Consider the following 72,089-nt stretch of genomic DNA (forward strand, 5'->3'; position numbering starts at 1 on the left):
GTGTAACCTGTCATCTTTCGACAGTACATGATAATGTGTGTTAAAGGGCATTTCGTTTCATCATACTTTTTGAAACTTGAGGCTTTGAATTTTGATGGAATAATAAGATCAGGTACTAGACTAAGTTCACTGGTGCCAATATTCTCGTACACATCATGGCTTTCAATTACTTTTAATCTCTCTTTCAACAGATCATACTTATCTTTTATCATTATATCTTCTAATGGATCTGGCACCCTCTTTAATTTCTTCAATTTTTTACGATCATCCACATTAGGCACAGTAGTGAAGTCGTGATGAGTATACCCATGATTGACATTTGTCTGAACTGATGATAACTTGACAAAATAGCCAATATAAGGTTGATCAGTTATTGAAGATGCTTGTGACACATGAGGATCTTGAACATATGTGAACCCAGATGGATACAATGGTGTCTCGACAGATGTTTCTTCCCTTATCATGTGTATCTCAACAATTCTTTTTTTTTTGTCAATTCCACTATCATCTGTTTTAATTTTGTCAGTTGTCTGTTCATGTTTTGTTGCATTCCCGTAACTATTTCACTGATCTCTCTTTGGACCTTTTCTACTCTGTCCATTCGACTGGCATCTTCATTTTTCATGATTCTGGTGCTGACTCGAGTGCTATAAATGTGCAGACTCAACTGATCTCATTTTCTAGGATAGCTATCCTTGAATCTTTTATTAATTACCAGAAGTAAAAAATGCATGACATGAATTTTATTATAAAAAAAATGCTTCGAAGGTTTGACGAAAGTATATTTACAATTATCATTCCTTGTCCTTAGCTGGCATGAAAAGTAATAAATTCAAGCAAATGATGCATGATATGCAAGTTAAATTTTTTTATTTTGGTGAAGGGAAACTTGAATTCCATCCTATATTCAAAATAGGTCATCTAGATATATCCCTTCTGTCTCAAAAGTTTGGTGAAGACATACTTGCAACCATCATTCTTTCTTACACTCTTTTAGGCACACCAACAGATCCATCAATTCATAAAAAATTTAGGTCAAAAAAAGTTTCCATTTATTCCAAAAGTATCAAGTTTACACATTATGAACCGGTCTAGGGCTGGGGAAAAAAAAATCAGACTTACTCCCACTTTCCTTTGTCTCACTTAAAAAATAGTTGACTATGATTACTAGGGAAGATAACTCTTTACTTAAAAAGCCTTTCATTCATCATCTTGACTAACCCTACTATTGCTTGCAGCACTGCCTACCATCTTGGCATGGATTAAAGAAGGGTTATCGTGAATAACTGGCTTCATCTTGGCATCAAAACTCAGATATCTCATTTTCAATCTTTGCACCCTATGTTTCAAAGCTATGCAATTTTTCAAAGAATGGCCAATGATGCCAAAATGGTATTCACATCGAGCATTGGGGTCATACCATTCAAAAAAAGGTGGTTTACGAGGTTCAGCAGGGATAGGGGTAATGATATAATTTTTTAGAAGTAATGGGTACAACTCTGTGTAGGACATGGGTATCAGATCAACAAGGATTTTTTCTTTGGTGTTACTAGAGTTTTTCTGTCCTATGGTTGGTTTTTTTTGTTGAAAAGATGATAGCTTAGTTGGTCTTGAGGTGAATTGAGAAACTTTGGATCGAAGATTAGGTTCAAAAGGTAGTGATGGTATAGCATGCTGAACAGGCGATTGTGAAATATGAGATGGTGGATACGGGTTCAGGTGTGAAATTCTTAGTGGTTGCATGAAAATTGAGGCCTACTCTTGGGTACTTGGAAAAGAGGTTGAAAATGGTCACAAAAAGGATTTGGGTGCGAGTTTGAACTCAGGATAGTTTGTGGAGGTTGTTTGAAGCCAGCTAGCTTATTTTTGGAAATCAAACTTTTGAGCTCAGTCATTTGCATGGCTAGTTCACCCATTCCTCTCTTGAGTTCGCCCAAACCTTGATCACTGTTCAAATCACCCAGTGCTTTAGCATGCTCTGGTAGAGTGCTGGAACTAACGAGAGCCAATTGACCTTGACTTGACGAAAGTGACAACGGTCTTTGAGGAGCAACTAACTCAACCATACCACTACTTTTAACCATTTCTATCAATTGAGCCATTTGTCGTTTCATCTCTCGGAGCTCAAGCCATAATTTCTCTTGATTCAACTCCAAAGCACTAATCCTTGCTTCCAATTGATCTCCCATTTTCGTGACTCTAATTCCCACCAAGACGGACATTTTATTCCAGGACTTAGATAAAAAATTTTATATTGCTACCTTTATTGAATGAATATCACAAAAACAATGACACACGAAGTATGAATACATGAATACGATGGCTAAAGAATGTCATGAAATGCGTATATGCCTATGACAATAAATTTTTATATGTACAAATGACTCGAATGAAAATTTTTATCAACCATGAATGTGTATGTAAGGAATATTATGTTGCAAGGATAGTGGGATATGAAATGCAACATTTGTTCCATACGACCTTACCATTCATGAATTTATATGCATGAAATGCAATGACATGTTTACATGAATGATGAGATGTATTCCTATGACTAATACAGCATACTTGTATGGAATGCATGAACCTATCAAGTGCATGTTATATTTTTACATGGAATGCAATGCTTGTATTATGCCAACCTAGTGAAACTAACACTACCTTTTATGATGCATATGGAATGGGATACATATATTATTTTTTATGATGTATGAAATGCAAAAGATGAAACAAAATATAAAAAAAAAAATTTTAGAGAGAAAAACAAAATAACTAAGACATGAAAATTGATTTTTTTTATTGGGCCAATAAACAAAGAATTTAAGAAAAATCTTTAATTTTTCTGAAAACTTTTTTTTTTTTTTGGCTTGTTGGATAATGCTTTAAAAAAAATCACTTTATTCTAAAATATTTTATGAAATTATAAAATTTGAACAATTACCAAATGAATGAACTACATGTAAAGAGAAAATTTATTTATTTTAAGAAAATGCTTTTCTTTTATCATCCATTTTTGGTTATTTCTATAAAAAGATCGGCAAGGTTCATATGGCTTACGATATGCTGGGTTAAGGTCTATGTCTCTAACGGTTCCCAGACTATTCCTCACATTATCATCCATTATAGACTGGTAAGGTTTTTCGATCCTCACCCATTATAGGTTACTAACGGAAAGGGTTCAATCTCAGTGGAAGTATTTCACTAGCAAATGCGAAGGTTATCACCTCACGAGAGCGTAGCTACTTCATTTCCTCCTAAAAGGGAAGAGTCCGGGTATAGAGCTCATGCATGTAAGCGAATATGCAAAGTGTGTGTAAAGCAATGCATTAATCCAAATAAATCAAAAGAACAAAATCAAAATAACAACTAAAATGCAATTTATTCTGTTTATTAACTTGTATATATATATTTTTTTTTTGAAAAATTAAAACAAAGGGAATTAAACTAAATATTAAATAAAACCAATTAAATCCAACCATTGCTAATAGCGCATAATTAAAATTTTGGCCTGACTTTCAAATGTCCCCAGTGGAGTCACCAAGCTGTCGTAACGATTTTGGGACCGTCAAACGTAAATGAATTTTAAAATTGAAAAAAATAAAAGGAGAGTCGCCACCAATCTTTGTTAGGGTGTGACTGACTACCCAAAGGTTTATCCTTTTAATAAAACTATAAAAACGGGTTTAAAGTTTATCAAAAAGATAAATTTCGATCTACAAAAAATCAGGTTGGGTTCGGGAGTTGGTTACGTGTGGGGAAGGATTAGCACCCTTACAACGCCCATAAATTGGTACCATTTAATTATGCATTATTTTCGGTGTTGGATAAAAATGGTTTTAATTTGAAATTTAACACTAATTCCCTTCATTTGGAAAAATAAAATTTTGCTAAAATTTTTATTTAGAAATATTGAGAAAATCTTTGAGTTAAAGAATTATCTTAAAATTCTCCAACATGTAGGCAGAATTTAAAATAATTTTTTTCGCTTAAGATTTAACACAATAATCCTTAAAATGAAATAACAATCTTTATAAAAAATAATTGTTAGTGACTCTCCAACATCAAGGTAGAGTACCAAGAATTATTTCTTTTGTAATATTATTTTTTATTTTATTTTATAATATCACAAAAAAAATTTTAAATATTATTTTTTTATTATAAAATATTTTATCACCAAATAGTAAATAAAAATTAACGACAGAATAATGCAAATAATTACCAATGATAACACGCAAACGTATGTATGCCAATGAGTATTATATAGGGTGAGATGCAATTTTAAAGTTAGATTCTTAAGTATAATGAGACCACTACGACTCTTGAATATCTAGGCAGAGCTTAGGTGAGACTGTTTATATTTAAGATCTCAATTTACTGTTGTATTTTTATTAATTAATCTTATTATTAATGCGAATTAAAAAATTATGTGAAAAGACTTAACGAAGTAAAATTTCTTAAATATCACATCATCTAGGTGGCATTCGAGAACAAATTATTTCAAATGAAATTTTCACATGTGTCCTTAGGATTTTTAGGAGGTTTTGAGTAAAGGCCTGAGTAGAGGTTTTGAAGGTTTGGTTTTAAGGTTTAGACAGTTTTAAAGCTTGAATTTTAGGAATTTTGAATTTTGGGGTTTGAATTTAAAAGTTTAAAGGTTTGAAATTTCAGATTTTTTGGGAGCTTTGGATTTTAGGGGTTTCGAATTTTAAAGGTTTTAGAAACCTAAAATTTTGAAAATTAAGAATTAGCGTTTAAGGTTTCGTTTTTAAGAAAATAGGAACATATTTAAAAAATCCCCAACATCTAGACGGATTTTTGAAGCAGGTTCGATTTTAATAATTTTTTAAAATTAATTTAAAATTTTCTTATTATTTTTTATTTATTTTATTTTTATGAAAATTTATTAATAATAATTTCCTAACATCTAGGTGAAATTATTTCTTTAGAAAAATATTTTTTATTTTCTCCAACATCTAGGTAGGCAAAATAATAATTATTATTCTATTATTATATTTTTTTAAAGCATTTTTAATATATATTTAATTATCACTTGTTTTCAATTTTATTATTATTAAAACAATTAAAAATCTATCCTAACAAATTTAAGAACTTGTCATGCATAAATATATAAAAATACCTAAAATAACAAAAATAATAATATATATAAAAAAATTAGAAAATTCAAAAAAAATTTTTTACCTGAACCGGACTGATCAACGGTTCGGTCAACACTGGTCTGACCGGTCTGACTGGTTTGGCGGTTCAATCAGCGGTTCGAGCGATCCAGCGGTTTGGACTGGTTCACTGGCGGTTCGTCCGAACCAACTGAAAGGTGGCTAAGATGAGTTGGTGGGTCAATTTACGCGGATCTCAAGTCAAGTTCGATTCACACGCGGATCCTCTTATGCTTGAAACAAAGTCGTTTTAGCCCTATGCTCAAAACAACGTCGTTTTGCTTTTATGCTTTCTTTATAAAAGCAGCCCATTTTTTTTTTGATTCAGTTCATTTTTCTATTTCTGAGAAAAAAAAAGGGAAAGAAGGGCTCTGGGCAAAGGTCTGGCGCCCTCACCTTTCGGCTGTCGGAGCACCGTGCTGGTTGCCTCTTGGTCCGCCGTCGCAGGTGGCCAAAAACTTCAAAAGTGATTAGAAGGTTCCTTTCGACGTGATCTTTCTAGATCCGATCTCTTCTTCGTCGAAAATAACTCTGATCGACGTAGATCGGGGTTCAAAGTTTCTTGTTCTTTTTCTCTTTTTTTTTATAAAAAAAATTCAAACTAATAACCTTTCTTTTTTTGTTGCAGCTACCTCATTGGCATTGGGTTTCTCGTCGATTCGACAAGGACTGTGGTTTTTATTTTTTATTTTTTTATGTTTTGACAGTTTATTTTTACAGCTTTACTCCTCCCTCTGTCTCTGTTTTCTCTCATTTTGGTTTGGCTATGAGCTCTATTTATAGAGCTCCAGCCATGCGTGCTTAGGAGGAAGGGCATGAGGCTCGGCATCGGGTGTAAGCACGAGCCTCATGCCTTTTTATTTTTTATGTATTTTCTAGTAGTAGGGTAGGATGAACAGGTTATGGGTAAAAGATGGGTGGTGGGCCTGGTGGCAGTGGTGTCGGGGATGGCAGCATTGCCATCTTCGATTTTTTTTTGTTTTCTGTTGTTTTTCTTTTTTTATATATATTTTGTATTATTTTTTTGGTATTTATTTTTGGTATTTAGTATTTTTTGATTTAATAATATTATTATTTTTATTTTTTTTTGGGACAAAATTGGTGTCAACATATATGAGTTATTTTGTCATTACTTTCTTTTGACTTTTTTTTTTTACAAAATATATCTAATTAAAAAATTAAAATTAAAAGGTCAAAAAATAAAATATAGTAAAAAATAAAAAATAAAAAGACAATAAAAAAAGGAAAGATGGGTACTAAAAAATCAAAGAAAAAAATCAATTTAAAAAAACTTAATTAAAAAAAGGGAAAATTTGCTATGTGGACACTCTTTCCATACTCAAAACTCTAAAAAATTAAGTGTTAATTTATAAATAATTAATATTACAAAGTTAAATCTGTACAAACTTACCCCTTAATTTATACATTTGTCTAGATATATTAGTTATTAATAAGTGAACATATATATCAGGGGCATTTATTATTTGATTTTAATCAAATTAATTATCGTATTAAAATAATTTAGTTAATAGATTACAAATCGGAATTATTTTAGTACATTATCCATAGAGGTTTAGAGATTTTTTTTTTTTTTGGTATTGGAAAATAACTTAATCACTCAAACATTAATCAAATTTTGAAACATTTTATTTTTAATCTTTATTAAATGTTTTAAATTATTAAGTCTTTTACTCATGCTTGGACATGAAGTTCAAGGGAAATAATTTCGTTTGAAATGAAAATGAACTTGCATTTAAGTTTGAATAAATAATTTTTAAAATAAATTTTAATTTGAGAAATTTGCAAAAATTTAAAGTAAATTTAATTTTTAAAGTAAGTTTTTGCCATTTAAAAATAATTATCAAACCCAACTTGAAACAATTTCTAATCTATTCACACAAGTACTATTGGAGACTGTATTGATTCATTAAGAGGATAATTTGTTCTAAAATGCCATAGTTACATTGATCTTTATACATTCCCTTCCAATTGATTGCATCGCATCAGCATCCCAAATTCTTTCCTCCTAAAACGCCATTTCTTGCATTGGTGGCATGGTCAATTCAACTAGCTAATTTAATGGCTTTTCGCATCAACAAACGCCCTTGTCATCTGCACACAAAGATGTGGGTTACTCGAAGCAAAATCTTCATACTTCAGTGAGGAAACTACACCCTTCATGTTTCGGACAATGAAGTTCAGAGTACCTTCCTTCAGTGTCTCGCTTGAATGAGCATCTGAGATCTCTAAAACATCAACAGCATTCCATGTATTCAAGGAATTCAACATATAATGCTCACAGGACTCTTGTAAGTATGGAATCTCATACTTATCAGCTGCAGCATATAGCTTGAAAACGTGCTTCTCCAACTTATCCAAGGGCAAGTTCCCAGTATAAAGAAACTCTAGGAGAGACTCAAGCTCTTCTGTGTTTAACTCAGAGAGAGTGATCATATCGGTATCACTTGATGGAGCCGTGCAGCCAACTGAGTCCAGCATATTCTTGAAGATTTCAGATCTTGCTGCCTGCACCATTGGTAAATCTGTGATCAATGTTTACAGAGAAACAAAAGAACATGTAATGCAAGCATAGCTAGCGAGTATTACCAGTAAAGCTTTGTGTGCTAGTATGCAGGGCCCATAGCTAGGCTTAAGCTGTATATCAGTGTGGGTTTGTTCCTTGAATGCCTTGACAAGTCCGCTTAAGAAACGTATTCTCTTTTGCAAATCATCCTCCGTATTCTTCAAGCCATTAATCGGTTTCATGAGATTTGCATGTTGCCAACGGTCGCACATGAAAAAACACAGACGTTAATATTTATTTCTAAAATGTTAAAATAATCATTTAGCATTAATATGTAGCAATTTAGAGAGCATCTTTCTTAATGTACTTCCCCCACACACATTCAGAAACAAAGCAAACTGTCTCAGACTCATTGTGTCACAAAAAATTTGAAAAAGAAAATAAATTACCTCATTCACTGGAGTGGTGACAGATGAATTTTTCCTACGATAAACAGAGAAGGAAAATGGTATGTGAGACAGTTGAATTACCCTTTTTCTGTTCGGATGACTTAAAAATTTTTATTAGCCAACAGCAAGGCAGAAAAGCCATCTAAGTCTGCTACAATTATAGCAGAAGAAAGAAAACAAACAGCAGATATAAGGAAAGACTTAGATAAAGTTTCTTGGTGAAGTTCCTTAAGTTTATTAGTAAAAATGATTAAATGAAAACTAAAGTAAAAAATCAATATCAATAGAATAGATTGAAAGGTTTTGTTAAATAGATTAAGAATGCAAAATTTGAAAACATTTAAATAGATTTTTATATATTTTTTAGATAAATATTTTTAGTAAAAATATTGATAAAATTTTTATTTTTGAATAAATACCAATCAAATTTGAATTATAAATAATATTTTTATATATTATTAATTTATACGTTAAACTCTATCAATATATCGATTTAAATTTTTTATTATAATCCTTATTAAATCATTTTATGAAAAAACCTCTCAAACTTCTCTTAAAAAACATAAGAGCAGCAATACACTAAACAGGCAATAACGGCTGGTGCTTATTAATCCCCCAAGAGATATATAGGTCTTTATTTCTTGCTAATGGGGTCTCATATTCCCTTTTCTTCAAATTGTATAGATATGAGCATTCCAAACCAGCTTAATAGAATTATAAAAAAGTAAATATTGGATAAAGTAAAAGAAGAGGGGGCATAAGATGGTTTTTTTTTTTTTTCTTGATTTAGAAGTAAGCAACCCATGACACCTATGGATTTACCAACATAAAATCGAAGCTCCAAAAGCATCAATAACATTAAAAAAAAGATTGGAAAAGGGTCAAAGGTTTATAACATGTACTATAAAGTTAGCAACAAGAAGCTATAAGTACCTCCCACTTGGTGATGTTTGGGCAGTGGTGCCACTGGAAGTTGATATTGTCGAAGCAGGGTTTCCTACGGATAGAGACAATATTAGGTAGAAAAAAATTTTCCACTTGATCAACTCAGGCACCTACTTAGGCTACATTATCAAACACTTACTCATTTTTAACCAAATACTAAAAAAAAAATAAAATTGTAAAAAGCAGCTAACGCGAAGTGTTTCTTTTTCAGAAAAATAAGAATAAAAACTAGGAACCTAGTGAAGGGACCTGTTGAACTGAATCCGCCAGAAGATGAAGCAAAAGGAGCGAAACCAGTAGAGTTTCCTACAGATAGAGACAATATTAGGTAGAAAAAAATTTTCCACTTGATCAACTCAGGCACCTACTTAGGCTACATTATCAAACACTTACTCATTTTTAACCAAATACTAAAAAAAAAAAAATTGTAAAAAGCAGCTAACGCGTAGTGTTTCTTTTTCAGAAAAATAAGAATAAAAACTAGGAACCTAAATTTGCAGTGAAGGGACTTGTTGAACTGAATCCGCCAGAAGATGAAGCAAAACGAGCGAAACCAGAAGAGTTGGCGGGAGATGAGGAGAATGCAAAACCGAAACTAGAAGAGCCGGGACCTGATCCGAAAAAGGTCGACATTTTTATTCTCTTTTTCTGATCGTTTTTAGAATTAGAAACAACGCTCGTTGCAGTGGCCAGTTGGGGGGGTGGGGGGGTGGGGGGAGAAGTGGGGGTTATAAGCGTAGCTAAAGGTGCTGTAATAGGGACGGGTGGGTCATTTTGTGTTAAAGAAAATTCAAGTTTATTTTGAAATTTTTATTATTTTTTGTTAGCATAATTTGAGTTTGATATGGTATCTAGTTTAAATTATTGATTTTTTAAAATTAAATTAATGCAAATTTCAATCCTTTTAAATTATATTTTTAATCATTTTGAATTTAAATTAATTTCAATTTGAATTATATTTTTTATTTTTTAATTAAATTGAATGTAATTTGAATTCAAACAAGTAAAATGAATTTTTTAAGTTCCAGTCAACTTAATTGATTATAAACAGGAGATTTTGTTATTTTTTATTTAAACCAAATCAATTTCATTAGAATATTCACGAACTAAGATCAAATTTGAATGATATTTTTTATATTTTATTATTTAAGCTAAGGTTTTTTTTTTTTTTTCTATCTTTTATTCAATCCGCTCATTTAAGTTAAAATAAAATTCTTATCATTAAAAAATCATAAAATAATATTTTAAATAAAAAAATTTTTTTTAATAAAATAATAATCGAGTTAAACCTTACCTGAGTCGAGCTCAGCCGGCGAGTTTGGTGGGCAACCCGGCTCACGCTCATGGTCCTGGATAAGTCTAATCCCGGTTCAGTTACTCCTATGTCCTCACGTGCTTCCCACATGTTCGATAACTTTTCCTTCTCGGCTAAGAAAAGTTGGTGAATGGGTCTTTTAATTTTCTTACTTTTTCTTTGGAGAAAAATGTAAAATAACTGAATCCTCTAAAAACTAAAAAGTAATCTTTTAAAAAGTTGTTTTTAAAGTTAAAGTTGAAACTTTGCTTAGAAGCATTCGTTTTTATTTTTTAAAGAATAAAAACTTTTTATTTATTGTCCTCTAATCTTTTTCCCCCAATTTTTACATTAAATAATAATTGTAGATTTTTAAGTTTGATGTGACATAAATAAAATAAAATTGCAATTGAAATAAAAATATCATTGGAAATAATCATTTTTACCTATTTGGATGCTTGACCAAATTATTGTTTGGATGTTGCTGCAAATTTATCTTCAACTAATTCTCAAGAAATTATAATTACATAAATATTTTATTTTATTTTATTTTATTTGCTTACAAACTCAAACAAAGAAAAGAAATAGAAAAGTGAACTTTTAAAAATGTCTATAGAATTGCTTTATTAAAAAAAAAAAAATAAATTAAAGCCAGGTACTACTTCTTGTTTTGCTTTGCTTTGCTTGCTTATTGCGAAGCAAAGGTGACAATCCACTAGCTATCCTAGACAAAGCCTACAAAAGAAAACAATAGAAGAAAAGAATAAAGAAAAGTAGACTATCGAATTCAAATACAAAAGATAGTGGATGTCAGTGGCTGTAATGGCTCGGATAAAATTTGATTTGATTTATTTTAATAATATATAGTATTATATTGAGTTTTTTATTGAATTTGAAATAATTTTTTATTTAAATTACTTTAATTTAAATTGAATTTTTTTGATTTAATTTTTAAAATTTTATATTATTTTAATATAATTTTTAATATATTAAAATAGATTTATATAAAATAATTATTTTTATTTTATAAAAAATAAAAAAATTAATAAAAATATATAATTCAATTTGATAATTTTTTATTTTTAAGATTCCAATATGAATTTTGATATAAATCTAATAAAAACATTCAATATTCAAATTTAAATCGAGCCAAAATTGAACTAAAAACTATAATTTTGAATCAATGTATTTTCTTGTTTTTTTCACCTCCAGTGGACGGAAGCCACTTTATCCAATACCTCCAGTGGACGGAAGCCACTTTATCCAATAAGTATATCTTTATTTTACAAAACGTATTGTAAATTGGAATAATGAAAAGGAAATATAAATGTTATATTAGATATTATTTTTTAAAAATAATTACATTTATATTAAAACTCGGATTCATCCAATAAGCATATCAGCTATCAAAATGAAATGATTCTTGTTTTAAAAAGTTAATAACACTTATGATTCTCAAATTTTAAGTTAAATTTTATTTTGATTTTTTGATTTTTAAAATGTTCTAATTTAATCTCTAATTGCTCAAAATTAATCTAATTTCGGTCATTTGGATTATCGTACCATCTAAATTAATAATAAATACCAATTGATGCCACATGAATAGCTTTAACTAGCATTTTATATTATAAACAGAAGGATTAAAATTGAATTTTGCTTAAAGTTTAAGAATTAAGGATGTTATTATCTTGAATTTTTTATATTTAAAATATATTTTATAACATATGAAAATTTAAAATAATATTTTTATATTTTTATTGTAATATAATTTATTGGTTAAATATTTTTTTTGTTTTTATTTGAAAATAGATTTCAAAAAATTTAAATTAAGTTATAATTTTGAAATCTTTTTTTAAAAAATTTCCATATCATTTTAAAAACAAAATATCTATTTTCTGTTAAAAATATTATTTTAGTGATAAATCATAGTAGAAAATATTATTTTCTATAAAAAATCTTTTTTCTAAAAAAAATTTAAGATCTCTCCTTTTTCTTTATTCAAATATTTTATAAAATTTATTTTATAAAGAAGAAAAAAGAAATATAAAAATAATAAAATGAAAAATTGATTTTTATATTTAAAATAATTTTAAATAGTTTTTTATTTTTATTATGATATGATTTATCAGTTAAATAATATTTTTAACTGAAAATAAATTTTAAAAAAAATTAAAATTAAGTTAAAAATTCAAAATCCTTTAAAAAAATTCCATATCATTTTAAAAAATTAAATAAAAATTTCTATATTGTTTTAAAAAATTAAATAAAAAACTGCTTATCATTTTAAAATATTAAATAAAATATTTCCATATCGTTTTAAAAAATATATATTTATTAATCTATTCAAAAATTTATTTATCTTCAAAAAATATACTTTAAATATATTTTAACTGAAATTATATATTTATATAAAATAAAATTATTATTTTTAATAACCCAATTTATTCCTTTTTTGAGATCGGCAATGTTAAGAGGCGTTCTAATTGTTTATTTTTTATTTTTAATATAAAAATTTTAAAAATTGATTTAAAATAAATTTTTTTCAATAAAAAAATTATTAATAGATTAATAAATTGATTTTTTTAAATGATATGACAGTTTTTACTTAATATTTTGAAATGATAAAATTTTATTTTATTTTTTAAAATCAATATATAATTTTTTTTACTTATTTTTTTAATGTTTTATAGGATTTTAAAATTTTTAACTTCATTGTAATTTTTTATAATCTACTTTCTATTAAAAACCAAAAATTTTTATATTTTAAAAAATTAATAGATTTAAATTATATTTTAAAATTTCAAATTTAAAATGACACATAATTAAATTATTAATAAATCCATTTTATAATATCACTTAATTTGAAATTTTTAGGTTTAAAAAGATATATAGTTATTTATTAGAAAACCTATTTTAAAAGATAATATAACATTATATTTGAAAATTTTAAATTGAAAAAATATATATTTAGATTATTTGGAAATGCATTTTTAAAAAATTAATAGATTTAAATTATATTTTAAAATTTCAAATTTAAAATGACACATAATTAAATTATTAATAAATCCATTTTATAATATCACTTAATTTGAAATTTTTAGGTTTAAAAAGATATATAGTTATTTATTAGAAAACCTATTTTAAAAGATAATATAACATTATATTTGAAAATTTTAAATTGAAAAAATATATATTTAGATTATTTGGAAATGCATTTTTAAAAAATTAATAGATTTAAATTATATTTTAAAATTTCAAATTTAAAATGACACATAATTAAATTATTAATAAATCCATTTTATAATATCACTTAATTTGAAATTTTTAGGTTTAAAAAGATATATAGTTATTTATTAGAAAACCTATTTTAAAAGATAATATAACATTATATTTGAAAATTTTAAATTGAAAAAATATATATTTAGATTATTTGAAAATGCATTTTTAAAAAATTAATAGATTTAACTTATATTTTATTGCTAGCAACTTAAAAATAATTGAATTGATCTTCCATTTAAATTTGAAAGTTTTGTATAATTAAATAATTTTTAAATATATATGTTTTATAAATATCTTAAAATTAAAAAATATCTTACATGTCATTATAAAAAGAAAAATTTTAGAGATTTTCTTACATATCAAATAGAGAAATTATCCATCTAAATGTTTATGTAAGTAAACCTTATCAAATTTTTATATATGTTATAATATAATATTATATAGATCAAAATGTACCGTAAGCCTCTTTACTTTTTGAAATTTGAGAATTTAATCCTTCTAATCTAATTTAAAGAAATTTGATCCTTATACTATTATGATTTAAGAATTTTAATCTAATTTTTAACAGTGTTAAATTTTATCTGTTTAAATGATTGACATGGCATTTTCATTAATTTTTATCATTTTCAGTGCTAACGTGGATTAAAATCTAGTCACATGGCCTACATAAAATTCACATTAGCATTAACAATTTATTTAAAATATTATTTATACTTAATATTTCCCTAATATCATTAATAAAAAAAAATTAAAATTGACAAAAAATCAAAATAAAAAATAGAAAGAAAGATCCTTGAACCTAAATTTTTTGTTCACAAATCATTCGTTTCTCATTTGTTTTCAAATCCCAAATCAAAATCGTGAAACCATTCCCCACAACCAAAAAGACACTACCTAAGCCCATCACCCACCAATGACAACCCACCATCGAAATTGTTGAACCAACCCGTAGTACTAGCGCTGCATCAATCAGCAAAATGCCCATCGCCAACAAACAACAAAAAACACACACACACACACATCCTATGAGAGGGGAAAAGCAATGCCAACGCATAAAAAAATATAAAATAATAGCTTTGGTTGTGGAAAAAAGATAGCTTAATGGGTTTAGAGGTGTTATTAAGTGGGTTTGGTTTGGATTTATTAAAAGGTAAAGAAAAAAAGAACAAAGAAAGACAAGAGAAGGCAATTATTGTTGATAAAAGTATAATCGATCGAGTTCAAATCAATAAAGTATAAAGCTCAAACTCAAGTTCAATTTAAAATTGGAGGCTTAAAATTCGATTCGATTCGAACTCGATCGAGTTTTATTTTTTTAGTTTGAGTTTAATTCAAGATAAAAATTAAACTACTTAAGTTCACTTGATTAGGTTCGATTAATGTGTAAAAATAAGCTCGATTTTTATATTCGACAAAAGTTTCATTATTTGTGCTCGAACTCGAGTTCGAGATATTTTATTAATTAAAATAATAAAAATATATTTAAATATAAAAATTTGATTAAGCTCATGAGTTACTCAAGTCTGATATAAGAATACTCGAACTCGACTTGATCGATGGATCGAAATACTCAAGCTCGAGCTCAACTCGATAATAATTGAGTTGAATTCAAATTTTATTTAAATTTAGAGTAATTTACAAGTATTAATATATAATTTAAAACCCTAACTGATGGTAGAAGTGATGGTAGTCTAGGTGAGGTCCACGGCAGCTAAATTTTTGGATGTTCAAGAATGGTAAAAACAAAGAGTGAGAAGAGAATGGTAACATATCAAAATCTTAGGAGAATCGGATGGTGAAATGAAGAGATTTTAAGGTTTAAAGTTTGAGTTTTGGATTTCACATAGATTTAAATCATTTTGAAAAAATTTGAGTTTGGAACAGAAAAGAGGGGGGTCGAAAGGAGATTTTATGATTTAAAGTTTGAGTTTTGGATTTCAAATAGATTTAGCCCATCTTGAAAAAATATAAGTTTGGAATGGAGAAAAGGGGGTCGAAAGGAAGCTCTGATGAAAATTTGGGCTTAATTAAATGTCGGCCGATGGTGATGGCTGGCAGGGATCGACGGAGTGGCGACAACGGTAGAAAAGCTTCCAATTTTTGAGGTTTGGAATTTATTTTTTAAAGAGAGCTGGGGTATTTTTCTTTTAAGAAGAAGGGAATGAAAATGAAATAAAAAAAATGATATTTGGATGGTAAGGATTAGGAATTTTGCAAGCAAGAAATCGGTTTTTGTTTTTCAATTTTAGACTTTTATTTTTTTAATGATTTTTAGAGAAATATTAGGGAGATGTAATTAGAAAATAAAATAAAATAAATTATTAATGTTGATGTAGATTTATGTATGTCACATTGTTTATATTTTAATCCATGTCAACATAAAAAATAATAAAAATTAATAAAAATATCATGTTAACAATCATATTAATAATTTAAATAGATAAAATTTAATATTAGTAACGATTTGATTGAAATTTTTAAATCATAATAGTACAAGACTTGAATTTTTTTGAATTAGATTAAAGGGATTAAATTTCTAAATTTTGAAGAATAAAAGGATTTATGACAAATTTTAATCATATCATATATGATGTGATCACACTCGTCCAAACATAATATACTACACGTGATCCACAGGGATTAATCCAATAGGTAAAAAGAAAATCTAAGAATAAAATCTTAAATAAATAGGTCAAGAAAGTATGCTAGCAGAGATTAGAACAAAACAAAAGTTAAGGTACCCCTAATAATCTTATTAAATAAATAAATAATATACTACTCTCTGTCTCATGTTTTTGTTTATTTTTTGGATGTTGCAAAACTATATTGTTTTTGCAATACTTAAATCTCTTATTCTTTTCATGTTCCAAAATTAATTTTCATGATTTTTTTTTACTTTTTAAAATAAAAAATTATGAAACATTAAATTTATAAAAAATAAAAAATTAATATTATATACACCAAAGTTAATTTTTTTTTAAATTCCATAAAAATAATGGAGAATTAACAATGTTGGGACGAGTGAGTACATGTTTCCCTCTCCTTAATTTTCATCTTTCATATTCATCAATGATGATTTCACAAAATGGATTAATTTCTTGTCAAAGCTGGGTTTTCCTTTTGGTGCATTGTTATTGTCAGAATTGAAATTCAAGCAAACAAACTACGTATCATTATTAACACAAAAAAAAAAAAAAAACCCTTTAATTTGATGCTTCACTAAAAAGGATATATAGTTTATATGGAAAATTAAATAATTATATGTACTTTTTGAAATATAGATTTAAGAGAGTTGATTCGGATTTAATTTTTTAGATAAATTATGAGCACACACATTATACATAAATTAATTAAAATTAAATATATTTATATATTTAAAAAAGTATAAGTAGATGAATTTCAAATTTACCAATCTTTACATGTATTTCAAATCAATCAATAAATAAGCATTAACAAATTTATGAATTTAAAAATAATCATAAGGGTCATATTTACCATAGTTTTATCAAACAATTTATACTAAATATGAAATCTAAATCCTTTCTATTAAATCCAAATTAGTAAAACGCCATATGATTTCTACACATTCATTTTTCCTTTTCACTCACTGGCTTTTTCCTGAAAATCATTGCAGGATTTCTCCTGAAACCCCATTTTCTTCTGAAACCTCATTAATCTAACTCGGCTAACTTTTTCATTTCTGACATTCATGAAGAATTCCCTTGTAATCTGCGTGCAAAGCTTCGGGTTCTTGGCTGCCAAGACTTCATACTTATCTGATAAAACTACATCCTCAGTGTTCTTGAAAATGAAATTCAGGCAAATTTCTTTCAATGTCTTGTTTGAACAAATTTCTGAGGTTTCTAATACATCAAGAACGCTTGATGCATTCAAACAATTCAGCATATAACATTGGCAGAACTCCTGCAAGTATGGAATCTCGTACCTTTCAGCTGCAATAAACAATGAGTAAACATGTTTCTCCAACTTTTCCAAGGGCAAGCTACCATTGTAAAGAAATTCCAGCAGGGACTCAAGCTCTTCAAAGTTTAGCTCAGGGAGAGTGATAGTATCACTTGCTGCTGGAGCCCTCAAGCCATCCGAGTCCAGCATGTTCTTAAATATTTCAGATTTTGTTGCCTACAACAAATATATAATGTTTACAACACATATACCAGGTCAGGATTACAGGATAAGTGTTGCATTATGTTACAGGATATATTTAAAAAAAATGAATAAATTAAAATAAGAAACAGAAGACACAAAAAATGATTAAATTAATATAATAAAGAAAAGACAGATAATATCTCAATCGTGGTTATAGAATTTAACTCCACTATAATTATCCGATAACAAAAAAAAAAAAAAAAAGAGATGGAGGGTAAATGGAGTTACTAGTATGACCCTGTGTGCTGGTATGCAAGGCCCACCATCACCAGGCTTGAGCTGTGTATCAGTATGAAATTCTTCTTTCAGTGCCCCAAATAGTCCACTTAAGAAACTTATTCTTTTATCTTTCAAGTCATTCATCCATTTCGCTTGATTTGAATGTGGCTGAGGCTATCAAAAAAATAACATAAAATAAAGTCATGATCATTTACCTTCTACCATCTAATAGTTGGATCTGATTCTTGCTATGTAGTAGATAAGCTTACATTTCATGAATCCAATTTGTTCGTTAGTTAGTATATGAAAAATGATCTAATACACTATATTCATTGAATTTTTTAAAAATTTTATAATGGAATAAAAGAGTTGTTACATAGGATATATTTAAAAAATTAATATAATAATAAAAAACACATCATTACCTTTAAACTCTACTTGTAGAGTTTAAATAGGTGGTGTATGATTAATAATCCATTGATATAAAGCATAATTAGCATAAGTGCCCATAGATGTATGATAAACGAAATTTTTTTTTTGAGAAGACATACATTAAAAGGATATTAAACCAACAAAAAAAAAACAAAAAAAGAAATAAGAAGAAATTACCCCATTCACAGCAGTACTCACCCTTGAGCTTACCCTGGGAAAGCAAGAACAACAGGAGGAGAATATATCAGAAAAGAATGTGGAGCTGACAGCAGATGAACTAAATAATGCTCGTAAGGATGGGGTTTCTTCCTGCGGCATTATTAGAGATCGTTTTGCACTTTCTGTGTTTTTTAATAAATGATGATGTATTTGGTTTTTATTTTCTTTTCTAACATTTATTGGCCATTGTGGATGAGGATAAGAATTTTGTAAGTGGTATTTTATTCAAATTCAAACAATTCAATTACAATATCACAGTGTAAGTCTGTATTTATGTACTATACTTATTAAAAGATAAGAAAGATATATAATATTAGTGTTATCATTAAAGCTTAAGATAAAAACAAAATGAAATATAATCTTGAAAATAAAAATATATGTCAGAATTGTTAAATAGATATCAATTAAACAACAATCACTTATTCTAAAAGTCATGATAATCTATAAATGCATGACAGATTCAAATGTTATTCAATGCTCAACAGATATGAAAAATCATAAATCAGTTATTGAATCAAAATATTTTGGTAAGTTTCTATTGCCCATTAACAATCACTTTGTTGACAAATATGGCAAAAATTAGATGATTAAGAATGAAATGATTTTTTGGATTGTGCAATGGCCTAGTAAAAGCACTAAGAAAAATTAGTTAATACTACCATAATGTTAGTGAGTGTATCTTTGACTCTTTCTCTAGCCCATTTTGTTTGCTTACGATTATATTTCAATAGTAACGGTTTTGCCTCATCAAATAAAATTATTTTGGCCATCTAGGTAATGAAAAAAATAGCTATATGAAATGAGAGGAATTGACATTTTGCCCTTAATATATGATAAGCTCAACAAGTTACCTTCATGAAGATTTTTTTTTTTTGACATTTGGGTTCTTCAAGTATTGAACTCTGGCCACGGCTGTTGGCAAATTGGAAAGGGAAAATGAAATTATAATTTGTTATAACAAATCAGAATTTTATTGCTTTGCATCTTTGCATGTAAAAATGTATTCTCTACATTCTTGGTGGTTATTTGCACCAGATATTTTCTTCAATTGATTTCTTCCGTCAAATGGCATAATGATCAAACTCCATTAGTTCTTTTGTTTTTGGCATCCATTAAAAAGGCCCTTGTAATCTGCACACCAAGATGAGGGTTCTTGGTCGCAAAAACTTCATACTTAGCTGAAAAAACTATATCCTCCATGTTTCTAACAATGAAGTTCAAGGCAGTCTCTTTTAATGTCTTGCTTGAACTAACATCTGAGATCTGTAAAATTTCGAGAACATTTGAGGCAGTCAAGGAACTTAACATGTATCGCTCGCAGAAATCTTGCAAGTATGGAATCTCATACTTATCAGCTGCAACAAACAACGAGTAAACATGTTTCTCTAGCTTGTCTAAAGCCAAATTCCCACTGTAAAGAAACTCAAGGAGAGACTCAAGTTCTTCAGTATTCAACTCTGGCAGAGTAATTGTATCGCTTGATGGAGCCTTGCAACAATCAGAGTCTAACATGTTCCTGAATATCTCTGATCTTGCTGCCTATAAATTCAGCAAATGAAATTGGTTTTGATTTACAGAAAAAGTAAAGAATATGGAAATTAAAGATCATAAAGGAAGGAGTGGGAGACAATTACTAGTAAAGCTCTGTGTGCTGGTATGGAAGGACCATTGTTGCCAGGCTTGAGCTGAATATCAGTGTGAATTTGATCTCTGAAAGCCACAACAAGTCCACTCAAGAAGCTTATTTTCTCATTCAAATCATCTTCCATATCCTTCATACTTGTTATCCATTTTGTAAGATTTGCAAGTGGCTGTGGCTAACACAAGGAAAATCCCATAGTTCAGCCTATATTCTGGATTATCAAAATTGTGCATGTAACAAATTCAGCTTTGGTCTTTAATAGTTTAGTTCTATTTTATGTAGAACAATATTACTTCTTACTACCAAGAAAGTTCCTTCAAGATAAATGGGCAAAAGCAATGCACTTAATAAAAATTCTGTTGCTTTGCACATACTTTGAATGATCAAATGAAAGTATTAAACTAATCTAATGCTAGTAACAATTCTATTAATGTCAGACTTCTAACAACAATTATCGAATCATGCATAACTGCATCGAGGCAAACAGATAATGGAACAGTAAAAACGTGAAGTTTAAGATTCTAATTGATTTATTGCAAGAACTAGGACACCCAGAAAAAGTAACAAGAAAACATGAAAACGGAGCTTGCCTTACAGGAATTTGGTGAAGATGAACCAGGAATGTTACCGGCTTTATCGGTTCCTTTACTATGATAATTTTCAAGCTTGTTCATCAAGGTGATTACATTTCTTGCTCCTTCATAGCATGCTCCACATATTGTATTCCTTGGAGGCCTAAGAATAAATGGCATTGAACTGCAGATAGAGCAATCCATTTTGCCTTTTTATCTGTCACAACTTTCTGCAGACCAAAAGATTAGGAGAAGAAGGGAGGAGGGGAAGCAATTTCTTCTTTCGAACTCAAATTGAATAAATTGTCATTTCCCTTGATTGATAATGATGGAAGTTTGTTAAACCTTATTTTATTGATGTCATTCATCTGACAAAGCAACAACCAAATGATGGCCTCCATATTTTAATTCAAATGAAATAACTGCTCCACCCTTCAGAACCTAGTGGAAGAGGATGGCTGATTTAATTTGTTTGATTTGAGTCTGTTTAATTTGCTGCCTGATCTAAGATTAACATAATTATCCTTATTATCAAAGTGCAACTTTATCGGATAAGGCCATTTCTTTTTTTTTTTTTTTTTTTGAGCAATATAAGTATAATTGATCATTTGAAATATTATGAGGGTAACAAAATGGAAATTAGAGAGGTAGGGCGACAATCAAACAATGGGTAATTTGTAATTTTTCCTTGGAGATGATCACGAGAACATTTATATACTAAGGAACCAACAGTCTAATGCTATGTTTGGCTGGATGGTACAGTGTGGTAACAAAGACTCTTTTTAGTGTAAAAATTGATTGATTGGGGCACATACAGCACCACCTATCCAAACATAACCTCAATTAAATAAATAATCTGATGATTCCATAATAATATAATTAAGTATTTGATGGAAGTTGGCCAAAAGAAAGTATTTGGTGGAGTAAAAAGGATAATTATAAAGAATTAAAGACAGGGGTAGAAGAGTCAATGGATAACTGTATATTTAAAAAAAAATGAAAAAGGTAGTCATGTGTTGTTGTCAATCAAGGGAAGATGGGAAGTTGGTTGGAAATGTGTTTTGAGTGAGTTTCAAAGAAGCCGTTGAAAGGCTTTAAAAAATAGGGTTTGAAAGAAAAGAAATCAGAAAGTTAGGAAGAAGAAAAAGACTTTCCAACTTCACAACAGCAAGGATGTGAAAGGCTAGGCTAGCAGAACCACTTTCATAACATTTAGAACTTCCAAAATATTAGTTTTGTAGGCCTCCCTGGCCAACTGCTACAGCACTCCTGTCTCCTGGTTCCATGATGGAAGCCAATGGCATGATTAACAATATTTCATGTCTTCCAATAACAAGCTGCTGAATTTATAACAGATTAATCAAAGGTGAAATGCATATAGAAAATTATTAACTAAATCCATACATGTGCTTTAGTTTAGGTTTCAAGTTCTGTTTTATAGGGCAAAGAAAACCTTGTCAAGGTCAAAATCTAAGAAAAAAACAGCATTGGTAATCGGCAATTCTAGCACCAAACCACAAACATATGCTTTCCATTCTGCCCACAATTCTGGATCTGTGAATACCTTTTTTGACAATCTTTAAAAGCTAGATCAAGGCGCCTTGAAATATAGGAACTAGTGAGAGAGAGCAAAGCAGTGATCCACTCCCTCAGCACAGGGGAAAGTCTGTTGTTAACCTGTGTCAACTGTGAAATACCAAAACTCAGAATACTAATAGCAACCAAACCATGAAAACCTGAAATGAATGATAACATTTTGTGCATTCCATCCTGCTTACATATTAATATATAATTAAAGGAACTAAAAATGTTGTTCATCAGAACCAAATATTTCATATTAAATGATCTATAATACTTCATCTTTTTCTTCACACAGCACAAAAGCATAATAAACCTGAAAATATGGAAAATTTGAAGCAATTTTTGCGTATATCAAACATTAAAACTAAAGAGATCAGTGAAGGGTCAACATTCATTTACTAAGAACATTATTAAATTGTCATATTCTTGCTAGTTTTCACGGTTTTGAATTGATTTATTGTGTCAGTTTTTGTCTGTATTTGGAAGATTTAGTGTGACAAAAATAAAGTAGAATAGAAAATTTTAATATTTAGTTTTGTAAATTTAAGCATTTAAAATTTATGAATATTTATTATTAAACACTTCAAAGCTTTTTAATTTATTTATTTATAAAATGTCATAATTCACTGGCATTATATAAATTCATTCCACTAACAATATATCAAATATAAACCATCCTCAAAATATATAAATTGAGACTCCACAAAGCATAGTCTTCAGTCAAAAAACGTCATTTTGGTTAGGGAAGTCCAATTTTACTTTAGGGCCCAATTTGAGGCAAAATTTTAAAACTTATTTTAGAACCCATGAAAATGAATCCAAAAACAAGAACCCAAAAAAATGAATCGATGAAAGCTGTTTGCAACCCAATTTACTGAATCCTCGGCTGCCCCAGATATTTGATGGTTCCCGACTCAACAATTCTGTCCATTCCTAGATCATTTTCATGGCCCAATAACAAAAAAAAAAATGGAAGATAAATTTCCCGCCAACCCAAAACCATCTTCAACACTGCACTTTGGAAGAGATAACCGAAGCTGAGAATTCTTGGAAAAGCAACAAAAAAATGGAAGAAACAAAATCACCAACAACAACACCAAGAAGAAGAACCAGAAAAAGGAAACCCTTCACTGATCTCAGCAATACAGTCCCATCATCTCTGCCTTCTTCACAATCCTCTTCTTCTTCTTTACTCAAACCACCCACCAAATCTTCTCTCTCTTTGCCTCTTAAATCCCTTCTCAACAACAATCTCAATACTGATCTTAATTCTAACTCCAAGTTTACTGCCACTCAATTCACCGCCAATAAGAATAATCACAATGACAAGAAGAGGGAGAAGAAAAAAGGTCCAATTAACAGGGCAAACCCTAGCTCAATGTTGTCTCCGCCACCAAAAACGCCTTCTGTTTTGGGTGATTTTCATGATTTCTCGGACTTTGTTCTGGGTTTTGATTGGATTTCTTAATAGGGGTTTGCTTTTGGAGTTCTGTGTTGTCTAGGGTTTTTGGTTTCTGACGAATGTTAATTTGTTGTTTTAATACTAATGAATTGATTATTTTACAAAAATGGATTTTGTGGGTTTTTTATTAAAATTGTTCTGGTGAATTTTTTTTTTTATGAATTAAATAACATTTTTCTGCAATAGAACTTAGTGGGTTTTGACTTTATGGTCAGTTTAAACTGTATCAAATTGCTTCTACAATAATTCTATGAATTTAAATTAATGTTGATTTTATTAATTTAGTTTCTAGTAGTTTTGCTGAATGATCCCCTTACTTCATTTTCAGTGCAAGCTACATATCATTGATTTAATCTAGTTATCTAGATTCTAGACAGTAATTGTGCGAATTCGATTAATGTTTTTCAGCTTGGAACTACTCAGTTTCTTAGAAACTATAGTTGAAATACACTCTATGGTGTGGAAATTAGGTGAAGTAGGTGATCTATGTTTTCTCAACCATTTTTTTGTCCCTAGTTTTCTGTATTGTGCATGTATTGTTGGTCTAATGGATTTTACATTATGGTTATGATTTTAGGTATTGGTGATTGTGTGGATTTTGAGCCTTGTACAGTTTACAACAGGAGACATACTGCTGAAAAAAGGAAGAGTAAAGGGAAGGAAATTGCCGAGCCTTTCAGTTGCTTTTTTGAAATGAGAATGCCAGACTTAAGGTGGTTTTCCTTTTATCAGTTTGTGCATTTCTTGTTGGTTTGGTACTTTGTCCTTGGATAACTAGTCTTTGATGACTCTAGAAAGCAAAGGATACTTAGAATTTGTAAGCGTAATTAAAAGAACAAGTGGATTGATTATTGATGTCATGGTATGGTAGTCACTGATGCATTCAAATGGTATTTTTACTGTTGTAAGTAGCCATATGCCATTAAATAAAGGGTGGAAGTGATCTTCAGCATTCACTCTCAACTCTATAGATGGTTAGGTTTTAGGCAACAATTTTAAGATGAGGACTACCAAATGTTTGGCCTTTTGATACCTTGACCATATGTTTGGATATTAGAAAAATAATTGTTAAATTGGTTTAACTAATGGTCTTTTTGTGTCCAATTTCATTCATATATCTTCCATATCCTTTCATAATTGAGTCTTTCAGGAGATGGTAGCTAATGAGAATGAAAGACTATTGTTTCCTCTTAAAACAGTTTTTGCTTTAGATGCCTGTGTTTTCTTCATTTTTTTAACATCTGTTTCCAATTAAAGTCATGACATTTTTTGAGCCAAGTTTGCTTTGAACACTCAGAAAATGAATTTGGAACACAACGCTTGGGAAATCAAAGTTTAAGGTCTTTGAATTATTCTATGTTGTGATAGCATGTTCTATTTAGGTATTGAAGATTATGGTCTTGTATATCAGATACTTATTCTTCTCTACTCTTTTTTATTCATAATTTCTGTTATATTCATCACTATTCTTGTTCTCTGTTTCATTAATTCAGAATATCTCTGTTGCATAATGTTTGGTCAGATTATGATGATCTTCCATCGAATATTTCCATGGTTTACCTCCTTTATTAATGCTGTTTCTCCTTGTCTTTAATACAGGGAAAAAAAAGATGGAGATGGTGATATTGGTCTCTCCAAATCATGCCCAATAGCACATAAAAAGGTTTGTATAAAAATTCTCCTAGTTTCTTAATTTAGTTTGTATTGAATGAATAATCATGCTATTGATCTTTGGTTTGGGAATTTTTTGGCCTTCATTAAGACAATTTCCTTTTTGAAAGCTCTCTAGCTTTAGAATGTTTCACATTTTTATATAAAACCTTATAATTTCATTAAAAAGTGTTGATCAATGATGCATATGTGCACACTGCTTTACCTTGTCTTGATTGCTTCAATTTGTGCCAAGCTGGTAATTTTTGGGACACGGTTGGTGAACAATTATTAACTCAAAATTACTGGCTGGTGGCAGTGACTTCCTTCTTGTAACTTGTAAACTTTTTATTCCAGTAGGGACGGAAAAACAAGAAAGAAGAAGGGGGAGAAGGGGGGTGTTGGTGTTACCTGTGGTTGTGGTACCAATAAATGCTGCAACAATGAAGTATTCCCCTTTCACTTCATGGAATCAATTTCACTCCAAAATTACTGCATTCTGTCTTTTGTTGGAGCATTAACATGTCAGGAATGTTTGTTATTGTCCATGCTATGTGAACTTGTCATCTATTTTCTGCTGGAATTGGACCACTACTCCACAGCATTTTAGACCAGTCTTGCTTTTTGCATACAGCTTCGGAGTGGAATTTAAAATAAAAACTGGATGAAGCATATGCTTTCCGGAAGCAAAACAAAGATATCATGCCACTTATTTTTCTGCAAATTGCTTTCTTTTTTGCTTTAGTTATATTGTTAGTTATAATATATTGCTGCTTGCTTTTGCATTAAGTCATATAATGCTCGTCTCTTTCAAGCTTTTTTTTTTTTTTTTTTTGTCATAAGCATATGCATCCGTAAAGATAATGTGATTAATATGTATTGAGTTGAGATTAATGGATTTTGATGTCACCACAGAAGCAACACCGAGAGAAGTCTGAGGTAAATGCTGCCAAGCATGACTTGCCCCAAGATTTCATTGACAGGCAGAGAGCCTATTTTGCAGAAGTTGATGCATTTGAGCTGGAAGAGGAGGTGGCATCAGCTGATGAGTTGGAATAGATGAAAAGTATATAATTGAATCATTTAGGATAATGCAATTTAGGTGCTCTAACCCTGTAATATTCTCCGTATATAGTTTACCGACAAATTTGGTGTAATAACTACCTTACTTAGCCATATCCGATGCTTGATAGTCTTCCCCATCATAGTCTAGTGTACCTAGTTGTTGTCTTCCCCATGATTGCATAGGTTACTGCAGTGTTAATTGTATTTGAGAGTTTACTTTTCTACGTTTACCAAAATTGTATTTCATACAAGGCGTACTCTGCCGACACTGGCCTCAACAAATGGACTTGATTCCTTTGCGATTGTGAATTATTGATATCATCTTGCTATGAACTGCTGATCAAATCTGCGTGTGCTGACAAAAATCATGGATACCATCCAAGTTTTGGCTGTTGTACTACCAATAATCAGGCTACAGTAGCAGCAATCTTGATGTGCCAATCAGATGCTTGAACTTATTTGCCTCGTGCAGTGAGAAGATTCGATCTGTCTGGTTTTGGTTGGGGTGACGGAGCCTACTGAAAAGAAACTTTTTACCCCATATTGGGGGCTAAGTGAGCCTAGTTCATTAATTCAGGGCATGCTACTGTAGCTCATTTAAAGCAAACATTAACTATTCTCTAATTATTTGCATAAATTTCTGCTTTCTTTGTCCACTTCTATGAAAAGAAAAAAGTAGTGTTACTTTGCTTTTCTGATCTTCTTATTCAACTGGATTCTGTAAACATTACCCATTCATTTCTGAATAGATGAATTCTAGCACTCAAGTTGGCTCAAATTTTCCAAGATGGGCTATTATGGGAAATATTAAGGGATAATCTTAACTCTGTTTTGAGAGAGGAGAAAGAGGAAAATTACGCATCTTTAGTCTTTAAATTCAAGCATAGGATATATATTTTATTTACTTTAGTTATGTCTTGATTTATTATTATTTTTTAAAATTATGTTTATTAGTATAAGTAGTTAAGATTATTTGAATTTATTATTAATTAGTTTATCATTTAGAAATTATGGACACTTATTTGAGTTAGGAAACTAATCTATAAATTGATTTTAAAATTAAGTTTTTAAGTGCGAAAAATTCTTAATAAAAAATCTAGAGTTTGAGTTCATCCTAAAGAGATTTTTTTTTTTGGGTTCTTATCAAGACAAATTTGAAGTATACAAACGATGAAACAACTGACCGTGCAAACAATGAAACAACTAATTCACTTCAAACATTTTAAAGAACCTGAATTGATGTCAAGATCAACAGACATACTCCCTTAAACATCCTATAATTTCCTGTAAGTATGAAAACAAATTTCAATTTGCTTTTCTATAATTGGTCCTGATCTCCCCGGCACTTGCTATGAGAGGCTTGATGTTTCCCATTTTAATCATAGACTTGGCAAATTCCTGGAAAAATAATGAAGAGTTGGCAGCATAACTTTTAACCAAAGCAGTAGCAGAACTTCCATTGAAGAGCTCTTTATCAGAATGAAGTAGACCCTTCTTAGTTAACAAATGCTTGTAATATAAATGATCGAAATAGGTTGGCGTCTGAACATAAAGGGCGCGAGCACACTATCATTCCCACTTCTTTTGCAATTACGCTGCCATGTGCTCGCGAAGGAGGTGTCTATATTGGAGTCATTATGGATGTGTGCTTGAAATGATGTGCACTGGACCAGGCCAATGGTGTGTGAACCTGCAATCCAAAATGAACTATTACACCCATTAATAGCATGATAAATTCCAAGAAAAATTGATGCTATAAATGTAGTTGTTCATAAGAAAAATGAATGATGACTTTGGTCTAAAAAGAGGGTAGGAAAACAACATTATTTTTCCAGAGCTAGTAAATGTGATGTAGTTTCTGTTCTTCAGTGATATCGGCTTTTTATGACATTGGCTAACTAATGGATTGCCAGCCAGTGTTACTAGGTCTTTCACTGAGAGACCCTGAGCAGAGAAGCTTGAAATAAGAGCACTTAGATTACAGGTTGGTGCGGGATGGAAGCATTTGCCGCACCTTCTGGTAGCAGTGGTAGAATCCCTTCTTCCCAACCTTACCTTCCATGAGGGACCCCCTAGCCGCAAACACCAGAGAAATATCTTCACACAAAAATATAATGTAAGTTTTGAAATATCTTCCAATTGACAATAGAACAAGTGTAGTAATCAGTGTTTCATAGCTTGGGACCTCTGACTAAATTTTAAGAGGAAAAAATCAGGCTTCATTTTTTCTCTTCAAATTATTTGTTGTTAAATTTATAGGCTTGTAGCTGAATGATGTGAAGCTAATCTGAACAACCGAATCACGAGCTGCTATAGTAAAAATATCAGCACAGGATACCACTCCAGGACTTGCTTTCTCCACTTGAGCTTTGATGTTATCGACCAAGTTTAATCCTCTATAGAAGTTATTGGTAGGAACTGCAGTTTTCTCACCTATAAATGCGGCATTATCATCTAATAGTACTGATCCATCACAGCCCTATTCATCATGAAAATTCACTTAAGTTAATTCAGCAGCAGCATAGGAACAGCATGCATTATCAATCGAATTGAACCTATACTCACATGGACAAAGCAGTGATGAAAGTGTAATCTGAGCAAAGATGCCCCTACACGTGTTTCATTCTTTGTAGCAGCTGCAACTGCTGCCTTAACAATAGAAAATGCTTGTGGGCAAGTGGATGAGTAGTAATCAGGGGAGAGTTGGCCATTTGTCTGAAATGAAGCAACAGCAGCAATCAAGATAAGAAACGGTGAATGATAACAAGCCATGAAAACACTTGTATATAATGCAAGAAAAACAATTCAATAGTGATTTCTAGCCCATTATTAAGCACAATTACGACTGATTGGAAATCTAATCATGTCCTTTTATAGTGTGTAACTCGAGCAGGTTTTGATTTTCACAAAAATGGAGAGAGGGAAGGATTGCAGAAGGTAACGGTGGTTGGCAAGTTCCTTTTGTTTATTGCCTTTAGTTTTCCTTAAAGGTTTTTTGCTTAAAGCCTGAGGTTCCTTCAGAGTACATGGTGCCTTGAGTAAGATTTATCTTACCAATAAAAAAGAAAAAAAAAACTAAGGCTGCACAGTCAAGATTAATGCAGCCTGATCATTGTAGTGGGTGAAACACTGTTTACTTTCTCATATAGTTTAGTGTTAATAATAATAATCATAATCACATAATTCAAGGGTTTAAGCAATCAGGAAATTAAAAGTAAATTTTCACTGCATAAAATCAATATCTCATGAAGTAGCTTTTCTATTAGTTATTAATATCCTATAGCAGTGATGTGAAAGACCCTATTAAATCATCGCCTCTTTTTTCTTTTTTTTTTTTTTTTGAGATCTGAATATGAGACAGACAATTGTGATGGAAAGGGTTGCTTCGGTTCTTCTGGACACATAATTTGAAACAGTTCCTTATTACATTTTCTTCAGGAAATTTTCAATTGACTTTTCTGCAGTTGCTCCTGATCTCTCCAGAACTTCCTGTGAGAGGCTTGATGTTGCCCATTTTGATCATAGATTTGGCAAAGTGCTTGAAAAATTCAGAAGTATCTGCAGCATACTTTTTTACTAGAAAATCAGCAGAACTACCATTAAAGAGCTCTTGGTCGGAACGGAGAAGACCCTTCATCTTCAACAAGTTGTGAAAGTACAAATTATCAAAAGAAGTTGGCGTCAGGAAATCAAGAGGTTGATGCACATTATCCTTTCCACTTTTTGGGCACTTGCGCTGCAAGGATTTGGCGAATGAGGCATCGATGTTAGAGTCATTGTAGATGTGTGTTCGAAATGTTGTGCACCTTGCCAGGCCAATAGTGTGTGAACCTGCCATTCAAAATGAGCCAATAATTTGTTTAAGTAATATACCTTTAGATTACAAGATTAATCAAAGAAAAGGAATGCTCATCTGGCTCCCTTTTTATGTTTCTGTCAGCATTCCTTTTGCTACAAAATTTAGAGAAAGTATATATGTTGTTTGTATTGTTGACATATTTCTTGATCATTCTTGAAATGGTGCAGCATATGCGAACTTAGAGTATCATTACCTGAAAGTGCCACCAAATCTTTCAATGAGAGTCCTTGAGCAGCAAAGCTTGAAAGGAGAGCACTTATATTGAAAGTGGGTGCAGGAATGGAGTTGTTTGCAGCAGCTCTGCTTGCAGTGATAGAATCCCTTCTCCCTAACTTTACTTTCCATGATGGACCACCTAACTGCAAATGATAAAAGGCATTAATATCACCCCAATAAAAAAAAAAGGTTATATAAATGATGAAACAACTGCAATCCAACCGAACCAACTGACTTGATTGGAACTAGAAATTAATAACTTGCTGATAATTGTGCTTTTCAGATACACTTAATTGGGGACTTACCATGACAGTCGAGTCATGAGCTGCAATGGCCAGAATATCAGCACAGGATACCACTCCAGGGCATGCTTTCTCTAGTTTAGCTTTAATATCATCAACCACATGGAATCCCCTAACAGAGTTATTGTTAGGTACTGCAGTCTTCTCACCTATAAGGGTGGCATTATCATCCAACAGTATCGATCCATCGCAGCCCTGGTCATTTTCGTTATCCAATTCACTTTAATTGATTAAAAAGCATTGAGACTAGAAAATAAACAAGTCTTATGAAAGTGAAACCATACTCACATTAACAAAGCAGTCATGGAAATGCAACCGGAGCAATGATGCCCCCATGCGTGGTTCCTTTTTTATAGCAGCTGCTACTCCTGCTTTGACAATAGACAGTACTTTGGGGCAAGTGGATTTGTAGTAGTTTGAGGAGAGATTGTCATGGCTGCCTTCAACAGATGCATCAGCAACAATAAAGATCAGCAGGATTAACAAGTAAGAAGTCATGGAGTTCTGAAAAGATCTTAAAGACAATAGTGTTTTTGCCTTCCTAAACTAGACCAATAGTAATACCACCTTAAAGCCTCATATAGCCTGATACTTTCATAAAGGACAAATACTTCTTTATACACAGAAATTTAGTGATTGGTAGTGTAAATACCTAGCTTCATACGCAAAGGTGATAACTAGTTTTTATAGAGTTTACAGTCTTTACTCTATTAGTTTCAATAAGACTTTGAGTAACCCTTGAAGCAAGGGCAACTTGTTTCTTCTAGTGTATGTTTAGCAAAATTTCTTTTTACATTGTACCAAAGATCATTCCTTTCCTATAAATTTCACCCGTAATAAGGCGAAGTTTCCTTGGAAAGTTCATTAGTATACAAAAAAGTTGGTATTTTAGCGGTTTTTTCTTCCTGTCTTGATTGATTATGATCTAGTCATGGAACACTTAAACCTGTTTTTTTCCTCCTAAATAATGGGTTATTAGTCTTCTTAGCTTTCTTTGACAAATAGGCCATGAAGGAATAAAAATCTGTTTTGCTTAAGGGTGCTCAAATTATCCACTTTAGAGAACCCGAAAAAAAAAAAAAAACACTCATTGGTAACACTTCACATTCCTTGATGGTCGAGTACAAGGCAAAGAACTTTCACATCAATGTCTCAATAATTGCCTTATTTTTTACCTTTTGACGCTTCTATGAAACCAGCGAAACAGGAAAGCATCTGTGTACTTTACTGTGGCTCTCATGATAGCCATTGGGGCCATTTTTAAACAGAATTTCTGATATTAACTCTAACAGCAATGTACTTGGTGTTGATATGAATTAATCAAAGGAAGCTTGGAAGAGCAGAGTTCATATCTGTTTTTGGATAATTGAAAATTTCTTTCACCCCAAAAGAGTTTGCAGGAATATCCTGCTAGCCTTCTATTAATTCCATAGCTGTTAAAACAATTACGCAAAAGAAAATAAACAAATTGAAACTGACAAAGACTCAAAACAGTGAGAACCCCTCAACCTTGAAAGAATCAAAGTTACAGCCAGAGTTGAAATGTTAAGAATCAATCACATTCATTTATTCTACTTTCAATTCCTTTTTGCATTGAAATGCACCATGATCATGCATCACAACTCAAAAACAAAGTGACATCTACAAAAGACAGCAATAGGTAGCTGCCCATGCAGAAGCTACGTGAAAGACAGAGAGAGTCAGATCAATGCATCAAATCCCTCAACAATTATTACGAATTTTCAGGTTTTTGATCATATCCTTCCTTCCTTCCTGGCTACAGAACCAATGCTGTTGGCATTTCAATTTCATTGTTCAATCCTTTTCATTTCCTCACCATTTATGGCTTTATTCAGGAAGCAATAGCATTTATACACGTAGAAAAAAGCTTCAAACCCATAGCTTTATTCTCCTCTGGTAGATGACAGTGGGTAAAAATCAAAGGGAAAATGTGGCCCCCAGACAACTGGAACCCAAAACTATTTTATTCACCAAAATAGGGAATCTCCGGACCCTTTTACCATCACCATCAACTTTTTTGACAGCTTTGCAAAAAGAAAAACCTTTTTTGACAATTTACCTCCTCATCGGGCCATAAGCAAAACAGTGTGGTGATGCCCTGGCTTTATTATTATTATTTAATTCTTTGATTTTATTAACCAAATGACATCGTTGTTTAGTTTGCTTCCCAAGGAATGTCGTTACTCCTTTTTTTTTTTATTTTGTATACTTGTTTAATTTTTCGTTAAATTTTAACATTCTAGTTACATTTTAAAAATAAACATTGGTGAAAGAAAATGATCATATATATATATATATAGATGATATAAAGTATTTTCTTTAAAAAGTTTGAAATGTGTGACATTCGGTCGGTAAGATAATCTTGATATGCTAGTTAATTACTTTATTAAAATCATGTCACAATCAAATTTTAATACGGAACAGGTAGGGGCCAGCCATTAATGAGTGGTGTTGAAAACGTACATCTTGAAATTTGAGTACTCAGTCACGGAGTTTATCAAATTTCTTTTCAAATTGCAATTCCTTGCCCTATTGTTGTTTGCTTACAATTAATTAATTAATTAACTTAGCTTCGTCAATGGATTTTATATTTAAAAAAAAAAGGAAAATTCAACTTCACGTACTATTAAGCTAAATTCTCGAAATTATTATTATTTTGTACTATTATTGTTTTGAATAAAGAAGAAAAGTTGCTAACTCGAATATCCTTTACATTCTAATAGACAGCTCCCACTTTCACTCTTTATAAAACAGTTTAAAACAATTAAAAAAAAATCCAGTTGCCTAAGCAAAATATTTCAATCACATCCAAACAACTTTTAAAATCTCTCTCTCTCTCTCTCTCTATATATATATATATATATATATAATATAATATAATATAATCATTATATCCAAAATAAAAACTAGTAAACCAACCAACAAATTAAGTTACCATATATATAATTTACAAAAATTCAATATAACGTTGGGATCAGATTTGAATTTTGGGTCTAAAAGTTTAATTACAAGATTTTATGTGTAATTATCAGAATTGGACCAACCTGTTCAAAGCTCTGGGTTTAATGTCAAATGATTCAATTGTTGGATCATTTGAGTTCATGTTAAATTAATAAAAATTATAAATTATATAAATATTTTGTATATTTGTATAAACTAAACATTATGATATAAGAACTAGAAATATTTATTATCATTTAAAAATTTTCTAGAAATATTTATTATCATTTAAAAATTTTCAAAAGAATCTTTCAAAAAAAAAAATTCAAAAGAAAGCCAAACTTACAAAGATTTTTCTCTTATTTTTTAGTTTCTTATAATATATTATAAATGTTATTTTTTAATTCATAATAATAATAATAATAATAATAATAATAATAATATTTTAGTGAAAATGATGACAGAGTTAATAATTAGTATGAAAAATTAAGTTATATATAATTTTAAATTATTATTTTAATTAACCCCGCTAGTAAAAAACTCATGCACCTGATGAGTGTTTTTATAAATCCAATAAGTTAATGTTTGACTTAATTACATAAATGATCCAATTAAAAAATCGATCCGGTTTAAATGTTAGGTCATTGGATAGATTGATCCGACCACTGGACGGGTTTAGGTATGATAATGTCTAAGACTAAATATGGCTTAAGAGTAAGTTGAAAGCAGAGAATAGAAAAACCACAGGAAGAAGAAAGAATAGACAGCAGAAACTTGTAATTTTTCATTCATATTGCATTTCAGTACATTGTTGTCCTATATATATAGGGCAAAAAATGACAATTCATCACGTGCTAATTACAAGAAATCGTTTTCTAGAATCTGCCACCTTCAGCTCCTCTGTGCAGTACCCCTGATCAACCAGACTTTGAGCTCCATTGCTTTGCTATGCCAGCTTCCATCATTATAACAGCATCTTCATTCCTCTCTGTTCCAGCTTTCATCATTGTAACAGCAGCCCATTTCATCACAAATAACAGTGGCTCTATGTGAATTTTGGGCAATAGTGGAATTTTATGAGACGTAAAAAATTATCCCTCCTTCGGCCTACTCAACTAGGCAAGAGCTTTTGAGAGAAATCCTGCATCAGGTGGCCGATGTTTGTTGCAGCAAATATTACACAGCCCCCACTATCTGACTCCCAAGAAGTTGTTGCCATATGCCAATATATATCCAACTTGGCCCAAAGTTACGGTTTTTGTCCCATTTAGGCATCCATTGTCCCTTTTTTTTTTTTAATTTTCTAATTTACCCTTAAAACCGTCTAATCTTATTTACTTACTTTATTTAAAGGTGTTACGGCTCTAATAGTTTAAAATATAGTGCATTTCATATAAAATAAAAAAATTTAATTATTGATAAATAGATTTATTTTTTATATAAATTTTACTCATATTTTGAATAATTATATTTGATTAAATATAATTATCATATGATAAATAATCATAATTATTTGAATATTAATAGATAATTATTTACATAAGTCATAATTATACATATGGTTGTAATCATTTAAACAAAAATTTATATTTATTCATTTATTATAAATAAAATTTTTAATATAATCATTTTTAATTAAAGAATTTTAGATTTTATTATATTCTAAAAATATAATTATTTTTTAAAAAATATTATTTACACTTCAAAACTAAAATTTTTTTCGTATTATTTATATTATTTTATTTATTTTTTCTAACAGTGGCCACCTCCAAAGCAAGAAATGTGTGGATATTGGATAAGTTTTGGGCAAGTTATCTATAATTATTTTTTTGTCAATCACAGTTTATTTATGAACAAACTTGTAAAAGTTTCTGAGTAGTGTTTTTGTTTGTATAATATGAAAGCCAAGGGCTAATTTTATAAACTACTTAAATTAAATCTTGAATTCAAAATATTTCTCTTTTCGAATTCAAACCCATTTATAAAACGGTGGAGTCAAACCCACTTCTAAATCGGTGGAAGCCTTGTGGATCCCATATGAAGTCTGAATGACCCAGGGTACCAAATTTAAATGAAGGGGCAGGAGAATCAGCTTCGGAAGGAGCTACTTCAAGGAAAAAAAAATGGTGCGGCAAAAGATGTCAAGCGCCTAAGCCTAACATTACTGCCAAAAAAAATACTGCCTAAAATAGAAGCATATATTGCCTATGATGTTTAAGTATTTTAGTGGAAGTAATATCCAAGTCAAAGCATATATTAATGTTTTCTGCCACGTGTTGTTATATATTTATCTTTTTCCTGTGTTTCTTAAAATTCTAGATGCTAATTCTATTCTTTTAAAGTAAATTTTTTTTTTTTTTTTAGAATTTAAAGTTTAGGGATCTTAAAAAGGTCAGATTAATGGATGTTTATAAAAATTAATTAATAATTAAAATATTATTTAAAGAAAAACTTTCAATTCTTTTGAGACAACCTGTTGTGTTTTCGTTTCTCATCTGTAGCCTTCAGATCATTGTCAAGAATATACAGGGCAGAAAATGGAAGACTGTATAATTATAAAGTCATTGAAATTTGAACCTTCATAAGAAGAAGAAAGATAAAAAAAATATTACCTGAAATAGTCTGCCAGCTTCCTAAGCTCGAAAACTTTTCTTTGTCAAACAACTATTTCACTTGGGTTAGCCCTGCTTTCAGGAATTTGATATTGAAACAGAAACTTGATGTCACGAACAACTGCATTTGGGTCTGCCGTCCCAAAGGTCAAAAGATAAGTGTGATGCATTTCTCTTTAAAATGCAGAATTATCGCGAGAGGAAGGAATCATTTATGTGGGTTACTTGTAAAAAAGGTGGTTATTACTCCAATTCAGTAGAGAAGTCTAATCAAGAATCATCTGCTCCTACTCCATCCCCGAGAACTTATACAGCACTCTTATTCCTCATGGGTTGTGATTTTTTTGCTCCAGATGACCTAATCAAGAAAATCATTGTGTCCTTGGCACATTATATATATATTTTTTGTGTTGATATAATCTCTTATTTTACGTCTGAATTGTAATATATTGAATTTTATATCCTAAACACTAAATAAATTATAAATAATTGAAAGATAAAAAATACTATTTGATTGAATGAAGAGTTCACGTAAAGATAAAAAGTTTGTAGATAACATGAAGAATATATGTATTTTTATAATTTTGTACATTATAATATATAAAAAAAAGTTAAATTTAAACTTAAAAAGCTTACTCAAACCAAATAGAAAAGAAAAGAAATAAATTCAAACCCTAAATAGAAGAGGAATCAAAAGAGTAATGAAAGATGAATCAAAAGAATAAGGTTAATTTTATTAAGTTTGTGAGAAGATGGAATATTAGTTTTGAAATAAGTTGAATGGGAAGCCGATAAAGAATCAAGTTATATAATTTTATTTAATCTAGAAATTTATTTAAATAATAATTTTATCTATTTAATTATTTTAAATTTAAATTAATTTTTTATTTAAAATTTGATAAATTTTAATCTATAAATATATTTAAATAATAATTTTATCTATGAATAATATCTTTAAAAGCTGCTACCCATGTGAGTACTAATTGTTTATATTTTTATAAACATAATCTACAAAAAATTTTGATGCATGGATTGTTTATCAAAATTTTGAAAAATTTATATTATTTAAATATCTTTAAAAGCAGTTACTTGTGCGAGCACAAATTGTTTATTAAAATCATCTTTATCTATAAATAACATATTTAGAGTTGGAGATGATGCATAGATTGTTTAGTAAAAATATTAAAAATATTAAATAATATCTTTAAAAGTTGTATAAACTTAAATAATTATATTAACTATAGATAAACTGAAAAAAATAAATTACTTTAAAATTGATTTTAAATTGAGATGAGATTATGTAGGAAGAAGGGAATTTCGATGGAATTTCAATTGGTTTTTCATTTAAATTTTAAAAATTTTAGATAATTTAATAATTTTTGAAAAATATTTTTCGATAGATAATTTAAAATTAACAAATATCTTATGTGTAAAGAGAATTTTTAAGAATTTTCTTACATGTTGAATAATAAAGTTGTGCACGTAAGCAAGTTTTATCCGATAATCATATATGTTGTAATATATATATATATATATATAATAACATTTCTCATGCAAAATAAATATTTTATCTTAGAATTTCAAATATCTCAATTTAATAATTTATATATAAGCTATTTATAATCTATTTTGCTCCATATTCTACATCATTAGGGTGCCAAAATTGTTATTCCCTCACAGGCTAGATAGCAAGAGAAGTCATTTGTATGAGCTTAAATTAATTTAGGATCACTTACATAAAATCGAACGACTTTATCAATTTAGCTAATTAACCATTGGTTATAAAATTTATTAGATTAGATGTTAATATGATATGTTTAGACTTTTTTTAATATATTATTGAATTATTATACTCTCTTGGTAATTAAATAACTTTCAATGGGTTGAAATTGATATAATGTTAAAAGTATCAGAATCTGAAGTTTAATTCAGTAAATTCATACAACAATTCTTAAAATATGATATTTAATAAATTTAAAATTCAAATCTCAACACTTACATTCTCTTCTCCTATTGCCTTATAAAAAGAATGTAACTAGCCTAATTTAGATAAAAATCTTCTACCATGCCAATCCATAAACCAAAATACTTTAAACATTCTTATCATGTAAATGAAGTGTAGATGAAAAAAACATGGTGATCTAGTGATGGATATTGATTTTTCTCTTATGGTCTTATATCTTTGAAGCTCTAACTTAGGGTGGTTCTTATTTGCTAGTATTCTCTAGCCAACAAAATAAAATTATAGGTGAAGCAAAAATAGGATATGTAAGACAAAACCATATATGTTTAAGAACTTGAGATTCATTTGGCCATTACCTTCAAGCTTACAACTTGTGGGAAACCATCATGATGGTTAAAAAAATCCATGCTGCCCTTCACTGTGTTTACAATTGACGTAATTTATTTTCGTTCCATTTTCATGTTACCAAGAAGATAAATAAAATGCTTATCTTTTTGTGTAGCTACAACCCACATTATCTTTTCGTTAGCTTAAGTTGCACATATATTTCCATGTCTAATTCTTATTTTTTTTTTCATATTGAGCTAGTTGATGAACTTAATTTTTTTTCGTTTTCATTTAGTTAAATTCTTGGTCCACTTAAATATCGCTTACTCTTTCCATGTTAAAAAGGGTTTGATTTTACCATGTATTACATATTCACACCCTCTCATATTCATGTAAGATCTAAGATGTGCATAATCTTCACAAACTTGTTATTGATGATCATCTTCCACTTGGGACTTTGATTGTAACTTCTTTTACAAGTCTTGGTTGATCCTAAGCTAAAATCTTTAAAAAATAAGAAAATGACTTTAAGATGTGTTGCAAATGTCACTTTCCTTAATGTTTGTTTTGTCTCTATTAGTTATGGTATGCAAAAAGGATATAATTGAAATGCCTTTAATATATAATGAAACCTTCTTTGATTTGATCTTGCACTTGTGATATCAAACCACTAGACATCCCTCACCACTAAACATCTTTTGATGAAAATGAAAATATCAAAATTTGAACATTAATTTTTGTAAAAATAATGTCGAAGTAATTAATCTTTATTTGTGAAAGAATGAGAAAAGAAAGAGAGTTTTTGAATTCTTCCATTTCTGGAACCACTTGAATCACTACACAAATGAATTTTTGTAATCTCTATTTGTAAAGATTAAATCTTAAGGTTGTGACTATTGTTTTAATAAAAAATTACCTCATTTAATTAGAAAGATATATTTTCAAATAATTAAAGTTAAGAAAAAAAATTATTCGAAAAAAAATCACTAAAAATATAAAATTTAATCATTACAATTTATAGTGATAAATTTTCAAATCTTCATCTATTGCCACAAATACTTTTATCTTGTAGGAACAACAGAGATCGTATGATTTTTGACAAGGTAAAGAGCTCAGCATAAGGCATTAAAAGTGAATGATAGACCTTGACTCTCTTTCTTTTATGGTTGCATGAATGACTTAAGTTGATCCTTGGTTCTGTAAATATTTGTGGCGAAGGAACTGGAGTATACAAATGAAGTGGTTGAGAAAAATTATCGGTCCAAAATATCTGTTGGGGATAATATGGTGACCATTATGAATGAATAGTTATCCATTAAATATTCTTGTATCATGGTGAGGTTTCTCTTTCATCTTTTAACAATTGTTTCTTAGGCTTGTTCAGCAAAAATATCTCCTCTTCTTTCATCACTAGCATCTGTAATTCTTTTTTTTTTTGTTTCATCTTTAATTCTACCCATAGCAAACAATAAATCTGTAAACTCTGATGAAATATTACTTATCAACTTATCATAATAGGAAGAAGGAAGGGTATCCATAAATAGAGAATTCAGCTCCTTATTGGTAAGAGGTGTTCATACATACGATGCCATTTTCTTCCATCTAACAACATATTTTTTATAGCTTTCATTAAGGCTCTTTCTCGTATTTTGAAAGATTAATCGGTTTGAAGCCAACTCTAACATATATTGATATTGCATTAAGAATGCCTGTGATAAATCTTCACAAGTACAAATTTGACTACTTTGCAGACTATAATACCAATTGGTAGTTATCCTAATCAAACTTTCTTAAAAAATATGAATAAACAGCTTTTCGTCACCGGTATATCTAACTATTTTATGACAGTATTGAGCTAAATGTGTATTAGAACATCCAATTCCATTTATTTTTCAAATGTCAGAACCTTGAAATTAAGTGGAATAATCACATCTAGAACTAACAGGGATTTCTTTGCATTACAAGATTCATCCATACCCTTAATAGCTTAAACATTTTCTTCCAAGAGATTATATCTTCTCTATTCATTTAGATTTTTTGACTCTTTCCTTTTGAGTCCTAAACTAGGTCTTTCAAGTTAATCATTTTCTTGAGCATAAAGTCCATTGATAATTTTCTCCATATCTTTAATTTAATCAATATTCTCTAGATCCTTAGAAGAAATCGTAAAGATTATTCTTGAAAAAATTTCTTCTTTTAGAGCACATAAGAATTGCATTACATTGAATGATTATATAAATGGATGAAAAAAATGAATGAATGCACAAATGACAAAGCTCTTTAGTGAAAAGTATGAAAATTGGCAAAGGAGTGAAAATGAAAAATGAACTATAATTCACATATCTAAGTTCAACAGATAATGTCATGTCAACATAAAAAAATATTTTCAAACAGAAGAAATTCATAAGGCATTTTATTTTTCAAACAACCTATTACTTGAAGACCCTCTTTAAACAAAAGTTCCATCCATGTTTATCATCTTACCATCCTTTTTTCATTATTCCTAGATCTTTTAATTCCCTATTGTAGTTGGATTGAACCATTTCACATCTATAAATGATTGTACTTTATGCTTGAAACCCTCACAATTCTCAATGAAATACCCAGTATTCCCACCATAGTATTTGCATCTTGCATTTGGGTTAAAATATTTTAGGTACAGAGGCTTTAAAGGCTTTGAAGGCACAGAGACAATAAGGTGTCTCTCAAACAGATAGAAAAAAAGTTTTTCCTATGAAATGGGGAAATGGTCTAACTATTTTTTTCTTGGATAATTTTCGAGTAACAAGTTGTCTAGGAATCCTAAGACTCAATAGTGGTGCAAAAGTTCGGACTTGAGCAATCAGCTGAGCAGGTGGTTGGGGCATGAAAGGTTAAAGATTTTGGCTCAAATACGAACTTCTTGGAGATTGTATGAAGTTTTAGGGTTTGATCATAAATGTTAGGAAAGAAGGCCAAAAACAGTCATGAGAAGGATTTAAATGCAAGTTTGAGCATGAAACAATTAGTAAGGCTATATGAAACTTGGTAAGCCTGTCCTGTAAATCAAATTCTGGAGCTTAGACACTAAAATGGTCAGATCACTCATTTTTTTTCATGATTTTGTCCATACCTTCATTATTGCTTAAATTATTGAATGATTCAACATGCTCTACAAATGGCCTAGCAAGAATCGGTTGATCATGACTCCATGAATTCATAAGACTCACTTGGGCTGAAATCAATAAGGTCTCTTGAGCATGCATCAAAATAAATTTCTTGAGTCTATTCAAGGTCTTTGTCAACTTAGCGAGCTATTTTGTCACCTCTCGAATGTCATGATCAAACTCTTCTTGATATCATTCTAATACACTAATTCGGGCCTTCATTTGATCTTTCATATTTTTGGATTCTTATACTCACTAACAAAAACATTATCTTAAGTGTTTAATGCCAACAATGCTTATGCTATTATTCTTGCTAAATGAATGACACAATTCCTAATTTGCATGTGACATGTCTATGAATGCTTGAATATGACAATGATGCAGATATTTATATATATATATATATAAATGGAATAACCCAAAAATATACAAACCAACCTAATGATGAATGGAACGACTAAATTCCAAAAAAAAAAAAAATAAACTTTTTACCTATTTTAAATCATTTTTTTATCCTAATTTTATTTGCACTATTATTACCCTTAAATACAAACTGTATCAAAGTGCCCTACATATCCTAATTTGGATAATTTTTATGAAAGAAAAATGGCTTAGCTTTGGACTTCTAAATAATTTTTACAAAAGGTCGACACTACTAATGACTCCATGAGAACTTTTTTTTTCTTTTTTCTCTTTTTTTTGTCTTATCGATAATTGACCTAAAACAAATACCCCCTCTTAAAAAATAATGCCTATGTAACATAAGCAATACAATTAAAGAATATATAAAAAAATAAAATGACTCAATAATTCAAAACAAACAAGTAATATAAACAATATAGCAACCATACAATAAAATAATATAATGTATACAGTGTCTTAACTTTTGCTAATTTTTTAAAAAGGTGGTATGGCTCTACCCTAGGTAGGCTTTCTATGGCTCTTAATATGCCAGGTTGAGATTTATTTATCTAAGATTTTCAGACTATTCCTCGTATCATCATCCATTATACACTAGTAAGGCTCATTGATCCTCACCTATTATTGGTTACTAACAAAAAGGGTTCGATCTGAGTGAAAGTGTTTCATTAGCAAATGTAAAGGTTATCAGCTCACGAGAGCGTAGCTACTTCACTTCCTTTAAAAAAAGATAAAGCCTGGATCTAGAGCTCATGCATGTAAGTGCATATGCAAAAATGTGTAAAGTAACATATTAATCAAAACATCATAAATAAATCATAAAGACAAATCAAAACAAAATAATAACTAACATAAAATTTACTTTATTTATTAGCTTGTACATATATATATTTGAAAAATTAAAATAAAGGGAATTAAATTAAATATAAAATAAAAATAATTAAATCTAACCATTGTTAATAGTGAATAATTAAAAAAAAATGGCTTGACTCTAAAAAATTTCCTAGTGGAGTCATCAAGCTGTTGTAACGGTTTTAGGATTGTTAGACGTTTAAAAATTTTAAAATCGAGAAAAATGAAAGGAGTCACCACTAATCTTTTTAAAGGTATGATTGACTATTTAAAAGTTTATCTTTTTAATAAAATTACAAAAACGGGTCTAAAGTTTATCAAAAAAATAAATTTTAATCTACGAAAATCAGGTTAGGTTCGAGAGTCAGTTACGTGTAAAAAGGATTAGCACCCCCACAACGCCTATAAATCGGTATCAATTAATCACGTATTATTTTTGGTGTTGGATAAAATGGTTTTGATTTGAAATTTAATAATAATTCCCTTTTATTATTTAAAAAAAGAAATTAATTTTATCAAAATTTTTTATTTAGAAGTATTGAAGAAATCTTCAAGTTAAAGAATTATCTTAAAATTCTCTGACATCTAGGTAAAACTTCAAAAATAATGCTTTTAACTGATATTTACCACAACATCCTTTGAAAATGAAAACTACATTATTTGGGAAAGATAATTATTGATAACTCTCTAATAACTAGGTAAAATACTAAAAATTATTCCCCTTGTGATATTATTTTTGTTTTATTCCACATTTTTAAATTACATTTTTTTAACGTTTTGTGTGAGAAAGTAAATGATGAAACTATCAAGTAGCAAATAAAAATTAAAAGCACAAATATGCGAAGTGAGTGCAAATAATAATAAATAAATGTATGTAAGCTAATAGATACTGTGTATGGTGATGAAATGCAAATTTGAAATTGGATTCTTAAATATAATGAGACCACTTTGATTTCTCAACATCTAGGCAGAGTTTAAGCATGTTTATTTATATTTAACATCTCATTTTATACATTTTTATTTATTAGTTTTAATCCTATTGTTAAAGCTAATTAAGGACTCGTATAAAAAACTTAATGAAAATAAAGTTTCTTAATTACCACATCGTTTAGGTGGTATTTAAGAACAAATCATTTTATATGAGATTTTTACACGTATCTTTGAGTTTTAGAATGGTTTTAGGCATGAGTTTGAGTCAAAGCTTTAAGTTTTGGTGATAATTTAGGGTTGTATGTTGATTTTAGGGTTTAAGTTAGGTTTAGGATTTTGATGAAATTTTGATTTAGGATTTCAAGGTTTTGAGTTTTAGATTTTAGAGTTTTGAGTTTTAAGGATTTAAGGTTTTTGATGGCTTGAAGGTTTGGAGGTTTTATGGTATGAAAGATTTAGGGTTTTGATTTTGAAATTTAAAATTTTAGAGTTTGATTTTAGGGTTTTTGGAAGGGTTTAAAAAAAGATATGAACATTAATAAAAATTCTCAATATTTAGGTGGACTTTTGATGTAAGTTTGATTTTTATAATTTTTGAAAATTATTTTTCATATGTTTCCTTTTTTTTGGTAAAAATTATTATTATTATTATTATTTATTATTTGGTTTTTTAATTTTATTATTATTATTTAATAATTTTCTAACATGTAAGCAGAATTATTTTTAAAAGATAAATTTTATTCTCTCTATTTTCTAGATAGGAAAAAAATTTTATCACTTTATTATTCTTTTTTTTATTATTGTTTTTTAAAGATTTTTTTTAGCATTTTTTTTGTTATTATTCTCTTTTATTTATTTTTTAAATTTATTTTATTATTATTTCAAAAATTGAAATCATTTTTCATTTTTATTATTGTTATTTTTAGTTATTTTATTTGGTTTATTTTAAAATTTTTTAATGAAATTTAAAAATATCAAAATTTAGATTTTATTTATTATTAGTGTTGTTATTTACTATTATTATTAATATTAAAATATAAACATTTATTCTAACAAAAAATTAAGCATGCTTAACTAATAATAACAATTAAACATAATATAAAAAAATCTAAAAAAACAAAAAATAAAAAAATCTGCCGATCAAGGTCAATCCAACTGGATCAACCTAGCTAGCTAAGGTGGGAGACTGGATCGGGTCGCCTGGATCCCAGATTGAGTTTGGGTCCACGCACGAAATTTTTTTTGAAATAAAACGATGCCATTTTGGGCGTTAGTCTTTAATATAAAACCATTTTTTTGGCCTAATTTCATCTTTCAGCCAAAAAAATTTTCTTTTCTTTCTCTCAACAAAAAAGACCAGAAATCGAAAGCCGATCATAGCCAGTTGCACCGGCCACGGTGCTGTGGATGCCGCCAGTGGTCACTGTTGGTTGAAAAATCCTAGAAGCTCCTAAAAGACTCTCTTCGACCCTTATTTTCCAAATCTGGCCTCCTTTTTACTAAAATCCACTCCCATCCCACTAGATTGGACTTCAAAGTCTTGATTAAAATTTTTTTTTAATTTTTTAATAAACTAAAATTGATGATTCCCTTTTTTCTTTTTTCAAGGGCTTTGGCACTAGGTTCCTCGCTGTACCGACGGGGACTGAGATGTTTATTTTTTTATTTTGTATTTGGGTTTTTTTGATTTTCTGATGGATGGAGAATTTTGTGGGTGCACGGGCTAAGTGCGAGGTTAGGGCTCGGATGAAGGCTTTTGGGTGCACGGGATTAGGTCATTTTTAGGTGCTAGTGTGAGGGGCGAGATTGGGTGGGTGGTGTGCAAATGGGTAGGGGTGTAAATGATACATTAGTACTCGCAAGCTACTCGGGTTCGATTCGAAAAAAACTCGAATTCGGTTCGATTATTGTCGAGTCGAGCTCGAGCTCGAGTAGCTCGAGCTCGAGTAGCTCGATTTATCGATCGAGCCGAATTCGAGTATTATTATATCTGACTCGAGTAGCTCGCGAGCCTAATCGAGCTTTTATATTTAAATATATTTTTATTATTTTAATTAATAAAATATTTCGAGTCCGAGTTCGAGTTCGAGCATGAATAATCTAATTTTTGTCGAGTATACGAATCGAGCTTATTTTTACATATTAATCGAGCTTAATCGAGCGAGCTCGAGTAGCTCGAATTCGATCACGAATCGAGCTCGAGCTTGAAAAATAAAACTCGATCGAGCTCGAGCCGAGTATCGAGCCCCGAGTTGTGAGTCGAGCTCGAGCTCGAGCCTCTCACTACTCGGCTCGGCTCGGCTCGTTTACAGCCCTACAAATGGGTGCTTGGGTGCAAGTTTATGGGTGCTGGGGTGTGTGATTTTAGGTATATAGAGCTCGATCGTTTCTGGGTGCTGAGCGTGTTTGGTTATGTGGAGGTGCTGATTTGGGACTGGTCTGGTGCTGAAGTGAAGAAGAGGTCGAGCTAGTGGTGTTTTGGTGCTTGGTCTCACACGGGCTGAGGTTTGGTGCGGGTGATAATGAACAAGGTGTTGGGTGAGGGTGAAGCTGGGTGTATGTGCTGGTGTTACGTAAGTGCAAATGATGGTAGGCAAGATGCTAGGTGAGGATGGAGTTGGATGTGTACGCCCTTTTTCCTTCCTCTGGTCACTGGTTTGAGGGTTGGATTTATAGGGTCGGCTTGAGAGGTAGCAGGTGGTTATTGGTGTGGCAGAGTAAGGGAAGGAGATAGGCAGTCAGGGTTTGGGTGCTAATGTAGGTGGTTAGGTAGGTGAGTGGTGCCTTGCACGGTACCACTATCTCCCTTCTCTTTTTTTTTTTTTTTAATTAATTATTAATATATTTAATATTTAATTGTTAATTTAAAAAGGGATCTCTTTTTTTTTTTAATTAGTTATTAATATATTTAATATTTAATTGTTAATTTTAAAAGGAAAATTAGAAATTAAGACTTAATTCGAAGGTTTCAGATAAAATTTGATATCTATAAATAAAAAATTATTATAAATATGATAAAAATTTTATAACACTCTTTTTCGTATTGCATAAAATATTAAAAAGTTAATTAGACAACAAATAAAAAAATTTATTGCAAATATTATTAAATAAGAAATAAAATTATTGATATACAAATTATTATTGCAATAAAAAATATATTTTTAAAAAATTTAATGACAAACCATTTTTTAGTTACTATAATTTCTCTTCACAATGACAAATTTAATTGTCACAATAGTAAAATTGCTATTGTGACAACATACAGTCAATATTAATTTATTATATTTAATCGAAACAAAAATTTTCACAACAAAAATTAAATTATGAAGTGTCAATCAATTTTTTTCATCCCAGCAATGTTTAAAAGTAGTGATCATTTTATATTACGTAACTAATATATTAGTTTCCTCCAAAAATAAATTGGAGCCAATTTGTATATTTTATTATTAACAAATTTTTAATCGCAAAGCATTTTGTGTCATAATAATATTCTTATAGTGATGATTTAATTGTAAAAAAATTTAAACTATTACAATTAGTGTTATAACAGTGACTAAATGATGATATATCACACTTATAATAATAGTGTCAAACAAAAATTCTGTCACAATAAATCTAATATTTGTATTGAAATTATTCAAGATCACAAAAAATTCGTCACTAAAAACTTTAATTATATTTTGCTTGATCTATCTTTTTCAAGCAGGTGGCGATTGAGAACTTTTTTTCCCAATGTTGGATTTACTTTAATTCATGTATCTTCCAATGAGTTAACACCTTTACCACTCAATTTTACTAGTGTTTTAAAGTTTTATGGACACCAATTTTTTTGTTTGCCATTGTCTTTCTTTTCTACAATTAAATCTAAAAAAAAAGACATAACGGTAATACCAATAAAATATATGAGATTGAAAAAAAGAAACTCTCGCAATGAATGAATTCATCTAATTTTTCTGTTCAAATGAATTCATCTAATTAAAAAGTTATACGAATATACGATCCATTTAAAAAAATAGTTTGATTTTTGGCCATTAGTTTTTCAATCAAAGATTAGAAATATCATATATAAATTCAAAATTACATGAATGACAATAGTTTTTGTAACTATTATAATATTTTTAAAGTTCATCACAATAAAATTATGTTATCGTGATAATTTTTTTCATCACTATTTTAATCTTTTAAAATAAAAAAAAATCATCACAATAAAGTGAACTATTATGATAATTTATTTTAATAATATATTTTAATACTTTTAGTATCAATTAAAATTTGTGTAAAAAAGAAAACTATTATTATGACTTAATAAATATTATCACTAACACAATAGTGACGATGTTATTTGTGATGATAGGTGACAACTTTAAAATTGATCATTATAAATATTAGTGGTTAAATTTTATATTTTTAGTGATAATTTTTTTTTACAAAATATACTATTTCTTGTATGTTTATCGTAAGGAAGAGACTCGGATTAAAAATCATAAAAACAAGGCATAAATGCCAACCATCCAATTTCTTCTATTTAGTTTTTAGCTTTCGAAGACCTAGAGAAGCTTTTTTTTTTTTTTTTTTTTTTCCGCTTTAAAGCCTAATTAATATTTTGGTTAAACAACTATACAAAAGCAATACGTCATTATTAATAATAACAATTTCCATTTTTTTCTTAAAAAAACAAAAAAGAAGAAAAACAAAATGCATACAAGCAACCATTGAACAATTTGATCATTGTAATGTCAAATGATGGAGAAAAAACTATTCGACCTATATTTAGGGACCGCTAAAACTTAAATAAAAATTTTTAAATAAAATTTGTGAAATTTTTTATTAAAATGATTAAATTAAAATTAAAATTAAAAATCAAAATAGTTAATTAAAAGATATTATTTAGATAAAGTACATAAAATTTTTAAAAAAATTTTGATATACTTTTTTTATAAATATTTTTATTGAAAAATTTAATATAATTTTTATCGTTAAATAAGCACAAATTAAATTTATATAATAAATTATGTTTATAATATATTTTCACATTTTATTAATTTTTTTAAAATTTTATCAAAATGTTGATTTGAATTTTTTTATTAAAATTTTTATTAAATTATTTTTAATTAAAAATTTCACGAATTTCAAATAATGAACTTACTTTTAGTTATACCCGATACAAAATAGATTTAAATGATAATCTTTAAGTAAATAATTAAAAAAATTGACAAATATTGAAAAATAGACCCATCAGGAAATAGAAAGTATCACGACTGCACTAATTATAAGGTTTGTTAATTCGGTAAAGATAGAATATTTTATTTGTAATTAAGATCTAAATTCGATATTTATTGTAAACAATTTTTTTAGATGAAAATTTTGAAACCCATAGTTATTGAGCTGGAGCATAAATTCTCGCTAAAAAAAAATCTTCCATTATTACGAGCAGTAATTAGCTGCAGAGAGTCTAGAGATAATTCTAGGTGATGTTTCAAGTCCAAACTTCAGACAGCAACAATTTCGATTCCTAGTAGGAAGGTAGGGCTTATATGTTAATTCATGTTGCACCATTCTTCTTTTGCTTTGAAAGGGACAGAAATTGATTATTGAATGTTGAAACAAGAATATAAAATCATTTAATTCAATATATAGTCGGTATTTACATACTTTATTTTTCTCAAAGAATTATGCTCAAATCCCAGCTTTGTCCTCCCAATATAAGGGAAAAATATATGGAAAACAAGTAAATTAAGCATGAATATCAATTGTTTTAGGGCTAAAATTTCAGTTATCTTAAAACAATGGGTGTGCAAAATGTTTAGCTAAGAATAAGAACTACAATTTGCTTGCGGAAGCCTGGCTAGGGCGCCTGAGTAGACATGGACGAATCATCTTACAACGCTTAAGTGTGGCCTGTGAATGTTGAATTTTTTTTATTTGAAATTATTAAAAATTTAATATTTTATCAACAAAATACACAATTATTGAGGTTCAATATACATCCATGCTTCAACTTGAGGAAAGTGTTACACTATGAAGAGCAGATTGCATCATTAATTTCTGTTATATCTTTCCTTGTATACATATTGTATAATCCCTGATGGTTATTTGTATATAAATTTACTTGTCTCTTCAATGGAAATACAACCTTTTCTGAAAAGCGAAGCAAACAGTTACTGTAGCATTTAGCTCAATGGTTGATGCATGATGATTTGAAATATCTTTTCTTTAACTAAAAAAATTACAAAAAAAAATAACAAATGTGCAATTCATTAGTAAAATATTAAAATTTTAAGTTTAATAACCAAAGTTTTAATCTTTTATAGCCTTCAATATGTACTAAATTTTTTTCAATTAATTCTAATTTTGCCATATGAAACATCGCATTGGATGCACTTCGATAAGAGGGAACCTTTTCAACAATTATGGGATTTTCTTGTTTGATGAAATAGGGATTGGAATGCTAACTAATTTGTTGCATAGCATTGAGGGCAAATGGTATCTTCAACAATTAAAAGAAATAAAATAAAGCCATGACCTAATCCTGGCCAGTGGCCACACCCTGGTCTTAAGCTTTGGCATGAAACGAAGGTATTTTTGGATGCCCTCCCCTGCATTCTCACAAGGACTAAGTTTGAAAGCAACTAGGCTTTTAATGTTTCGCTTTCTCAATTCAATGCTAGACAAACATCGATCTTGACATCCCTAAAAGTCCCACCATTTGAGGTTGTGATAAGGTGACATCAGGCGAAATTATGACAAATAAACATTGGAGAATTATTAAAAACAGCCTATCAGCGATCAATATGTCAGACATTGAAATTTCCATGGTAAAAGTCCAAAGAAGAATCATAACGAGCTTAGCAATTGGCTGAGACAAAAACTAATATGTACTGTTCTATTGAAAATTGTAAAGGCTGTCATGAAACTCATGATAAAAGAGAGATAGTATATACTATATTCCTCTTCTGTGACTCTCAAGATTGCTTGTTCATGATGGAGAATACATCTAAAAGGTAAAGTGCTCAACTACGTTTTGTCAAAGTCGAATGATAGGTACCTGAACAGTGACCTATTATTGACGTTTTCTTTACGGTGAAGGGAAGAAAAAAATTAACCTGAGCAGTGACCTATTATTGATGTTTTCTTTACGGTGAAGGGAAGAAAAAAATTAAGATATGCACCAAAAGATTCCTTGCTCATTATCAGATTAGGCGTGACCGCCTTTCGCCTTAAGATTGCTATCAAATTCTAGCTGACATTGAATTGTGTCTACTTGTCTACATTGCAAGTTGCAAGAAAGATGCCAAGATGTAATTGATCATATGAACAAATTATAATGTTGAAGCTAGTTGTTTATGCACTTCTGGCTTCGGTGAGAACAAAGTTAACTGAAGGCTGAGTTGCTGAATGTGTTAAGACCTATTAAAGAAAAGAAGGTCAAGGAACGCTAGATTTAAGATTTCGGAGAGCACTCTGAGCTTGAGGAGAAGGAAGGACGGAAGCAAGCAAGCACAGGAGAAGGTAGTAAAATAGAATACAAATTAGAATCTTAAGAATGTTGCATGCCTGATTTAATTCTTTTTATAGCTCATGGATTATGATGTAATTACTTAACGTAGGTACCTCATTTTGTCCAAAAAAAAAAAGTTTAGTCCATTAGTCGAAATTTGATCTCTTAAATTCCTTTTTGGTCTTATTTGTCTTATTAGATTTGAGGTTTGATTTGGGTAATAAACTTAACATTAATTGGGTCTTTTTACATTATTATTATTATTATTATTATTATTTACTTTTCTTGTTATTTTACTTTTATTTTTCATTTATACCTTTTTTCTTTTAATTTAGAAATTAAAAAAAATCATAAGTTGGATAAAGATAGTTTGCCAAAAAATTTGGAAACTAGATTCAGATAAAGAATTCTATGGTGACGGTTCACGGTGACCTAAGTTTTTGAAGATAAGAAACTGTAAAAGTGGAAAGTGAAGGAAGTTTAACATCATACCTAAAGATCGACCTGATCGGACGGCTTAAAGAAGTTGAAATGGTGGTGGAAGGCCGTGACTTCATCTTCATATTTAGGCCGCTGAAGCCTGGAGGGTAATTTTCAAAAATCCAAGTCCAGATCTGAGACGAAGAGACCAAGGCAAATCTTCTGGTGATATTTGAAGTTCGACCAGTGCCATTGGGTGGTGACCAACAATGACCAAGCGGTGGCGGCAATGGTGGTCAGTCAACAATTTTTTGGGAAAGCTTTTACAACCGCCAGCGTTCATATGTTTGTAGAGAGAGAAGTAGAGAAGTTTTTTTAGAGAGAGAAAATAACTTGAAAAATGAAAAGAAGTGCTTAACAAGAGATTTTTATAATTTTATTGAAATGACGCTGTTTTGATTGGGGTTAAAGGATTAGGGTTTGCATACCTGCCTGATGGAGCTCTGATCCTATTGCGACCTGACTTGCTCTTCTAAGCTTCTGAACCACCAAAAAAATCAGTTTAGACAGGGCGAGACTACTTCAAACCAAAAAAACATTGAACAAAATACAGCCAAATCATGGGTAGGTCAAGGCGACTAACAAACTATATTGGAAGCCCTAAAAAATAAGCTGGATGAAGCCAAAGGCAAATGGCTTGACCAGTTGCCTGATGTATTATGGGCCCTCATAACTACTACCAAAGTCCTTACTAGAGAGACATCATTTCATCTAACATTTGGGACAGAGGTTGTGGTACCCGTGGAGATTGATCTTTTAAGCTTAAAAGTCGAGCTAAGTTCAGAAGAGGGAAACAAAAATGGATAGAGTTGGACAAAACTATATTGGAAGCCCTAAAAAAGAAGCTAGATGAAGCCAAAGGTAGATGGGTCGACAAGCTGCATGGTGTATTATAGGTCCTCAAAACTACTACTAAAGTTCTTACTAGAGAGATACCATTTCATTTAGTGTTTGGGACAAAGGTTGTGGTGCCTGTGGAGATCAGTCTCCCGAGCTTAAAAGTCGGGCTCAATTTAGAAAAAGGGAATGAGGAAGCCTTGAGGGCCAATCTAGATTTGACCAAGGAACAAAGAGATATCACTCTTGCTATAATAGCGGCCTATGAATAGAAGGTAGCTAACTTCAATAATAAAAGGGACTAACGTAAAAATATAAAGAAGGGTGACTTGGTACTCAAAAAAATGAAAGTTTCAGGAGTTGACGAGTAATGTAAAAAGTTAGCTTCGAACTGAAAAGGCCCTTACGTTGTCAAGGAGGTCATCCATGATGCGACTTACATGTTGCAGGATATGAATTGTAACCCCATTTTAAGGATATGGAATGCGAACAATCTTAAAGTCTACTATCATTAAGAAAATGTTGAGCCGAGCTCACAATTTGTAATTTCAAAAATATTAATTGAATAAAGTTTACATATTAACGACATTTATTATGAAAGTATAGAGTTCAGGTAATGGCTGAGCTCATACTTGAAAAATAAAAGGTAAAGTTTATGGCAACATGCCACACCAATAGCCAAGCTAATTAATTGTTTGACCTAATCTTGAGGACCTACCAAGTTCTAATAATTAATCTTAAGAAGTAGATTAACAGCCAAAGTTAGCTGAGCTAAGACTTAAGTTGATTGGTTAAATTTAATTAAGCTTGCCTTATCCAAGCTAAGACTTGTTATTTTATCCAATGTTTGATGAAGGTAAAACGTAAAAGGCAAGCAAAAACAAAAAATGTAGAGCTAAGAAAAGTATATTCTATTTCATTTACGATAAAATTTGGTAGAATGATTCATAATTGACAAAAATTTGTGTAGAATGCATTGAATTTGAACTGATATCTAACAAAACCCCCAATCTCAAAGATATACAAAAAATCTTTAACAAAAAAATCAAAACAAAAACAAAAGCAAAAAAAAGTTCTTCATTTTTCTTTTCAGTCTCTTCCCATCTCAGTAATAGTAGTAGTTCCCTCTTCAGCCTCAAGCCCAAAAGCAATGTTAAGCTTAGCGTCCATGGTTGCATCTTCATCTTCATCTTTTTTTTTTCCTTCAAACTGTACTAGAGACCTAGTCTTAAAGTTATCCAGTCTAATGTTGGAAAAGTCGAAGTTTAGGTTGGTATATTTGAATTGCACTTCATCCTTGCACAGATCGAAGGTGCCGAAGATGTTCTCATGAGAAGATTCGACTTGAAAATTAGAATATCTCTAAGAAGCCATGAACTTTTGAATGATGCCTCTTTGACCTTTCCCTTGACTTCGTCTTTGGCCTTCCACTTAACTTTAAGCTTAGATCTCAACTTGACAATCTTTTTCTGAGCCTCATTAAGTTTGAGCTTGACTTGTTTTTTTACAAACTCAGCTAAAGCCTTATAAACCTGTTTCTCTTCCAACTTGACCACTAAGTCATCAACCTTTTTCTTTTACTCCCCTTCTTTTTTATCCAGGGCAAAGAGATTGGCTCGAAGCTTAGCAATCACGTTATTATTCTTGTAATTTTCCTGAACAAATTTCTTAAGGTCCTACTTAGTTTTCAGGTAGCAAGCAAAAGCTAGATAGGCATCGTGCATGTTTTCACTGGCTACTCAAGAGGGAATAGTTGGAACTTTATTTAAAATTACAAAAAAAAAAAACTGAGCTTAGATTTGGAAAATAATGAAATTCATTAAATAGTATAAAACTCAGCTAAAAGATTACTCACTCTTCTAAAAGACTGTAACCTTCGAAAACTTCTTGGCCACATCAACATCTTTAGGAGGATTTTCACTAGAGTCATACTCCAGGCCAATAGAGAAGTGTTCTGAGGTGGGCTTCAAAGTCTAGACCTTGGATGCTATTGTAGAAGGGGAGGCCTCAGTCTTTTGCCTTTTAAGGGGATGGGGCCTTCCGACCCACTATTACCTTTTGCTTACTCTTGGCACTGGTTGAAGCCTGAGCTATGGAGCTTGACGACTGAAAGACGGGAGAATCAATTATTTTAATCCTTTATTTGGAGTGAGCCTCGAGTTAGACGAGCTGTTTGTGGTATTTCTTCAACTGTAGTTGATGGAGGGACTTACAGAAGTCAAACTTTTTATTTTTCATAACGTTGTTAGACATATCTGTAAGACGAGCTAAGTGTTAAAAAAGATCTATAAAACCAAATACCATACAAGATTATCTTAAACCTATCCTAATATCTGGTTTTGTTCATTAATTTAGAAGAGGTCAGCTCATATGCATCTATGACAAGTTCTCTTCTCTTGGTGAACTCCAAAATCTTGTCCTAAGCATTAAGGTTATTCATTGTGAGAGGAATGAGTTCATCTTCAAAAACCTTAGGCTCATTCAAAATCTCACATACCTCGAGCTCATTATTTTTATTTTTCTTCTAAATGCAAAGAAAAAGTAGCTTCCAATCTTATGTTGAGCGCAGATAATCTAAGAATATCTTTTTAGTTGGACAAGCTGTGATATGAAACTACCTTTTATCATGTGTATATTTTTTAATTGAAAAAAACTCATTGAATAGAGGGATAGAAGGAAAAATACATAAGTTTTTACAAAGAATAATGAAAGCTATTATGTACTAAAAAAATTTTGGAGTGAATTTAGTGATAGTTAAATTATAAGAAAAAAAAATTCAAAAATAAAAAGATGTAAAGAGAATCTCAGATCAGCCACTAGGGACTCTCAATACACCTAGAGTTGGTGACTTTCTAGGAGAGAAGTGACCCAATCCTCAGTGGTTGGCATTGATATGCTGTATCCCTCATCTGAAAGGTCAAAGTTGACCCTCAAAGATTGGATGTGATGAGCAGATCATATGTTAGGGTAGTCCTTAGGATTAGCCTTGCCCTTTAAGCTTTTCATCAAATCCTTAGGGTTTAAACCTAAGGAACAAGGAATAAAAAAAAAAAAAATTGAGCCATGGCGTTCAAATCTGAAAAGGAATCTTATTCATTATCAGCTTTCTTCTTGGCTTGGTTAGTCTACCCTTCTTGTTCTCCATTGAAACCTTTCTCATCATTTGAGTCTTTATTGTCAGAAAACTCAGACTCTCGAATAAAGTAAAATTTCAAGTAGAAACAGTGGTAGAAATCACTATTATATCAAAAGAAAAAAAGAGGCAATGAGGCTCCTTAAATAGAGAAAAAGCTTAGTAGAAGAAAGGATAAAAGAAAAAGAAATAGAAGGTTTGACTTTAGAAAGAAAAAATGGTAGAAGAAAAAAAAGGTCAGCCAAAAAAGCAAGACTAACTTTAGACTTTAGAACTATGAGGTTCTTGAGCTCAAAATCTATAGCAACCACGAGATTATCTATGCTTTGATAAACTTACTTTTCTTTGATCAACGATTTTAGCCAAAAAGCAACCCTTAAGTAATCCCTTCCTGCAATGACAAAAAGGACCTTATCACCGTCGTCCCCACTATTGAGTCAACTTCCCTTAGAAATTACCTTGTAACTTATCGAACCCCTAAAGCTTGCAATGAAAGACATTATAGAAAAGAAAAAAGAAAAAAACATACTGAAGTGAAAAAAAAAATCAGTTGAAAGAAAGTAAAAATTTAAGGTCAATAAAAGCAAGTCGATTTGAAAGCAAAAAAAAAAAAAAAAACAAAATGAAAAATGAAGGCCCTAATAGGCCCTTTATATTACCAATGATGAGCTAAGATAAACACTTCAAATTATGCCACATGTACGGACAACTATCAATGATGACTTTTCTTCTTCACAGCTCTTGATTTTTACCACCCAAATACCTTTTTTCTTATTAAATGTGAAATTTAGATAGCAAAGGGGTAAACATATCATTCCACCTATTCAAACCGACAGACCGACCATAAAGCCCAAGCGGACTGGCCAAGTGGACCATTTGCCAGGTTAACCCTATATTAAACTTGAAAATCAAACTCTAACACCAAGAAAAAATATAAGTCTCACACTAAATGTATGAGTCATGTCAATAGTTACTCATAAGCTTGCTTAGCCCAACTTTAGGCCTCTTTGACATAAGGTTACTCACCCCAACACACCTAAAATGGATCAGTTAAGCATATAACCTGAAACCCATGCTCAAGATCAAGTTTGACACCTTTGATCACATGTTAGGTTGGTATATTTCAGAGTCAGTAGGGCTACACTCAATAGTTTACAATCGATCACAAACTTCTCGACCCTCAAATCAGCCTTAAAAATATTCAATGTCAGCAACATGAAGTCTAGTCCAAGACATAATTTTCAAAACCTAAGCTTAAGAAACTCAAGATCGGACTAGCAAACATGTACGCCAGAAGGGCTCAATCAGGCTTCTATCAATCTAATTCTTAGATTGCTTGGTGGAAGAACAAAATGTTAAGGGTATTTTTAGGTCTAAAAGGTAAATTGGTCTCTTCCCTCATTAGAGATTGATAGTAAATAACCTAGGCATTTTTTATTTTTGGGTCAACCTAACATGTATAGTGCCACATCAGCTTGACTATGTCATTATTCGCTTCCACAAACTCTTCACTTTCCATCTATAAATAGAGCCATCCAGATATTATCTATGGAATCTAATTTTTCCCTTACTTTCTTATTTTTTTCTCCTTCCAACTTCTCATATTCCAAACTTTAACTCGAGCGTAAGAGTGCAAACATAGAGAACACCTTTTGCCTTTACTCTTAACCTCTCTCTTTCTCTCTTATGATTTTAAGATCTTGACCTTCAGTTTAAAGCTTGACACAAACAATACTTTTCCAAAATTTTAAAGTTGTGGAGCCTTTGTTTTAAGGAAGCATTTTTCTAAGTTAAAAATTATTTGTAAAACTTTTAAGTATAATCTCCAAGTCCTCTAGGTATTATCTATAAGAGCTCCAAGCATGATCTCTTAAAACTTCTAGGAACCTTTTTCAAATTTTTAAAGTTGTGAAGTTATTGTTTTAAAAAAACATTTTTTAAAGTTAAAAATGATCTATAAGACTTTTGACCATAATCTCTAAGTTTTTTGGGCAAGATCTATAAGACCTTCGAATATGATCTTTTAAAACCTCCAAGTATTTTTTTTAAGTTTTTAAAGTTGTGGAGCTTTTGTTCTAAAAAAACATTTTTCAATATTAGGAATGATTTGTAAGACCTTCGGGATAATATCTTAGTTCTTCAGACACAATTTATAAGATCTCCAAGCACGATCGTCAAAACCTTTTGGTGTCATCCTTAATTTTTAAAGTTGAATCTAAAGGACTCAATTACAATTTTAATTGTAATTAAATCAATGTTGCAATATTGGAAGGATATAACTTGCTCAAATAAGTTCATATGAACTTGGAAAAAATTCTTCACATAGAATAATATAAAAACCTTGTAATAAAAAGTTTGAAAGTAAAATATATGATTCAAAGTTTCTTAATAAAAGACTTGTCGTAACGGTTTTATGTCCGCCCGACGAATTTGAAAATGAAATAAGAAAATAACGGAGTCGTCACCAATCTTTTTTGGCTAGGTGTGATTGGCCACCTATTAAAACATATCTTTTTGATGAAATCTTAAAATTAATTAAAATTTATTAAAAAGATAATTTTAGGTTTTGCGCAACAGTCTGGGTTCGGGAGTCGGTTACGTGTGAGGAATGATTAGCACCCCCACAGCGCCTGTTAAAAACAATACCAATTAAGAACGTGTTATCCTTTGATTTTGATAAAAATAGTCTAATTTTTGGTGTTCGAAAAATAATTTCCGTGATTTTTTTATTTATTAAAAAAAATTTATTCTTGAAAAAAATAAATTAAAACCTTTTTATTGAAATTATTCTTAAAATATTCCAGTATGTTGGTAACATTAAAAGAACTCTTTCTCACCTAGAGATTTCTTAAAGCATATCTACTCGGAATACTTTTAGAATCTCATCTTTGGAGGCTCGAATTTATTTTTTGTAAGAAAATGTCATGCATGCAATGCAAAATGTTACCATGTTTATGCACGCATTTTATTATCCTTTGTTATAAATTTTATTAATTATTTTATTAATATTCTTATTTAAAATTAAAATTTTGAAGAAAAAGAAATTTAATTATATTGAAGATTTTTTTTATAAATATTCCAATACGCTGGTAATATTTTACAAAAAATTTTCTTACCTAGAGATTTCTTAAAGCATCTCTACTCGGAATACTTTTAGAATCCCATCATTGGATAAAATTTATTTTCTTCCTATTTTTATTACATATATTTTTAATTTATTAACCAATTTTTATTTATTAAATTTTTTTTTTACTATATTGGAAATTTATTATAAATACTCCAATACACTGGTAGTATTTAAAAAAAAATCTTCTCACTTAGAAATTTCGTAGGCATCACTACTCGGAATACTTTTGAATTTCATCGTTGGATAAAAATTTCCTTTTCTTACATTTTTTATTACTTTTTTATTAATTAAATTTATTTTTATATTATTGTTTTTAAAGTTTATTTTAAAAATTAACAAAATTATAAACGAATTTAACCACATATTTCATCATTTAATCTAACAAATAGAAATATTTTAATATGCATAAAATAATATATAAAAAATAAGAAAAATTTAAAAAAATTTTTTTTTTACCTAAATCGGATCGGTCAACGGTTCGATCAACGCGCGGTTCGATCGACTGTTCGGTCCTACGGTTCGGCTCGATCTGGACGATTCAACGGTTCAGTATCGGTTCGGTTCGATCTTAGCGGTTCAGTTCGGTCTGGGCGATTTAACGGTTCAGTACCGATTCGATTCGGTCTGAGCGGTTCAGTTTCGATCGAGTCAGACCGATCAATGGCTGAAGAAGAAACGAGTCATCGAGTCGGGTGCACGGATCCCGGGTCGGGTCGCTAGTTGACACACGGATCCTGAGCTCTTAAAACGACGTCATTTTGGGCCTTTAATAAAGCGACGTCGTTTTGGTTCTGAACGTTTATATAAAAGGTTCAAAAAATTTTTTTTCACTAATTCTTTCCTTCCTCTAAAAAAAAAAAAAATCTTTCTTCCTCTAAGTTTTTTTTTCAGGCGACCTGGGGCCGATGGCCGTCCGTCGTGACGGCTGCCGTGGTCCTCGCCGGTGGCGAACTCCGACCGCCATCAATGGTGCCAAAAAATTTCAAAAAAATTCTCACGAACTCCTCTCGACCTTCTGAGCACAGATTTGACCTCATTTTCATAAAAAAGAATCCCCACTTCTCTAGATCTGCTCTCAAAGTTTCGGTAAAAAGAACATTTTTTTGTTTGTTTGTGTTTTCTGGTTTGTTTTTGTTAGGTGTCTTTGTAGGTGTAGTTTGGTGCTGGGTTTCCCGTTCCAGGGGACTATTTTTGCTCTTTTTTTGTGTTTCTATAGAATTTTTTTGACATAATTTTCTTTTTTTCTTTTTTTATCATTTTTTGCTTCAGTTCTACCTCATCCCATTTGCAAATAATAAGCTCTATTCATAGAGCTTTTTGGATTTAAATTCCAGATATTATGGGATTCGAATCTCATTTTTCAACTGAAAAATAACGCTTGTCGTTCGTAATTGGCGGCTTGTCAGTCGACTGTTGGTAGCTAGCGGCGGTGATTTTGACTTTAGGGATTGTGCATTTAATGCACTAGATTTGAACCAGATAAGGATGAAAAAGAAAAAAAAAAGAAAGAAGGAAAGAAAAAAAAAAGAGAAGAAAAAAAATGCAAAAACGGAAAGAAAGAGAAAAAAGAAAAAAATTAAATAAATAATAATAATAATAATAAAGATAAAAAAATGGTGTTTACAGTTGCCCCTTTTTGCCTATTTTTGTAAATCAGAAATAAAGCAAAGACAAACAAACAACCATTTTGTTTGGAAAGATGAAACATTGAGAAAAAAAAAGAAAGAAAAAAAATTTTTTTTTGGTTCAACAGAAAAGAGCTCCTCTCAACAGAGGTTCAATCGATTTTTTTAAAAGTTTAAAAGGTTCCTCTCAGCAGAGGTTCAACAACTTTAATTTTTAATTAATTAATTTTTTTTTGAAAAAGCTCATCTCAGCAGAAGCTCAACAACTTTAAAATCTCATATTGAAAAAGCTCATCTCAGTAAAGGCTCAATAACTTTAAAATATCTTGGAAAGGGCTCCTCTCAGTAGAGGCTCAACAACTGTAAAATTTTTGTTTTGGAAAAGCTCCTCTCAGCAGAGGCTCAATAAATTTAAAATCTCATCTTGGAAAAGCTACTCTCAACAGAGGTTCGACAACTTTAAAATTCTTTTGAAAAAGCTCTTCTCAGTAGAGGCACAATAACTTTAAAATTTTCTTGAAAAAGCTCCTTTCAACAGAGGCTCAACAACTTTAAAATTTCCATCTTGGAAAAGCTCCTCTCAGTAGAGGCTCGACAACTTTAAAATTCTCTTGAAAAGGGCTCCTTTCAGTAGAGGCTCAACAATTTTAAAATTCTCATTTTGGAAAAGCTCCTCTCAGCAGAGGCTCAACAACTTTAAAATCTTATCTTGGAAAAGCTTCTCTCAGCAGAGGCTCGACAACTTTAAAATTCTCTTGAAAAAGCTCATCTCAGCAGAGGCACAACAACTTTAAAATTTTCTTGAAAAAGCTCCTCTCAACAGAGGCTCAACAACTTTAAAATTTCCATATTAGAAAAGCTCCTCTCAGCAGAGGCTCAATAACTTTAAATCTCATCTTGGAAAAGCTCCTCTCAGCAGAGGTTCAACAACTTTAAAATCTTATCTTGGAAAAACTTCTCTCAGCAGAGGCTCGACAACTTTAAAATTCTCTTGAAAAAGCTCCTCTCAGCAGAGGCACAATAACTTTAAAATTTTCTTGAAAAAGCTCCTCTCAACAGAGGCTCAACAACTTTAAAATTTCCATATTGGAAAAGCTCCTCTCAGCAGAAGCTTGACAACTTTAAAATTCTCTTGAAAAAGCTCCTCTCAATAGAGGCTCAACAACTTTAAAATCTCATCTTGGAAAAGCTCCTCTCAGCAGAGGCTCAACAACTTTAAAATCTTTTGAAAAAGGCTCCTCTCAACAGAGGCTCAACAACTTTAAAATTCTCTTGAAAAAGTTCCTCTCAGCAAAGGCTCAACAACTTTAAAATCTCATCTGAAAAAGCTCAGCAGAGGCACAACAACTTTAAAATTCTCTTGAAAAAGTTCCTCTCAGCAGAGGCTCAACAACTTTAAAAATTTCATATATTTTCAAATTTGAGTTCTCATCTCTGAACAAGTAAATTTCTCTCTTTTGAATTCTTTTGTTTGATCATTGTCTTTACCAAAATCTTGTTTTTCATTAAGAAATGAAAAATTTCTATCTTTGTTACAACTTCTCAATGATGCATGTATTGAGTGCTCTAAATGCAATGCATGTAATGCAATCAAAATTATTGTAGTAAAAAGGTTCTTAAAATCTCTTGTTTTTGGCTTCTTTTATCAGAATTCTTATATGACCAGTCTGTTCTTAACATCTGACCACAATATTTTTTTCTTCAAAAGTCTGCAACATCAATATCTTGTCATGCTTTTTTCATCCTTTTTCATTTGTCTTTGTCAACTTTAAAAGTAATACTGAGATATTTCATGTTTGTTTTTCTTTTCATCATTTTAAGTTCAAGACAAATAAAAAGCAATCACACATTTCTCTTATTCACTTGTACGATGAACAAAAATATCAGATAAGGATAAAGGAAAGAATAGGCATTATTTTAAAAAAAAAGATAACGTATTTCATTAGGCTGATAACAAGTGCATGGCAAAGTGTTTGAGTTGAAACAAATGTGCCCAAATAATGATCACAAGATAATCATGAATAAAATATTCTCAGATTTTTTCTCTAAAACTAAATCAGATGACTTATTTGATCATTCAGAGTTCGTCAAACTACACTTGCCCTTGTGTTATGGGATCTTCTTCTGATGATGCTTTTGCTTTACCTTTAAGCTGCTTTTTCAAGTTTTCAGCTTAGATAAGTCATTATTTTTTTAAGCAAAATATTTTTTCACAACATCTGAATTTATTGGAGTAGGTAAATCATCTCCGTCCATTTCTGTCAAAATCAATGTCCCATCAGAAAAGGCTTTTTTCACCACATACGAGCCTTCTCAATTTGGTGTCTATTTCTTTCGATTATCATGTTGATTTGAAATGATTCTTTTTAGCACTAAGTCTCCTTCCTTAAAGCAACGAGGATGAATTTTCTTGTCATGTGCTCTCATCATCTTCTTTTGATATAATTGACCATGACAAAGTGTTGACAGTTTTTTTTCTTCAATGAGGTTTAACTGCTCGTAGCGATTCTGAACCCATTTTGCTTCCTCTAACTTTACCTCCATCAGGACTCTCAGTGAGGGAATTTCTACTTTAACCTGTAGCACAACTTTCATTTCATATACCAAAGAGAACGGGGTAGCCTCAGTAGATGTTCGGACTGATGTTCTATAAGCATGCAAAGTAAAAGGTAACTTTTCATGCAAATTTTCATAAGTTTCAGTCATTTTTTCCAAGATTCTTTTGATATTTTTATTCGCAGCCTCCACTGTCCCATTCATTTTCGGACGATATGGTGTCGAATTACGATGACGGATCTTGAACTGAGTGCATACTTCATTCATCATTTTATTGTTCAAGTTTTTGGCATTATCAGAAATAATTATCTCTAGAAGCCCATATCTGCATATTATCTCTCTTTTTATGAACTTACATACCATAGATCGGGTCACGCTAGCATATGATGCAGCTCCTATCCATTTGATGAAGTAATCAACCATCACAAAAATGAATCTATATCCATTTGAAGCTTTTGGAGTGATGGGACCAATGACATCCATGCCCCACATAGAGAATGCCCATGGAGGAGCCAAAACGTGTAATGTTAATGGCGGAGCATGAATCTTGTCAGCATAAATCTGACATTTATGACATCTCCTAGCATAATTAATACAGTCACCCTCTATTGTCAACCAATAATAGCCAGCCCTCATAATTTTTCTAACCATCATATGACCATTTACATGTACCCCACAAACTCCATCATGCACTTCTTCAATAATCTTTTTTGCTTTAGCTGCATTTACACATCTTAAGAGCACTTGATCTCGACCTTTTTTGTAAATGATATCTCCATCAATGAAAAAACTCATAGCCAATCTTCTGATAGTCCTCTTATCATTTTTTGTTGCATGTTCTGGGTATTGCTGGCTTTTAATGTATTGCATGATATCATGATACCATGGCTTCCCATCAACTTTTTTTTTAACACTTGAACAATGTGCTGGTATAACTTTTACATCCAGCTTGATGGGTTAGATTTCAGTATTTGCATCTATTTTAATTATTACAGCTAGAGTAGCCAGTGCATCAGCAATTTGATTTTCCTTTTCGGGTAGATGCTCAAACTAAACTTTTTAAAATTGCTTGACCAACTCAGAGATGTATTTATGGTACCGAATCAACTTAGAGTCTCTTGTCTCTCATTTACCTCGTAACTGATAGATGACTAAAGCTGAATCTCTAAACACATCTAACACTTTGATCTTTTTTTCCATTGCTGCTTGTAGACCCATAACACAAGCCTCATATTCAGCCACATTGTCTGTGTAATTGAAATTTAACCTGGCTGTGATGGGGTAATAATGTCCATCAGGAGATATCAAAATTACCCTAATACCATGACCCAAAGCATTAGCAGCTCCATCAAAATACATCATCCATGATTTTTCAACAGGTTCATTTTCTTCAATGGCCATCACATCCTCATCAGAAAATTTTAATTTCATTGGCTCATAATCTTCGACTGTATGATCAGCAAGAAATTCACCTATTACACTCCTTTAATAGCCTTTTGAGTCATATAAATGATATCATATTCTGAAAGCATAACTTACCACCGTGCTATTCTTCCGTCAATGAGGGCTTTTTGAAGATATACTTAATAGGATCCAGTTTTGCTATGAGCCAAGTAGTGTGATAAAGTATGTATTGTCTAAGCCTTCGAGCTGTCCAAGTTAATGCACAACACATCTTCTCTAATGGTGAATACTTGGACTCATAATCAGTGAATTTCTTACTCAAGTAGTAAATTACTCGTTCTCTCTCATCAGTTTCATCTTTTTACCCCAGCACACATCCCATTGAATTTTCATGCACTTTTAAGTACAAAATCAAAGGTTTTTCTAGCATCGGTGGCATCAAACACAGGTGGATTTGATAAGTATTCTTTGATCTTATCAAAAGCTTCTTGGCATTCGTCATTCCATTCTCCAGGATCATGTTTTCTGAGAAGCTTGAAAATAGGATCACACTTATAAGTGAGTTGAGAGATGAAGCGAGCAATATAGTTTAATCTTTCTAAGAAACCTCACACTTCTTTTGAGTTATGAGGAGGAGATAAGTTTTGGATGGCTTGTATCTTATCTGGATCAACTTCAATTCTTTTTTCAGCGACTACAAAGCCCAATAATTTTCTTGATTTGGCTCTAAATGTACCTTTAATAGGATTCAACTTCAACTGAAATCTTCTTAAGCTGTCGAACAGCTTTTTAAAATTGACTACATGATCCTCTCCTTCACAAGATTTTATGATCATATCATCCACATACACTTCTATCTCTTTATGCATCATGTCATGAAAGAGAGTCACTATTGCTCTTTGATAAATAGCATCGGTATTTTTCAATCCAAAAGGCATAACCTTATAACAGAATATCCCTCATATGATCACAAATGTGGTTTTTTCCATATCATCTTGGGCCATCTTGATTTAATTATAGCCTGAGAAACCATCCATAAAGGAAAATGTGGAGTGCCTAGCAGTATTATCCACTAGAGTATCGATGTGAGGTAGAGAAAAGTTATCCTTAGGGCTTGCCCTATTCAAGTCTCGATAATCGACACACATTCTCATTTTTCCATCTTTCTTAAGAACTGGCACTATGTTGGTTACCCATTCAAGATATTTTACCACTTTAAAAAATCCAGCATCGAATTGTTTCTTCACTTTCTCTTTAATTCTCAGCAGCATCTCTGGTTTCATGTGCCTTAGCTTTTGCTGCATTGACTTATATCCTGATTTTAAGGGTAATTTATGCTCTAGAATATCAGTGCTGAGTCTCGGTATATCCTGATAAGTCCATGCGAATACATCTACATATTTTCGGAGTAGCTCTTTTAGCTTTTACCTTTCAACTAGTAAAAGAGATGTACCAACTTTGACCTCTCTTTTATTTTCACCATCTCTCAAATTTATTGATTCGATAATTTTTTGGTGGGGTTCAATTGACTTATCTTCATGTTCTATTAATTTTAACAAATCAAGAGGCAGTGTGTAGTTATCTGAATCTTCCTCATTATCAAGTTCATCAACATAAATTAAGTTTTCAAAATCAAATTCGAGATTATTGCCATGATTATCTTTATGTTCATTGTTTGGGACCCTGCAAAGGGTAAGATGAAGAGAATATTGGCAGACAAAAATAGAAAGGTAAGAAAATGATGAAAAAAAATGGAAAGTAAAATAAAGATGAAAATAATAGAAGAAATACGGATGCATCTTCTAAGTCTTTTATTAAAATGACAAATATAAACACACCATAAAAGATCTCCTAATACTCGTAAAAAGTAATTAGGGATTTAAAGTTTCACAGTACATTACTTTTCCAAAGTTTTAAAAATAACAGGCAATTTTGTAATTTTTCAATTATTCAGCTCAAAATTTGAAGGACAAGGGTACACGAATAACTCTTCAGTTTGACTCTTCTTTTCTCTATCACCCACAATTTGAATGGCTAGCTCTAAAAATTTTTCCATGAATTCTGCACTTAGGGCTTCCGGTAAATCTGGATAAATGTATCTTTTCAACTGAAAAGAATCATAGAGGTATGGAATGACCATGGGTTTTAACTCCAGCTCATATCCCCTAAAATTAGCTATCCTCTTATCTCTTTTCCCATTTGCCATTCTTATTTATCCCCTTTTATTGGCTTATATCCCAAGCCAAATCTGTCTCTCTTTTCATAAATGACCAATGGCTTCATGATTCCTTACAGGTTCTTTCCAAGTCTGACTTCAGGTCGTCATCCCATCTTGGTAAGCTGTTTGACTACCATTTTAATTGTCATAGACAAGTGTGACAAATACAATTTAGATCCTCTAGCTATAAATGTTGCATTGGCAATCTTGAAAGATCTATAAGAACAGTCTAGAACTTCATCTGTCGATTCCATATAAGAAGTATTTATCGGTTGAGTTACTAATAAATTTTCTTCTTTTACCACACATGTTAGCTTTCCTTCAACAATGAATTTAACTTTTTGATGTAATGAGGATGGAACAACACCTACCATATGGATCCACGGTCTACCTAATAAATAACTATATGAAAGAGAGATATCATAACTTGAAACTTCACATTGAAAGTGCATGGGCCAATCTGTAATGGCACTTTTATATCTCCTAGCACCTCTCTTCTGGTTTCATCAAATGCTCTCACTATCATATGACTAGGTTTTATATAAGATCCATCAACAGGGAGTTTTACCAGAGTAGTCATAGGTATAACATTGATGGATGAGTCATTATCAATCAAAATCTTAGCCATTATATGACTTTTACATTTCACAGTAATGTGAAGAGCCTTGGTACTTTCTTTACCTTCAGGAGGAATCTCTTCATTATTGAAAGAGATATAGTTTGAAATCATCAAATTACCAACAAGCTGTTCCACATATTAAACAGAAGCATTGTGAGACACATATGCTTGATTAGCACCTTTAGCAAAGCATTACGGTGTGACTCTGAACTGAGCAATAATGACAATAACGAAATTCTAACTGGCATCTTGTTAAGCTGTTCTACCATGCTATACTTGCTATATTTTATTAACTTTAAAAATTCACTTGCTTCATTTTTAGATACTAGCTTCTGGCATTTTTTTTTTTGAGATTACGTCAAGATCACTCTGACTTTCATTTTCTTCTCTTACTTTGGCTTTTTTTTTCTAGCTTTTTCTAGAACCTCTAGAGTATAACAGCTGCCACTTCGAGTTATGCCTCATACGCCCGTTATATTGGCAGATCTGGGTTAACTACGACATCGTAATCGTACTTCTAAGGTACTACTTTATCATTTTGATATGAAAAAGGGCCAGAAACTTTAATTGTCACTATTGGTCGAGAAACGAGCTTTTTTAGCTTCGATGTTGGCATCTCATCATAATAGATAGTTACTGATCTACGCACAAACTTATTCTTTGAATTAATGGTAGACACTTCATCTTTTACTAACTTTTTTTTCTCTTGGTAAAACTCTATTCGACTCTCATCCATCAATTTTTACACCTTTTGATTGAATTGGTGATAATTCTCGATAGAATACCCCAGAACACCTTCGTGATAATTATAACTTTCAGTTGAATTAATCACTTTAGAGTAATTTTAAAGTTCTATTGGCTTCAATATGTCAGCTTTGATCAAGGCTTCAAACACTTTAGCCATAGAAGTTTTGACCTCTTCTATTCTTCTTTTCACATAGCTTGTTTACCCATCAACCAAAGCATTTATTGATGGCCTAGTATGATTTGGTAGAGGGTTTTCATTGACATTTGGAGTCCCTTATTGGTTGGTATCAAAATTTAATACTCTTTCATTGATTAACCCTTGCACTTTACACTTTAAAGCAGTACAGTTCTCAGTGGAATGACCTGGATTCCCATAGTGATAATCACAATGCGAATTAGGGTCATACCATTTGAGAAATGGAGGTTTCATAGGTTCAACAATAACAGGAGCAAGTAGATGTTTCTCAACAAGTCGGAGATACAAATCTGTGTAGATGTTTCTTGGGGCTCTTAGACCACTATTAGGTCTTCATTCTGGTCTTATAGGTATAGTAGGATGATTATAGGAATAGGTGGGTGTCTAAAAAGATGACTGAAAATGGGATGGATAAGCTGGTGGTTGTAGTGGTTGGTATGGTTAATAGGATGAAGGATAGATATAACATTATTTATGGAAGGGTAATGGGTTTGGTAGATTGGTACATGGTAGGGCGTGAAACTTTTGAACTGTTACCCTACATAGTTTATGCTTGGGCTTCATTTTCTTTCTTTTTGAGAGCTCCACCTTTCTTTACTCCACTTGTCTCTCCTGTATCAAACTTGTCATTCTTTATAGCACTTTCGATAATCTCACCTGATATAATCATATCTGTAAAGTTTTTGGTCGTATTGCCTATCAATCTCTCATAGTATGGTGCTTTCAGAGTATTCACAAATAAAACAATTATTTTTTTCTCGGTGAGAGGAGGTTGGACTTGTGCAGCCACGTCTCTCCATCTTTGTGCATATTTTTTGAAGTTTTCAGTTACTTTTTTTCCATACTTTGTAGAGATAGATGATCTGGAACCATATCCGTGACATGCCGATATTGTGTAAGAAATACCTTTGTAAGCTCTTGCCAAAAACGACTACGAGTCCTATCTAATTGAACACGCCATCCAACTGCAGAACCCGTAAGATTATCTTGAAATATATGTATTAATAACTTTTCATCGTGAGCATGTGCTGCTATCTTTCGACAATACATGATGATATGGGTCATTAGGCATTTTATGTCATCATATTTTTCAAACTCAAGGACCTTGAATTTAGGCAGAATGACCATATCAGGGACTAAATAAAGCTCGATTGCATCTGTGAAACCATAAAAATTCATTTCTTCCACTGCTCTAAGCCTTTCTTCTAATAGCCTCATCTTTTTCTAAGCACTATTATCTTTCACTTTCTCAGATATCTTTATCCCTAGCTTTTCTCTTTCTTTGGGATAATCCAAATCAGGAACTAGGATTGGTTCGGGTGGATTTTCCATCATAACAGGATTAACAAAATTTTAAAATTATCTCAGAGCAAGTGTAGATGTCATTCCTGGATAAGGATTGGGATATCCACCGAGAATAAGAATTTGTACTCTAGTTTCTTGAGAAAGTTGAGTCGGTTGTGGCTCAAACCCTGGAGGGTAAACAGGATCTACCATGTCTGGTGATTGCTCTTGAAAGCTGAGATTTTCTTCCACTGCTTTTCCCTTGTCAAGTTTTTTGAGCATATCCATTATTGTACTAAGATCCCTTCTTAGTTCTTCTTGAGCTCTCTCTATTGTCTCAAATTGACTGGTCTGTTTTTACTTCATAATTCTTGTTTGAGTCCTAGTGTTGTATGAATGGCGAGTGGGTTGAGTCAAAATTTTTGAAGGGTGAGCTATTCTTGAACCTTTATTACCACAGATTTTTTTTAAAAAAAAATCAGAATGCCATGTGTCGAAATTTTTATTTTTGAAAATTTTTTTTAAAAAAATGATGCATGAATGCAAAAAATATTTTCTCCTTGACAAATTTCAATACTAAAAATTTTCATTGATTCCATACAACTTTGATTACATGAGATTTATCATCTTAGAATTATATTCATAAAAATGTTTGACTTGCTCATAATGGTCTTTTACCTCATCTAGAAAGTTTACTAGGCGCTGTCCATATTCTTTTACAGGATTGACTTCTTGTCTTAATGCTTCTACCTTTTTAACCATCTCCCGTGCCTTTTTTACTGCCTTACAAACTTGATTGGTTATGTGTTCTATGTACTGTTGCCTTCCTAAACTTTCTGCTTTCCATATCATGTGAGCATCTCTTTCTGAATCACATGTGAAGATTTAATCTTTTTCCCTTTTATGCCACTCATCTATCATTACTGAAATATGGTTCTTGTAATCTTGCAATTGTAGCTCTAACCCTCGGATCATCCGATGAAGTGATTTTTTCTCATTTAGTACTTCAAAGTGCTTTCTTTTCTCTTTTACTAGCATGACTTTCAACCTTTCCTTTTCGTTTTGGCATTCCATCAATTTTGTTGAGGTTGTAGAATATAATCCCTTCTAATTCTGACATTCTTGAGAAATTTTGGTGATCTCCTCTTACTTTTCTTGAGCTTTGCCCTTCCATTAGTTTATTACCTCTCGGAGCTCATCCATTTCACATTGTAGTCTAAGGTAAGACTTGGTGACTTTTTCAGTTTTGAATTGGATTCGTAACCTCTTATTTTCCTGGTGTAGATTTTTTAAATCACTATTAGTCAGATTTCGTTCTTTTATGACTTTTTCTAATCTACTCTCTTGTATCTCTACTTCGTATTTCAATTACTCTACTTTCTCGTGAAGTGTCAAATTTTCTCTTCTTATTTCTTCTTTTTTAGCTTCTAATTCTTTCTTAACAAGCTCAACTTTTGATAATTGTACCTCTTCTGAAAGATTAACCAATTGATATGAGCTATCATCAGGAGGGAGTACTATGTCTCTAGGTCACCTTACTTTCCAAATCTGGTAATCAGAAGTGACTTTGTTGATGAGAGGCCCTAACCTCATTTTTCGTGTTCTCTTCCTTGCTTGGATCAATTGCTTCGAAGTTCTTGATGGATTCGGTTCCCCATAAATGAATTCTACTTGGACCAGGCCATAAGTAGCAGGAACAAATTGCTTTGCATTAAATTGCCTAAGTACCATCAATGGAGTGTAACTTACAATACCCCATAATCCTAACAACGGTATCCACAGCTCATTTCTTTCACAATACAACAAAGGCACACGAGGCATCCAAGGCACCATCCACTCGATTTCATCCCCAGTAAGCCTTCGCAAGAAAAGGACCCAATCTTTTTTAGTCTTCAATGTTGACCATTGGCTTTTACAAAACTCTTCGATTGGTGCCTTATTTTGAAGATATGGTTTCAAAAATGCATTCTTTCCACACTTGAAATGACTTCTAACCTATACGTAAAGACTTTTAACCCATACGTATAATAGAGATGCACATCCTATGAATCATCTTTTTTCATTTCATCAACAGAAATTCAATGACCTGATGGTTTCAGCTAG

The 72,089-nt window shown here is 30.8% G+C and overlaps 4 protein-coding genes and 2 pseudogenes across 7 annotated transcripts; 1 reads left to right on the forward strand and 5 right to left on the reverse strand.

Moving 5' to 3' along the window:
* Nucleotides 1-7,079: 7,079 nt before the first annotated feature.
* LOC111295165 (BTB/POZ domain-containing protein At1g01640-like) lies at nt 7,080-9,789 on the reverse strand. Of its 2 annotated transcripts, XM_089743506.1 has the most exons (7): nt 9,581-9,785; nt 9,342-9,398; nt 9,081-9,144; nt 8,148-8,181; nt 7,782-7,916; nt 7,382-7,700; nt 7,080-7,286 (listed from the first exon to the last, which is right to left on the reverse strand). In XM_089743506.1, the coding sequence occupies exons 1-7, from the start codon at nt 9,723-9,725 to the stop codon at nt 7,267-7,269; spliced, it is 774 nt and encodes a 257-aa protein (XP_089599632.1). In that variant the 5' UTR covers nt 9,726-9,785; the 3' UTR covers nt 7,080-7,266. The 2 variants fall into 2 exon arrangements, with proteins under 2 accessions (XP_089599632.1, XP_022744289.2); XM_022888554.2 differs by having other exon boundaries at nt 7,080-7,700; nt 9,581-9,789.
* A 7,476-nt stretch (nt 9,790-17,265) lies between these two features.
* LOC111294769 (BTB/POZ domain-containing protein At3g56230 pseudogene) lies at nt 17,266-18,801 on the reverse strand (annotated as a pseudogene).
* A 725-nt stretch (nt 18,802-19,526) lies between these two features.
* On the reverse strand, nt 19,527-21,363 carry LOC111295042 (BTB/POZ domain-containing protein At3g56230-like). Of its 2 annotated transcripts, none has more exons than XM_089742892.1 (3): nt 20,935-21,363; nt 20,337-20,519; nt 19,527-20,241 (listed from the first exon to the last, which is right to left on the reverse strand). In XM_089742892.1, the coding sequence occupies exons 1-3, from the start codon at nt 21,118-21,120 to the stop codon at nt 19,780-19,782; spliced, it is 831 nt and encodes a 276-aa protein (XP_089599018.1). In that variant the 5' UTR covers nt 21,121-21,363; the 3' UTR covers nt 19,527-19,779. The 2 variants fall into 2 exon arrangements, with proteins under 2 accessions (XP_089599018.1, XP_089599019.1); XM_089742893.1 differs by having other exon boundaries at nt 19,535-20,241; nt 20,337-20,513; nt 20,935-21,356.
* Nucleotides 21,364-23,484: 2,121 nt separating this feature from the next.
* LOC111294184 (sororin-like protein) lies at nt 23,485-26,983 on the forward strand. The gene is made up of 4 exons (XM_022887396.2): nt 23,485-23,912; nt 24,537-24,672; nt 25,559-25,622; nt 26,525-26,983. The coding sequence occupies exons 1-4, from the start codon at nt 23,564-23,566 to the stop codon at nt 26,666-26,668; spliced, it is 693 nt and encodes a 230-aa protein (XP_022743131.2). The 5' UTR covers nt 23,485-23,563; the 3' UTR covers nt 26,669-26,983.
* Nucleotides 26,984-27,787: 804 nt separating this feature from the next.
* Nucleotides 27,788-29,764, reverse strand: LOC111295291 (peroxidase P7-like; annotated as a pseudogene). The gene is made up of 4 exons (XR_016327508.1): nt 29,240-29,764; nt 28,958-29,153; nt 28,585-28,746; nt 27,788-28,364 (listed from the first exon to the last, which is right to left on the reverse strand). The product of XR_016327508.1 is annotated as a peroxidase P7-like (transcript).
* Nucleotides 29,765-29,865: 101 nt separating this feature from the next.
* Nucleotides 29,866-31,604, reverse strand: LOC111295290 (peroxidase P7-like). The gene is made up of 4 exons (XM_022888721.2): nt 31,340-31,604; nt 31,055-31,246; nt 30,727-30,892; nt 29,866-30,505 (listed from the first exon to the last, which is right to left on the reverse strand). The coding sequence occupies exons 1-4, from the start codon at nt 31,547-31,549 to the stop codon at nt 30,120-30,122; spliced, it is 954 nt and encodes a 317-aa protein (XP_022744456.2). The 5' UTR covers nt 31,550-31,604; the 3' UTR covers nt 29,866-30,119.
* Nucleotides 31,605-72,089: the final 40,485 nt, after the last annotated feature.

This window comes from Durio zibethinus, chromosome 14 (assembly GCF_047325235.1).
Source record: "Durio zibethinus cultivar Kanyao isolate XHJ-2024 chromosome 14, ASM4732523v1, whole genome shotgun sequence".
In the NCBI taxonomy this organism is placed as follows: Eukaryota; Viridiplantae; Streptophyta; class Magnoliopsida; order Malvales; family Malvaceae; genus Durio; species Durio zibethinus.

Excerpts from the sequence above, each read along its gene's own strand:
- LOC111295165 (XM_022888554.2), bottom strand. The coding sequence starts at position 9,725 with ATGTCGACCTTTTTCGGATCAGGTCCCGGCTCTTCTAGTTTCGGTTTT. Across the intron at positions 7,917-8,147 it reads TCACCACTCCAGTGAATGAG|AATACGGAGGATGATTTGCA; the intron begins GTAATTTATTTT and ends AATGGCTTGAAG. Across the intron at positions 7,701-7,781 it reads TAGCACACAAAGCTTTACTG|GCAGCAAGATCTGAAATCTT; the intron begins GTAATACTCGCT and ends CCAATGGTGCAG.
- LOC111295042 (XM_089742892.1), bottom strand. The coding sequence starts at position 21,120 with ATGGATTGCTCTATCTGCAGTTCAATGCCATTTATTCTTAGGCCTCCA. Across the intron at positions 20,520-20,934 it reads CTTCACCAAATTCCTGTAAG|CCACAGCCACTTGCAAATCT; the intron begins GCAAGCTCCGTT and ends TCCTTGTGTTAG. Across the intron at positions 20,242-20,336 it reads CAGCACACAGAGCTTTACTA|GCAGCAAGATCAGAGATATT; the intron begins GTAATTGTCTCC and ends CTGAATTTATAG.
- LOC111294184 (XM_022887396.2), top strand. The coding sequence starts at position 23,564 with ATGGAAGAAACAAAATCACCAACAACAACACCAAGAAGAAGAACCAGA. Across the intron at positions 23,913-24,536 it reads AAAAACGCCTTCTGTTTTGG|GTATTGGTGATTGTGTGGAT; the intron begins GTGATTTTCATG and ends TTATGATTTTAG. Across the intron at positions 25,623-26,524 it reads GCCCAATAGCACATAAAAAG|AAGCAACACCGAGAGAAGTC; the intron begins GTTTGTATAAAA and ends ATGTCACCACAG.
- LOC111295290 (XM_022888721.2), bottom strand. The coding sequence starts at position 31,549 with ATGACTTCTTACTTGTTAATCCTGCTGATCTTTATTGTTGCTGATGCA. Across the intron at positions 31,247-31,339 it reads TCCATGACTGCTTTGTTAAT|GGCTGCGATGGATCGATACT; the intron begins GTGAGTATGGTT and ends GAAAATGACCAG. Across the intron at positions 30,506-30,726 it reads AGATTTGGTGGCACTTTCAG|GTTCACACACTATTGGCCTG; the intron begins GTAATGATACTC and ends TTTGAATGGCAG.